We start from the raw sequence: 72,089 nt of genomic DNA on the forward strand, positions 1-72,089 counted from the left end.
CAGGTGGAAAAGGAGTACGAGGTGTAGAAAAACCTAGCCCAAAGTTGTCTAAATAATTGGTTAACGAAAGGTACCAAGTAGTACTTCTAGGAGGACTGTAAAAGATGGATTCACGCTCCCTTAGATCAAGGGTAATTTGATCTTCAGGATCAGAGACGCCTATTTCTTCCTCTGGAACAAGTTCTTCTATAGCAATCAAACCAACAGGAAGATTTTCGGTGATAATTCTTTCTATTCTCGGTGAATCAGGAACACTAGGAGTCGGAGTAACAGGTTCGGATATTTCTGGTTCTTCGCCTGTATCGCTAGCAGACGAAAAACTACCAACAAGCTCAGAAACTGTAACAGCTTCGGGATTATAACCTGTCTCTAAACTTTGGTAATCTGGATGGACTACCAAGGAAGATTCTCCTTCTTCAGGTGAACCTACTCTACTGCCACTAGGAGGAGTTACAAGGACCTTTAAACCTTCTAAATTACTGGGGTCGTCTCAAGGAGGTTCACCCCTAAGTCTACGGGATCTTCTCAACAATTCGGCCACAGAAACAACTTCAGGAGACTGGCCCGAAGTCTACGGGACTGTCTCGGTAATTCCGCCACAGCTAAAAACTTTTAACTACTACACACGAAAACAAAATAAAATTTCAAATCAAACCACCTAAAGTCTCTAAAGAACCAAACAAATTTGAATCACACGCCTAAAGAATCTAGGGCGTCAAACCAAACACAAACAGTATTCTTCCGGACCAAAAGCGCTAGTTGGTGATTAGGTCCAACCTCGCAGGATTCAGTACAGAAATGGTGGGTGGAACAGTTACACCGACAACCTGCTTAATGAATAGACTGGACCAAGTTCCTCCACTTTAACCGTCTCGAGTGAAGTGAACCCCCCAGAAAATCCAAGTGAGTATAGCCGACGTCTGCTCCAGGTACAGTGGGACCTTCCCTCCACCGTCACCTTGGGTAGAATCCTAGAGATTATGGTCACTAAGGTTACCAACGGCCACAAGTACACCTGGGGGAACAGTCTAAACTCCGACAGCACGCAAGGGCAGAGTAGCAAGCTCAATCCCCTTACCGGCTCCTTGACAGTAATCCAAGGTTTACCGATAAGTGACCCCTGGCTCCTCGACAATGGTTAATCCGAGGTTTACCGTTTGTAATACGTACTGTCTGGCGTCGTTCCCAACGAGGGGGAATGATCCCCTCACTGGTTCGGACACGAGCTCGTGCTTCTCCTTTAAGAGGAGCTTTCCCAGAGTGTAAATGTAACAATTGGATTTGATTCTATCACAAGATCGACTACTTGTTTGGTTTTACTGTCTTGGAGAGTTAAGTACTCACCTACTCCAAGACACTAGCCTGATCTAAATTGATGCTTCAGAGCCCTAGAAAATAAAAGTTACTAGTTCAATTTTACTTTAAGCGTTACTTTTAAGGTTGTTCTTTAAAGTCACAAGGTGATGGAAGTGAAACCAATGGTGTGCAGACTCGACTCCAACCACTACAAAGATGCACCTAAGATGATCTATGCTACTTTGCTTTTTCAATGAAATTCTTTAACTAAGAGAGTTGAGAGAATGCAATTTTTTAAAGAAAACAACTTCCTTAGAAAAGACAATCAAAGAAACAATTCTCTTTTTCTTTTCAAGCACACAAACATAACCACTCTTTACTTGCACGAAAAACTCTTTTTCTTTCAAAACTTTCAAAGCTACTTGAAACAAAACTTTTCAAAGGAGATATTTTTGTATTTTCTCTTTTTAATAAAGCATGTAAACCTATCTTTAACAAAAAACAATCTCAAAAGCTACAAAACTATGAAAACTTGACTCACAAGCAAATCAAAAGAGAGATTACTCTAAGCAAACCTAACAAGGCAAAAGCTCACAAAGACGATTCTAGGATGTTTTACTTGATCAAAATCAAATCAAGGACCAGCTAATGCAGAATCAAAAGACTAGTCAAAACAAAACTCAAATCTTTTTGTTCTTTTCGTAAAATGGAATTCAAGACTTTAACAACAAGTACTTCGAAATTGGCCCAAAAGACAACTTGATGGTAAGTTTCTCCTACAAGTAGACTTTATAACAGGTCTGACTTCTTAGAATGTTGACAAAACCAGAGATATCTAAGGCTTGACAACTCCTACCGCTAAAGTCACTACAAGACCTACTTAAAAATCAAACCCTAGGGCTTACACTTCGACGAAATCCACTAAAACACTCAATGCTCATGAAACCAGTTAAGGTGAAGATTCTGGACAAGGGACTAATGAATCTGGGCAGAAGAAACTAAGAAAAAACAAAATCTAAGAGCAAAAAAGGCAAAAAGTGGATTTTTCTCAAATTTTGGCAGGGGACGCAGGCAACCCGTTAGCACAGGTGCGGGCCCGCTCTGTGCACACAGCAAAAGTGGGTCCAGGGACGCACTGTGCAGCACTCAGAGGGTGCGTCCTACTGAAAAACTCAAGAAAACTCAAAATAAAACTAATCCTAAGCTAACCCACCCAGAGACAAGATCACAGAGCCAAAACCAGAAAAATAAACCAATTTTCTCAAAGCAAAGTTCATACAAAAGAAAAGACTCTTCTCATCAATGGAATCTATCCCCAGTGGAGTCGCCAATTTGTCACACGGAATCAGTCAAGGGTGCGGACACAACTGACCTTCCTAGAAGTCTAAGACATTCTAATGACAAACAAAAAAAACTGGAGCTATCCTTCTCTAAACATACATTATGATATGAGAAATCAAGTGTTTCGTTCTTATCTTTGTCCAAACGCTGTTGTAGAAGTCCAAGCTTTGTTGATCTGGATGAGCTCCTCCTTTTCTCCAAAACCTGCAATCACCAACAGTCAAACAATTAAATAGCACCTGATTATAACATAAAACAAAGCATATTCAACACATAGACCAAGGAGTACATGAAATAACCCATTAACAACAAGTTATTGAGAAGAATGGACCAATTTGCATTAAAGGTAATCAAAAGGAACCATTACAACCTGAGCCTTGGTGTTGTGCAAGCTCCTTCCAGGGTCCACGAGAGTCTTCCTCTACTTTGACAAAGCTCACCCACCTCCAAATAGAACAAGTAAACATGACAATCTCTCCTCACAAGCTTCTAAATGGGAGTCCTAATTCCTGCAGCATTTACCCTTAGAAATCTATAGCTTTCAACCTTTTTCCTTCTGGCTCAATGCCTCTTTTTATAGTGCTCAAGAGGAAGTTAATTAGGTCCACCATCAATGGGATAGTCCCCTCTTTGGATGGGATCACTCCCTTATTGATGGGATAAGTTCCTCTTTGATAGGAGTGCATGAACCATCTGGAGGCGATCAATACACATCAAACAACCTTCTAGAATGCTCTAGAAATGACCACAAGTAAGTTTTTGAAGATAAAACTTGCGCATTTTAACCTTTTCAGAGGGACGCACCTGCCCCTTTAGATACAGAGTGTCCTTGGACGCAGATCTTATGAACAAAAGGTGCGTACCCGCAGGCAAGGCTTGAGAGAACCTGCGTACCCAGAGATAAACATGTTTATAAAGACTTTCTCTCTTTCTTGGAGTTTGACATGAATAGTAGAGGCATAACACTTGCCCAAGAGGGTAGTATGACTGTTGATTGAGCCATACCGACTGTAAATAGCCATGGTGACATTTTTTAGTGTAACAGGAAGCAATCAACAATCAAATTTACATTGAACATGAGCTGAAACACGTGTTTTTAGTCAAGCCATCATTTGCCAAATACACTGATGTTGATAAAGTGTACAGAAAATTAACCAAGATAAAAATTCCAGATGGTGAAGCGTGCAGTGAGCTATGTGATTATCAGGAGGATGATTAGAGTGACCATACAAGCATGAGTTAGCACCATCCACGTCAGCAAAACCGCTTCAGTAAAACTAATACTACAGGCAACAACATCCCTGAAAAATAGGGACACCTATCCCAGTTTTCTCAGCGTGGCCACTCCATGGCTACATTAGTCAATTTTTATTTCATTGTAATAAATAGTAAATTGACAAGTGTACAAGGAAAATCATTGTAGTTTTTTTTAAATATTCCATGCATTGGGAGTATTAAGGGTTGGACCTTAGTTATTTTGAACTATCTTTTCTTTGGAGCATTGTAATTTCAAGCTGGAGCATCAATAAAAGGACCGTTTGCAAGATACTTGACCTGTTTTGACTTGGTGATGTCTTTCTTTCTATGTTAAATGTATCTATGATTATCAATCCATGCATCTTTGACTCCTATTGTAAAGAAGAAATTATAGTTTAAGATATGATGTTGGAGCACCTTACTGCTATTTGTGTTTACAATCTAAATGTTTTCCTCTGAAGTATGATTAAAAAATACTTAACTGCTCTTAATCCTGATTGATATCACTTTTTCTATCATTTCATTTCTCATTCTGCTTTTAGATTGAGTAAAGACAGTTAGCTTGCCTTGCAAATTATCTAGAAAAATGATGTTACCACCCAGATTTGACTCCATAGCCCAATGGAAAATATTCTATAACAACCTGCCCCAACCAAAAAAACAAACAACCAAGCAACCAAATTACAAATCTCTTTATTTTTATATCTAGCCTAACACATTAAAACACTGAAATTAAAGTTAAATCATAAATACTCAAAGAGAGCCCTGTCTGAGTCTAGGAAGGCTAGGTCCTAGACTCATAAGCGGTTTGATGTATCTTTTGTGACTTTTGTCTTGCCGGTCTTCAAAATCACAGAACGATAACATAGTGGCGACCATACTGGGGAGCATTTAAAAATCTATCTTTCATCTGAATTTAGATTACCCAATTAAATAGCTTTGTATGATATGTTTATCTCTAATATTGGTTCCTTTTCTATTTTTGTATATTCAATCTATTTGTATGTTAGATCTGAACACTGGCTCCTAAAAGAATCTCTACTAGATCCCATCCAGATCCTAATCCTCCTACCATAGTAGATAATCCTGAAAATATCTTAAGGAAAACTCCTAGAACTGAGAGTCATACAAGCAGTAGATTTCTTCACAGAGCCAACTCACTCCTTGAAAACTTTGTTACCTTCCAAGATATCCAGTTTGATTTACACTTTGAACAAGGATTATTCAAGACCAAATCAAAGAATTGGAAAGATCATATCATCTTTGATCCATCAATATTACCTAAAATCCCAGTAAGACAACTCTCCTCACAGACTGAATCAGGTCTTCATCTCTTACAACATTTTGATACACTGCAAGATCTAGTGATAGATCTCACCTCAAAAATTAATGATGCTTACCTTCAACAATTAGTAGAACTAATCACTTTAAACCTTGTGGCTTCCTCTTTCACATCTCAACCTGCATATATTCAGTCACCAAGACCTACTACCTCCATAATCCCCACCCCTTCTTTCATCCTTCAACATAATTTTTCTCAAATTCCCTTACTCTCATTCCCACCTAGCACTAGTTCAACTTCATCCACTGTTCAACTTCCTTCAAGTGGTCCTCCACTGCCACCATTAGTCATGGCTGCCAGGTATGCTCCTTTGGTGTTACCAGCCCCCTTGGCTAATATGCCACAAGACTACTAGTCCAAAATCGTACTATTTGATGGGACATGTCATTTAACAACCCAACAAAATGTGGAATAAATGAATGATTGTTTTGACCTACAAGAGGTAGATGACGAAAGTATTAAGCTCAGAATTTTTGTTCAAAGTTTAGGAGGAGAATTCAGAAAATGGATTAAGTCTTTGCCTGCAAATAGTGTAAATGATCTCCCTTCATTACACCAAATCTTCCTTAATAGATGGGAATTCAAGAAGAACCCTTTACAAATTCTATCAGAATATGAAAATATTAAAATGGAGGTAGGTGAAAGTGTACAGGATTATTATGCTAGATTCAACAATACCTATAATGCAATACATGTAAATCTCAAACCACCCTAGGATTTAGCCTTGACAAAGTTCCCATATGGTTTTGATGTAGATATGTCGTACCGGCTTAGGGAAAGAAATTTTCCAACACTAGAAGTAATGCAAAGAGATTTTGTGAGTGTAGAGGCCAATTTACAAGCTAAAAGAGCTAGGATGAGAACTGAGATACAAGTGACTTTTAAGGAAGAAGCTTCAACTTCTACAGCAGAAGCCAAAACTGATTCCTTAATAAGTATAAATGATAGGAATGTTCCTAGGGAAAATCCACCTGTCCAACAGAACCAAAATCTAAACCCTAGGAGAAACACTCCACAAATCAAACAAAGATATCAAAGAGGCCCAGATCAACAAATTAGGCCACCATTTCAAGAAAATTATGTTGATGATACAAGTGTAGTTGAAGAAGTTGAGGAAAATCAGATAAATTTAATGGGTACAAATGAAGATAATTCTATTTTTCTTACTCAAGAGGAGCAGGAACTATTTTTATTAACTCAACAGAACTAGAATCTGAAGAATCTGATGACTTTAAACATGGTTTTGAAAATGCTATCTTAGGAGTCCACATACAATATAATCTCAGGAGCAATAAAAACAATGATAACTTAAGAAAAAAGGATTCAAATAATTCTACCAAGAAAACTTTAGAGCCTGATCCTAAGAAAACAACAAAAAGCTCTAAAATAAATGACAACAATCAAGAAAGGAAGAATACAGAAAGTGTTGCTAAGAAGACCATTGATGTCTCAAAAAAAGTTGTCCAAACTGAAGCACCAACTACAAGTAAAAAAAACGGAGTTTATAATAAAGACCATAGCTAAAAAGACTGATTTCTCAAATTTGCTTAAAAACCAAGCACCCTTCAGCATCAAGAATTAAATTGCCAGAGTCAAGATCTCTATTCCTCTTACTGAATTGGTAAACAAAAATGTGTGTAGGTCCTAAGTTCTAAAGGCACTCAATGTAGGGGAAAACACTGATACAATGAATTTGAATGATGACCAGCCTGAACTTTTGTTTGGGCCAGAAGTTGATGGAAAACCTCAAGAAGGGGGTGTTCCTCCATTTCATGTCAACCTCAATATTCATGACAAGATCCTTCATAATGCTATGTTAGATTCAGGTGCATCACATAATCTCATGCCAAAAATTGTTATGCAGAAACTTGGACTTGAAGTCACTAGACCATACAAAGTTCTATATTCATTTAATTCCAACAAGGTTAGATGTTTAGGTCTTGTTAAAGACCTTTGTGTCATGCTAGCCCAGATACCAACAAGAAGTCTAGTGATGGATACTGTAGTAGTAGATGTCCCTCCTAAGTATGGTATGTTATTATCAAGATCTTGGGGAGCTAATTTACAAGGGACACTTCAAACGGATATGACATATGCCACAATACCAGTATTTGGTTAAGCAAGAAGACTATATAGAGAAACCTTAATGATGTATATGGTGAGTAGTCAAGAAAATCCTGAAAACTACCCCCTCTACTCAGTCCATACTAATCTTGATTCTTTCATATTGTATAATGACAATGATGGAGACATAGATACACAGGTCAAATAAGAAGAAAATGAACTTGATGAAGAACAGGACACACAAACACCCATTAAGTAGCAGAACCTTGAAACAGAATCTCTTTCGAACATGACTTTTGATGGCTCATGTGGTAAAACAGGATCAGGACTAGGAGTCTGGTTATATAATCCAATGACTAATCAGGCTCAAGGTTATTATTATAAATTGAATTTTCTGTGTACAAACAATATAGCAGAATATGAGGCATTATTATTAGGCTTGAAGATGCTTCAAAAGGTAGGTTTTAAAAGAATTTATGTCCAAGGAGACTCTAAACTCATCATCAAACAAATCAAAGGACAATATTCTGCAAAACATCCAAGATTGAGAGAATACCAAAATGTTGTGATGGATTTTCTTAAAACCTTTGAAAGTATGACCTTGTTGTTATCCCTAGACTTCTGGATTCCCTGGCCAATGGACTTTCTTTTTCAGCCAGTACCTATAAACTATCTCATCCAAATAAATAATACACAGTTGAATTAAAACACCGTCTTGCAGTGCCTGATAACATGAGATATTGGCAAGTTTTTGGAAGTGATAAACAGATTGAGAGTTTTCTGCAATCAAAGGATGAATTTGAGGATAGCAGCATAGATTTGGAGGATGAACTATACCTTCAAAATAATGTACATGTGGATATAGAGCAACCTCCTGTTTCTGATGAAAAACTTTCTGCAAATAAGACTGTGCATAAAACTGAAATACATAAAGATCCAGAAAAAGAAGAATTCAAAATAGTACAACTTAAAGATAATGTTTTACCCAGATGACTTGCCCCTTTGGAAGAGTTGTTTAACTTTAATGATGTTTCTAGAAAGCTGAAAATGGAACCAACCGGAACAAACATTGAGGAATGCAACATAGGCAGTGAGAAAAACCCAAAAATTATAAATTTATCAAAATCACTACCTCTCATGGCTAAAAGAAAGTATATAGCTCTATTCAAAGAGTTCATAGATGTATTTGACTAGAGCTATGAGGATTTAAAAGCCTATGATACTAGCATTATACAACACAAAATTCTGATCAAAGAAGACCAAAAGCCCTTTAAGAAGAAACTGCATAGGATAAACATTGTCTTAATGCCTTTGGTGGAAAAGTAAATCAAGAAAATGTGTGATGCTAAGATTATAGTCCCAATTATATATTTTAAATGGATATCCAATATTGTGCCTATAAGAAAGAAAAGTGGTGAGATAAGATTTTGCATTGACTTTAGCAATTTAAACAAGGTCTCGCTTAAGGACAATAATCCCTTACCAAAGATGGATCACATATTGCAAAGGGTAGTGGGTTCTAGTAGTATTTCCTCGTTGGATGGTTTTTTAGGCTACAATCAAGTTTTGGTGCACCATGATGATCAGGATAAAACTACATTTACTACTCCTTGGGGAGCTTTCATGTACGTCAAAATGGATTTTGGATTAATGAATGCAGGTACTTCTTTCCAGAGAGCAATGGACATTGCTTTTTTAGTAGAGATTGGACATTTCATTGTGATTTATCTTGATGACATCACTGTATTTTCAAAAATTGATGAAGAACACTTAGCACATCTGAGAAAAGTATTTGAAAAATGTAGAAAATTTGGTATTTCACTCAATCCTAATAAATCATTGTTTGGTCTTGAAGAAGAAAATGTTTTAGGCCATATCATCTCCAAAGATGGAATCGGGATTGACCCCAGTAGGATTGAAGGCATCCTAAAAATCACACATCCCTTAAACATGAAAGAACTTCAGCCTTTTATTGGAAAGATCAATTTTTTAAGAAGATTCATACCAAATCTTGCTAAAATACTCAGGAATATAACAAATATGCTCAAGAAATACACAGAAATCAAATGGAATATTGAAGCCAAACAATCTTTTGATCTAGTCAAACATGCATTGACAAAAGCACCAATTTTAATCAACCCAAATTTCACTAAAGACTTCATTATTTTTTCTTTTGCATTTGAACATACTATTGTTGTTGTGTTATTACAGAAAAACAATGAAGGACATGAACAACCAATAGCATTCTTTAGTAAAGCTCTGAGAGATGCTTCCCTGAAGTACAATATCATGGAAAAAAAAGCATTTGCTCTAGTTAAAACGATAAAATATTTCAGGGTTTATGTTTTACATTCTCATATCATTTCTTATGTGCCCAATGTAGTGGTCAAAGATATTCTCACTCAAAATGGACCATATGGGAAAAGAGGCAAATGGATAACTGTGATATTGGAATATGATATAGAAATCAAGTCCACCAAGTTGATCAAAGGACAGGGATTAGCCAAATTGATGGTTGAATCAAATTTCAATGCTTTAGACATCAATGCTTTGGATGATCTTGAGGAACTAGTGACTCCACCAATAGATGAGGCATATCAAAATTCTCCCTAGTATGCAAACCTTTTATATGTTCTTTTCAATTTAAATGCCCCTCCTAGATTATCCAGAACAAAAGCTAGATTTCTTAAATTGAAAGTAGTCAAATTTTGTATTGTTGATGGTATATTATATTGGAAAGATGTTGGACGTGTCTTACTTAGATGTTTGTTAAAGAATGATGGTGACAAAGTTATGTAGGAATTCCATGAAGGTGACTATGGAGGCCATCTTTATTGGAAAACAAATGATAATAAAATCCTTAGAGCTAGTTATTATTGGCCTACACTATTACTAGACATCCATAAGATGGTAACTACTTGCCACAAGTGCCAAATCATTGAAGGGAAGAGAAAATTATTACCTTTGCCCCTAAAATCCATCTCTATTGAAATTCCTTTCCAATGGTGAGGATTGGATTTCATTGGTGAAATTCATCCTTCATCATCTGCTCAACACAAATTTATCCTAACTGCCACAGACTATTTTACCAAATGGATAGAAGCCACCCCTTCAAGAGCTGCTACTGATTATGTTATAATAAAATTCTTTGGAACTAATATCCTTTCCATATTTGGTTGTCCTAGGAAACTGATCACTGATAATTCTACAGCTTTCAAATCAAAAAAGATGGTGGATTTCTATCATAAGTACCATATTTCTTTGGGTCATTCAACAACTTATTATCCTCAAGGTAACGGGTTGGCTGAATCCTTCAACAAAAGTTTGGTAAACATCATTAAGAAGATACTAGAGGACAATAATAAGTCATAGCATAACAAATTGATCTATGCATTATGGGCTGATAGATTGACTACAAAGAAATAAATTGGCATGTCCCATTTTCAATTGGTTTAAGGGATAGATGCAGCATTTTCTTCTTCCATGGGAGTACCAGTTATGAAGATTATCTAGGAGATACAAAGTGAGCCTAATGATATACAAAGAAGGATATATCAGAGTATTCAATTACATCAATCCAAAGAAGAAGTATACACCAGAACTCAAGTTGTCCAGGAAGATATAAAGAAATTTTCTAACAAAAGAACCAAGGCTGATGATTTCAACATGGGAGAAAAAAGTGTTAAAGTGGAACTTAAGAAGAGAAGACAAAGGGAAACATGGTTGAAAATCTCTAGAAGGGTCCATATATTATCTCATCTTTTAGAGGGAATAATGCATTTTTTCTCAAAGATTTGGATGGTACATAATTACCAGGAGGTCCTCTAAATGGTAGGATGTTGAAACATTATTTTTCATGAGAACAGAAGTTCCCTCACTCCATTGTAAATATCACAATTTCCAAATTTTAGTTGGTTAGTTCATTTAACAAAAAAAAAAAAAATTAGATTGAAGACAAAGTAGATGTGAAGGACTCAGGGCTACTAGTCATGTGTTCTTGACACTTCAAGCTAAGAAGTGCCATCCCCAGCTGGAGCCACTATTAGGGTCCTATAATTTATAGGATCTCAAAGCGATTAAGCATTTCAGAGCTTGCAGGTTTCAAATTGTTCATAGATTTCAATTTTCAATTGATTTCACAAAAAAAAAAGAGAAAATAAATGAAATGAAAAGAGGGTCTATATAAAAGAAGAAAAAGAAAAAGAGAACCCCAAATGTTGTTCAAATCATACATTCTAAACATGATTGAACAAATTTCAATTTATGTTGATAGCTTAGAAAATAAAGATTTTCCAAACAGTTTAATCTTGGCAAATCAGTAGCTAGGTAGAAAATAAATTTGGTCCAACTGTTTAATCTGGACCAAGGGAAGAAATAAGTGATAGAGTAGATTAGATTTTAAAAGAAAAAGAGATAAAAAAAAGAGGAAAGGGTTTGCAAGTCTAAGTGCACCCTGCAAATGGAAAAGAACAAAAAATGCTAGGCTATAGAATAAGGGTAGGTAGATCCAAAGAAAAGTGAAAGGATATCAAAGGACCTTTTAAAGGTTGGAAGACAATTTCCAATATTTTCCTAAGGTTAGAAGAAAAATTCAGATCTTTTCTAAGGTCAGAATAAGAAATTTAAAAGGAAGGGGTCTTATGTCACATTAATAATAATTCCCCCCTAAACCTTATTATTTACCCCCTTATCTCTATAGTCTGCCCCTCATTTATCTCCTGACCCCACCACCACACTCACCCGTCACATCATATCTAATCTACCCACCATCTATCACCCCATCCCCGCTCACTCCGCCTGATCCAACGACCCTCATCCCTTTCCGGCCCCCCCTCACCCTCTGAAAGTTAATCCCGGAGGGGGGTCTGAAGTCGGCAGTTTCTGCCCCCTTACTTGTCACATCCTCATGAATTTGCACCCCCCCCCCCCGCTCTCATACCACCTATCACTCCCCAGGCCCCCCAAAACGTTGTTTTCGCTACTACTCAAACCGCTCACTATTTTGACCGTTGGATACCCCTGCCACCTCACGACGCCAACCCGTCCCATCCGCCCAATCACTTCTGTTCCCACCATTGAGCAATCAATGGGTTGGACCATTAGGCAACGGACCCATGCCAAATCAAACCAATCCAACGACACGATTCCAAGTCATAAAACCACCAGTTCACACCGATTTCAAATTTTAATTGTTATTTTTCACTTGCAGGCATCTTTCCACTTCATTCAGCCATCACAGAGAACATACAGTGAAGCCAAATAACAATAATACAGTACAAGATAACTCATTTTCCTGCAGTAATTACCATTTCCTATTCTTGAATGTTGTCTCTGGTTAATCCCTTTTCTTTCTCCCTCACTGAAATCCCACTTCTTTTTACCCTTTCCGTTACAAGTTCAACACGACACAGTTTTCAATGGAAAGCTTCAGAGAAGACTGCCATGGCACTAAAGAAGAAGGAACCAGAAATATTTAACCCAATGATGCACCCATCATTGGATTTAGATCACCTACCATTGGCTGATAGAGATTTCAAGATCCATCAAACTTTGTTATAGATCTGAACTGCTCTGATACCACTTGTTATAGATTTGACCTAGAAATATATGAGAATATAAATATAGCTATAAATAACAAGATAGAAATGCTTCTATTTATTGATATCAAACCCTTGAGGTAGGGCAACGCCATACATTTACTCCTTAAGGAAGGAGAACACTCCACAAGCCATATGCTTGTTCATACAATATTCCTTGACCTCTCTTAATGGGGAGTCTCTAGCCTCTATATATGCCTCATACATACAATACCATGGGTCATTACCATGTTTCCCTCAATACCACCTAACTAATACCATGGGCTTATCACATTATTGCTAACTACTTATTGTCCCTTACATGATGCGGGTTAACCACTTTATTTATTACTATGGCCCATCCCATTATTATATTATTCCCTTGGTTACCTCCCTTTATAACACATACTATCCCCCTTAGGTATACTACATTCCACCCCCCTTAAACATGTTTCATCCCTGAAACATAAGAAGAACACAAATAATAAGATCTACTCAAAAGAGTAGTCCACGTTACCATGCACATGCATCTAGCCATCCAAGAGAAAGGTGAACCCTCGATCTAGCTGGTGCCTTGCTCGCTTGAGATGGAAGTTAACCCTGGCAACTCTTCTGTGTTGGTTTGTTGTGGGTGGATCTTTACCCCTCTCTATCTGTCATGTGGGGGTTGTTGTCCTTGTTGATGATTTGTTACCATCTTTTAGGTTGTTTTCTTCCTGGGTGATGTGGGTGGTGATATGCTGGAGTTGTGACCAATGGTGTATCTTGCTTTAATTCACCACCTAATTGAGCCTGATTGGTATCTGGTACATGTTGTAGCGCCTTTTTTTGTTTCTTAACTTCCAATATTACTTAAACTATGGATTCATCATCTGATGTGTCAGTCCTTAGAACATCTTCTGCTTCAGTCTCCTTGGACTATACCTGTTTATTGATGGAAATATCCTGTAATGTAATTTTCTTCTTTTTATACCAAAACTTCAGGAATTTCTTCTACACATTAATATTGATAGTACCAATGGATTGTATCCAAGGGTATCCCAAAACAACATTCACATTATCCATATTGGAGGGATAAAAATCAGAATGAAATACATACTTATCCATAGAAATCTTCAAATCTTTATAAACTTGCACCTGCTCATTATTAACCCGTGTGTGCTCCATTTATTTGGTTGGGACTACAGTCTTTTAGCCAAATGAACATTAATAAAAGTATGCTTACTATTAGGATTGGTAGACACAATTATCTTCTCTTTCTGAATACCTCCATGAACATGTAATAAGGAGATATCATAAAAAAAAAACCCTTTCTGTGTTTCATTCTCCTGTTGTGTAGCATTAGATCATTTGTACAAAAAGCGTATTTTCAAATTCTTCATTCGAAAGTTCAGATTTCTTTTTGTCAAGTGATTTCCACCATATGGCAGCCTCATCTTTCAGCCAAAGCCATACAAAACATGTCCGAAACATGTCCAATATTTCAGAGAGGTTTTCTTAAGGTCTGTTATGAATTCTTCAATAGTAGGACCATTATCTTTCCCTGTAAAATATTTCTTGCTAGAAGCCATGAAGAGGGTTTTGAAAAAAATTCACTTACTTGGCAAAAATTTGAAATGGCCACAATGTAGTCAATATTACTCAGAATCTTTATTATAACCTATTTTCAGAAATGGAACATCCATTCTATATCTTCCCATATGATAGAAATCCTGATCTCGACACTGGTATTTTAGATTCGCGCCGCAATTTTCCCACCATCACAAAATATTCTAAAAAAATGGTTGATTTTAAATCAATGATATCTTCCTCATCAGGACTCCAATTTGACCTTCTTCTTCTTCTTTTTTTGGGTATTTTTTCAAGATGATCTCAGATTTGCAATTCTTTTCTCAAAATTCTGCACAAAAATTAACTGGAGATCCGTCATCCACAAATTTTATCAAAACTTTTCTACAAAACAACTGAATTTTAAATGAGCGATGTCTCCCTCATCTGGGCTCCGATTCAACCGATTTATTTTTTTTAATTGGGTATTTTTTTTGCAACAAAACCTAGATATGCAATTAGATTTTGCAATTTTTTCACCAAAATGTACAAATTTGATCTGCAAACTGGTCGCCACAAATTTTTTTTACAAAAAAAAAAATATCTTTGTGTTTTTCCCAAGAAAGTGCTATGATATCACTTGTTATAGATCTGACCTACAATCATATGATATAGCAAATATACCCAAGAAATAATAAGAGAGAAATAGATGAAATTCTTCTCTTTATTAATCAAAACCCTTAAGGTAGGGCAACACCATACAACTACTCCTTAAAAAAGGAGAACACTCCACAAGCCATATGCTTGTCCATACAATATTCTTTGACCTCTCTCAATGGGGAGTCTCTAGCCTCTATATAGGCCTCATACATACAATACCATGGGTCATTACCATGGTTCCCTCAATACCATCTAACTAATACCTTATCACATTATTGCTAACTACTCGTGGTCCCTTACATGAAGTGGGTTAGCCACTTTATTTATTACTATGGTCCATCCCATTTCTATATTATTCCCTTGGTTACCTTCCTTTGTATCCCATACTACCCCCCCAAGTATACTACAAACTCTCTCAGACTTTGATTTGTTTGATATATATTGCTAGTGGGAGGAAAAATTCATGGAAGAGATGGATGACATAGGCCTCTGGGACACTAATCTGCCTTTTTATATCTTCCCTAAAACACACAATTTCCCAGAACTGATCAGGAAGTGTCATTCATGTTACAACCCACAACAAAGGGCAATGATGGCCCCAACAGGACATATTTTATTCACAATTGATGCCAAGTCCATCATGCAGATGATGCAGGCCCCGGTTATTGAAGGGACTGCTCCCTTTTCCCATGAAGTTCTGATTGAAATGTACCAAAAACTTGATTTTTCTAAGAGAGCCAAAACATTAGAACTTTTCATGACTGAGAACACACCTCTACCAAGCAAGAATCCACCTTATTCTTCCTCTGTTTTCCCTGATAGAACAAGACATATTGCCACAGTTCTTTCCTATTTACTTGGCTATTATTCAGACCAATGGCTTGATGAAGCTATTATAGCTTTCCTGTCTATCCTCTCAACAGAATCCAAGCCCTCTGTCCTTTTCAACTTCAGCCAATTTCTAGCAGATGCCATCCATGAGCAGCTTGTCAATTTTTTCACTGATGAAGTGTTTCATTATTCCTCAGTGTTGGTATATATGTTTGTGTATTTTTAGGCAAACAGGTTCTAGTTTTCATTAAGAAAAATGAATGACGAAGGTGAACCTCAATCAGTGATATTCTGGACAACATTGGTAATGAAAGATCAAAAATACTTCAGTTACAAGACATTTGTGGAAATGTTTGTCCACCCAGCAATGAGCCTCCTCAGTGGGACTGTAGAGCCCAGGATCAATGAAGAAATAAAGAGGATTATGCAATTAATAGATCAAGCCAGAACAGGTGATTGGTACTTGTACCAAAATTACACTAAAATAAGAGTGTATGGATGCATGTTGGCCCCTTACAAACTGCTAAAGTTCCTCCCCATGAGGATCTTTACACTTGAGTACATTAGACAGATGATTAATGCAGATGATGTGCATTTTGTATCAACAAAGAAGAAGTCCCAATTCAGGATCAAATCCCAAATTGGTCCCTTCATTTGCAACAGCAGAGCTGTAGGAGAGGAGGCAGACAGAATATTAAGAGAAATGAATGTCACCCATAGTTTCACATGGTCTTATGACCCATGGGGCATTATTTCTAGGAAGAGGGTGGAAAACAAGTCCACTGCCTACATCCACACTCAAAGGCTTGACATCGAGAAATACATGAATAAGATGGGATGGATGCTAGATACATTACAAGAGGCCGAGGAGTAACCTCTTCCAGTGCACAAACTCCAAGGCAACAGGAAAAACAAATTATTGACGAAAGGAATAAAAAAGGAAAAGTGAAAGAGCAAGGAATAATAGGGAAGAGATCCAGAGAAGATCAGTCACCAGGGACTGATACTTCCATGAAAGAATTCAAGTTGAAGTACAGGAAGAAGCCTAGGAAACATATGGACATAGATAAAGGATCACCATAGCAGACAATGATCAACATAATTGATATTCCAGATTCATCCCCAGTCGGAGGGCAATCTTTTCCTGCTACTCCAATTTTTGAAAGGCAGTAATCACTTCAAGTGTCCTCCTCTACAAATTTGACTGGGGGAAGAAAAGAAACAATCTTTGACACATTTAGAGAGATCAAAATCAGAAATGAAATACTGAAGAAGAGCACCTATGCTTAGTTTTGGAAGTAGAGTGCAACTACACAAGGCAAACTCCTCTCTGCCTTTGATTCAGAGAAGGGAAAAATGCATATGGCATTTTTGGAGGCACAAATAACAAAGCCCAAGACTCCAGCAGACTACAAGAAAACTTCCTTTGAGTTTGATGTCAAGAATTTCCATCCTATTAATTTACTGGAGATGCACAAACAAACAGGTGAAACGATTTCATCCACTTTAACCAACACTTCTATGAATTTGTTCAAAATGCAAGTGGCCTTTTCAAATGCTTAGTCTCAATTGAAGATGGAAAGAATTTCATCATTGTCAAAGGACAACAGAATTAAGTCCTTAGAAGACTTGGTAGTAAAAATTGGGTATGACCCCTCAGACACAAAAGCAACTGAAGAAGTGATAAAGAAAAAATAGTTATATATTGCAGCTTTGAAGAAGCAGCTCAAGATGCCTGCTACACATGACCCACTGACTAAGGAAATAGAGGAAACAAAGAGCCTAAAGGCTGATATGATGAAATTGATAGTGGAACAATCCATCCAGATCAACCGGATGGAGACAGATATGGAAATATGGTGCAAGAGAAAGAAAAAGTAGCATGGATGGCCAGCACAACAATAAAGACCCCTCCTCTAACAACCCTTCCCATAACTACTCCAGCAAGTGCAGCCATAGGAGCAGGAAGTAGTGCAGAACAGTTGGCTAGATCTATGGAAGGTATGAACCTGTAGAGTGAAGAAATCAAGAGATTGGAAACCCAAGTGAGTGTGCTACAAGATCAGATCAAGAGAGATGAAAACAATCACTCAATAGAAATGCAAAGAGAAAAGGCATTAATAGAAAGGCTACAGAAGTCAGAAAAAGAATCATCCATTGGGAACACTCTAGGGAGAGTCAAAGAGATCATTTGGCACAATATAATCAATGGGATGAATGAAATTTGTCCTAGCATCCAAATTATCTTTGAGCAGAAGGAATTAGTGGAGAAATCCAGAGAAGCCATTTCAACCACCAATACAGAGTTGGGAGATATGCTAGCAACAACAAACAGAATTATCAAATTTTTGAATGCAAGAAACAAATATGAGCTAGAAGACTTGGGAGTGGTAGACATGACAGAGACTATACTACAGGTCAAAAAGGTGCTGACAAAGAAGAGCTTAAATGTGCAACTAGAAGAAAAATGCCAAATTCTAGAGCTGACAGTCAACAGGTTTTTCAACAGAATGCATCCTCTACATTAGAAAGGTCTTCCATCTATGTTTGTATAAATGAAAAACTCATGGAAAGAGGAGATTATGTCAAGAAATTACAGGGCGTAGCCACAGATGCTTCAAATCTGTCTAACATCAAAGGTAGCATAACAGGAAAATCATTGTTGGAAGTAATCAACAATCAAATTTACATTGAACATGAGCTAAAACACATGTTTTTAGTCAAGCCATCGTTTGCCAAATACATTGATGTTGATGAAGTGTACAGAAAATTAACCAAGATAAAAATTCCAGATGGTGAACCGTGGAGTGAGCTATGTGATTAGCAGGAGGAATCAGACAAGGATGATTAGAGTGACCATACAAGCATGAGTCAGCACCAGCCACGTCAGCAGAACGACTTTAGTCAAACTAATACTTCAGGAAATAGCATCCCTGAAAAAGAGGGACACCTGCCTTAGTTTTCTCAATGTGGCCACTCCATGGCTACATTAGTCAGTTTTTCTTTCATTGTAATAAATAATATATTGCCAAGTGTACAAGGCAAATCATTGTAGTTTTTGTTTAAATACTCCATGCATTGGGAGTATTAAGGGTTGGACCTTAGTTTTTTTGAACTATCTTTTCTTTGGAGCATTGTAATTTCAAGCTGGAGCATCAATAAAAGGATCACTTACAAGATACTTGACCTGTTTTGACCTGGTGATTTCTTTCTTTATATGTTAAATGTATCTCTATTTATCAATTAATGCATCTTTGACTCTTATTGTAAAGCATAAATTATAGTTTCTGTTGGAGCACCTTATTACTATCAGTTTTTAAAATCTAAATTTTTTCCTCTGAAGTATGATTAAAAAATACTTAATGGCTTTTTAATCCTAACCAATATCACTTTTTCTATCATTTCATTTCTCACTTTGCTTTTAGATCCAGTAAAGACAGTTAGCTTGCCTTGCAAATGATCTAGAAAATTGATGTTACCACACAGCTTTGACTCCATAGCCTAATGGAAAATATTCTATAACAACCTGCTCCAACCAAACAAACAAACAACCATGCAACCAAGCAACCAAATTACAAATATTTTTATTCTTATATCTAGCCTAACACATTAAAACACTGAAATTAAACTTAAAGCATAAATACACAGATAGAGCCCTCTATGAGTCTAGGAAGGCTAGGTCATGGACTCATAAGTGGTTTGATGTATCTTTTGTGACTTTTGTCTTGTCGATCATGAAAAACACAGAATGATAATAGATGCAGCCCAAATTGGGTGAATCGCGTATATCTGTGTCTCTCTTGTTTTATGTGTTTTCCGTGTTTGTTTTTATGCAATATTTCATGTGTTCCATTTCTCTATAATATATAATTTTCTAACACTAATGACATAGCCCACACAAGGTGAACTCCGTTATCAACCTGTTTTTCTACCTTTATTCTCATGGTTGCTTTTAATTTCTGCTTCTTTTATGTGTATGTTTAACTTGGTTATATGCTCTTTTAAATGCAACTTTGTATATATCTTTAAAGTAAAAGATCTGGATCATCACTGATTTTTATGGAGTTACTACCAACAATGTAGCTGAATTCACTACCGTGGAGAAAGGGTTGGTGTTGGCTCAAAAGATGGGTGTCCAAAGACTAGATATTACAGGGGACTCTCAAATGGTGATCTAGAGCATCTAGAGAATGCTAAATGGCTCCCCCATATTCAAAATAATTAGAAGTTGGATATTAGAGAGTCAAGTTGTGAGGATCCAAGAGCTCCTTCTTTCCTTCTCTTATGTGATCTCTTCGCACACTAGGTAGCCTCAAAACCAAGTTAAGGATTGGTTGGCGAACTCGAGGGTACAATGCTTCCAACACAGAGTTTTCCAACCACTGGCCACCAACTTTGGAATTGTAGGATTTAGAACATTTGGAAGTCCTCATAGAGAATGAAAAAAAAAATCCTCGATGGGAGTGTCAGGAGGGAAAATAACGACTCAAGTGGGAAATATTATTACCCTCACCACATGTCAAGTATGAAGACCATGTGGGCAGCATACGCTTCACCTAGCAAGAGTTGGGTGAAGGTTTTGGAGGGGACAAAGCAACTAATTAACGTTAGGGCGGGAAAGAGCTCCATTCACAGACTATGTGAGATGAAGGTAGTGAATGTGGAGGAGGTGAATTATTTAGAAGCGCATATTGGCTTAGCCTTCAATCCATGCCACACTCCCTAGTTGGAATGTGTGAGAAGAGGATATGCATTGGGAAGTCTTTGTGGGTTGTTGGCTCTAGATTTGTGGCCGACTGTGGCTACCTAGGACCCTGGGACTCTGTGGGTGGGAACAACTCTAGGCCAAGCATGACATAGTGGTTTTGTTTCAATCATTAAGGTACAGGATGATGATATTGTGGTCTATGGATTATTCAATTGATGGGTGGTGCAAGTAATCTCTAGTGTTACATCCGATGTCATTCTTGTTTGGAATTATGTTGTGGTGGGCTTCGTCGAGATAGCCAGCACAGTGGAAAGGCTGGGCCTTATGGCCTCTCAAATGTGATCCTATAATGTTTTCGTCGATTTTTGGGTGTACTCTAGTTTTGTGGTGAGACAGGTTCAAGGGTGGGTCATAGAGGCCAGACGGTGGCTCTGTATTTTGACTGCTGGTTATTTTATGTTAAAAGGTGTGGGTGGTCTAAGTGGTTGCGTTGAGTTATTTCCAAGTTGGGGTGAGTGGGTTGTTCCACGTCATTGGTTCGATGTTGGGCTCTGGGGAGAGGCTTCTAAGCATAGAATTGTGGGGTGTGGGAATTGGGCAATTTGAGAAACTTGGTGGGAGGGGAGGGTGATGCAGCGGTAGCGGGGTTGGAAGCCATCTCTCCGAGTAGGGTGGGCCTCTCGCCTCCATCTGACTCCCTTAAATCCCAGTTAAGACATCTCACTTCGATGGTAGAACAACTAGCTTAGGATTGACATGATAACTAGAATGAGCTTATTTCCTTTATGAATGATTTGTACCACAACCAGTGGCATATAATGGACATGCTAATATCTCTCTCGCATGGGAAGAAGCAAATTCAAGATAGGTAGGATAGATTAGAAGGACGCATTGTGCAAATGGAAGCACACATGCATGAAGCATTTTTCCAATCTTAGCAGCCAGAGAATGAACTGGATGCTCCAGATTCTGGTAATGTTGATATTCCAGGATGATGGTCAAGTGACTTTTCATTTTGGTTCAATTTTCTTCACTGTGGGTGGCTCACATGAATTCAAATAGTTTTGTGGTACTCTTGCTTTGTTGTTTTTCCAATTCCTTGTTGTCAACAAATCTGATCGAAATAAAGCAATCTACACAATATAATCTTTTAATAAATAAATAAAAAATTTCGATTTAATAAAAAATTGTGAAAATCCTACTTCAAAATAAATACCCCTCTCAACATAATAAATACATATTTTATATCTATAATTTAAATTTAAATTATTTAAACCCTAAATGGCAAATGTTCAATTTATTTTATGAATCACGTGAGTTTAAAATTTAAAATTTTAATGATTTTTTAAATATTAATGATTAGATCTAGAAGGTTATCTTTGCTTTAAATGCACTTGCATTTCTTTGCTTTAATTGCACCTGCATTTTGTTGTATTTGGTCGTTAGAACAAACTTCTTTTAGGATTATGAGTGAAATTTTGGAAAAAGATGCATGGATATACTTATTTCTTAATAAATAATTTTATATTTTTTAATTTGAATTTTCTTCGATATCACATTTTTTTTTTTCTCGATTAAGACTAATTCTATTAAGCAGTAAAATATTGTACAAGTGGATACATTCCAGAGAAGCAAGAAACCGGCCACCGGAAATGATAGGACTATCAACCTCGGTTCCGGGGAATGAGATGAGCAAGCAAGGAGCTACAACTAGTCACTGTAAGCTTAAAGAAGCATAGAATGCTACCCGGAAAGAGTAGAGGCTTCAACACGAAGCTTTTTCCCTTTCCTTTTTTTAACTTCAACCCAGCCATTTTGGGGTGGATGGGCGATTACAACTTGAAGATTGGGGTCCTCCACAGGGGAGCCCTCCTTTTCTGAGTCCGAGGAGGAAGACAGATGGACACGTTTCTGTGCAATGGCTGAATCAGAGGAAGGCGCCTGGCCATCGGTGGAAGGGGCCACAAAAGGAGGGGCTTGATTCAAATCTTCATCGCTATCTTCATCTTCAGAGCTGGAGGAATCAGATTCTGCTACTGGAGGAGGAGAGCAGGGAGTCCATCGTTTGGACTTGGGCTTGGAGTCGTTGGCCTTGTTCTTTTTTGCCGGACGAGATGGGCAAGTATTCTGCAAATGCCCAGATTGGTGGCAATGGCGGCACCGAAAAGCGGTGTTCTCGTAATCCAGAGTCTGGGTCCAGACAAAGTCATTTATCTTGAGATTGATTTGTTCTGGAAGGCCTTTGCTCAGGTCCACCTCCGCACATAATCTTGCATATGAGTAGAGACCCTTGGATTCCCGCCAAAAATCTCCTCTGATGAAGCTGCCCAAGGTGTCTCCTATAGCTCTGAAGACACGAGTACTCCATAGGTGGGCAGGAAAATTTGGAAGCCGAATCCATACCGGTGTCTTGGTAATGACTGCCGTGGCTGGATCAAAATCTGGGAACCAGGGAGTCAGGAATAGCCCTGCTGTTCCCAAGAACCAAGGGCCTTCTTCTAAGGCCTTTTCATAGTGCTTAATGTTATCAAATAGAACAATGAAATAACCTTTCGAACAAAAAAAGATCTTACAGTGATGTGTCCAGTTTGCATGGATCCATGCATAGAGATCCTGAGATCGCGGCCACAATCCATTAAATCTGCAAATGATGGCTCTTTCTGCAAAATCTTGAAGCTGGGAGGCCAGATCATCATGCATGAGTTCAACAGAGGGAACTTCTTCCATTTTGTCAACCAAGAAGGCCTTAGATTTAAGGGCTTCCGGGTGTTTGGGGTTCTCGGAGTGAACTGCGTCCTTATATGAGAAAGGCCGAGTAGAGGAAGATTGTCCCGCTGCTCCTCCTCTCAAACGAAGGGTTACCACCACCGTGCTGTTCCTGGAAATGCTGTAAGCAGAGAGGGAAAGAGGGTTTTCAAGCTGTTTACCTTGAAAGAGAAGTCGCAGAAGGCTGGATGGGATCCCCGATCTGCGCTCTAGATTTAGTTTAAGATCCTGTACCAGATCTGAAGGGCGAACCCATTGCATGATGGTTCTGCCTGAAGGCGGAGAGATCTGGATCTGAAAGGAGTCAGATAAGGGCTTTGACCCCATGCAGATCTCTAGATCTGGCCAGAGCACGGGCTTTTCTGCCTTCTGGATGACCAGATCTGGCATATCTTTGTCAGATCTGAGGTTGAGACTACAATTCGGAGAGCCAGTGGTTGCCTCAGATCCATACCAGGACCATGCATTTTCCTGCTCTTTCTTGCTGGTTTCCAAGGTCGGCCCGGAAGGAAGCAAAGCCAGAGCCGTAGCTTTGAGATCTTTCAGCCCTTGCTGCTGAGGGTGCAGCGTTCGAATCCACCGGGGGATGCGCGTCCAAGCAAGCGCATCAGAGGCCCTGTCCTCTGTGGCGAGAGCGAAATAGGTCTTCCTTCTTACGCTGCGCAGGACCCTGGCGATTTCAGCGTACGCACGGGCTTCGATCCCTCCGTTCGCTCTTCGATCAGCATGTTCCGTTGCGTCTTTTACAGCGGGGTATTTCCGCCTTGCTTCGGAAGACAGGGTCCGCAAATCGGCTTCGAGCACAGCCATGAACGTCATCCGTCTCTCTTCCTTCTTCGATATCACATTGATTTTAATATTATATTTTATTAAAAAGAATTAATCTATTTAAAATGTTTATATTTTAATAATATTATTTTTTATTTACTAAAAATATTTATATATATGAAAATATATTAATATTAGTGAATTATATATTTATTAATGTTAAATTAAATTGAGATTAAATATATTATTTAGTTTTATGTATAGGATTAAGGTTATATGTTATATATGATTTATTGATGACTATAAGTTTTTGATATTATTTCAATTAGAATTATTTTTTAATTCTAGAGCAAAATCTAAAATCGCTTTTAATTAATCATTATATGGTCTGTTGCAATTGATATTTTGGGAAGCCAGCTCACCTTTCGGAAGATATTGAGCGAGGATTGAAGTTGGTGCTAGGTTTTTGCATTAGGGTTCCATGGCGGGATGCTACAGTCAGGTAGTCACAGAGGGAGGCAAGGAAGCAGGACGGAAGCATTTCAAAAAACCGCCGGAAAAGATTTCAGAAGCAAGAGGCAAGGAGACAGTTGGAAGAAACAAATTCCAGGATCATGAAGGGAATCAACAAGAAACAAGTAAAGAAAAGGAGAAGGGATGCGGCAACAGAAAAACGACTTCCACGAGAACTTCAAGAGTTTGTAAATCCAATTCGAGCATCATTCCCCGGGTCATATTGAGTGATCCAATGATTCAAGCGCATAGGGACCATATGAAAGCACATGCAATCATTTGCAAGTTCATGGGGTTATGGCCAACGGAAAGGGCATTACATATCTGGATTAGGAGCCACTGGAAGCCAAAGGGAGAAATACATTTACATCTGGTTCTAAGGGCTTCTTCACGGTGGTGTTCGCAAGCCTAGAGGACATAGACAAAGTGTTCATAGGGGGGCCCTATTTCTATGCTGCGGCATGACTCTACATGCGGCCATGGATGATGAAATTTGTCCCGTAACGTGAAACATTTACATCCGTACCAGTTTGTATTAGACTATACTCATTACCTCTGAATTATTGGCAACTAGAATCTTTGAAAACCATAGGCAACAAGCTGGGGCATTTACTGAAGATATCAAAGGTAACCCTTAAAGGTAAATATACCTCCTTTGCCCGAATATGTGTGGAAATGGATCTATCTGGAGCCCTTTCGGAAGCAATAATTTTAGAGGTATATGATGAAGAATGGGTGCAAATGGTGGACTATGAGCACATACCATTTAGGTGCCGCAAATTTCATGAACACGACCATCTATTCAGAGACTTCCTAACAAATAATATGGAAGGCAATGGGAAAACCTCTTTGGATAGAAATCACGAGGGTTTCACTAAGGTTGGGGGCAAAGGGAAAGGGGGTAAACGACCACACAAGAAGATCAGTGAAGACAGATACACAAGACACAACAATTTCAAAATCCTATAGGAAGCAGAGGAGAACATGGAGGCAGTCCAGGACAAGGAGAACGTATTTAAGGAGCAAGATACGGAAGCTGAAATGGAGGATATCACAGTAAACAACCAGCAGAAGGAGGATCTACCAAGCTGCATGGAGATCAATAAGGACCATGAGATGACTCCAAGTGAGGCAGGAACAGAGGACCATGAACTACAGGAGATTCTAGACAGGGAAAATCTAGATCTAGAAATATTTCTAGAACAAGGAAAGAACAAAGGAGTGGACTCCTTGCCAAAAGAAGATTATGATCGAGTTCAACAACTCTTTCTATGGAGGGCACAATTGAAGGGAACTGGTGTCAAAAGAAACCACGAAAGCCAGGAGCCAAGTGGGATCAAAATGATGGAGAACTCACAGGCACAATCTCCAAAGAACTCAGGAAGGAAAAGATAGAATGAACTGCTAAACAAATGTGGAAAACTACTGATTAACTTAGGTAAGATGAAAGATCTTACCAGCTATTCCTTTACTAACCTTTATTAATGAAGCTCACAACCTCAAATATTAGAGGTATAGGTAGTAGAAGGAAACAAAAGAATATAAGTAACAGAATAAAAGAAGAAAAACCAGACATGGTCTTTATTCAGGAGACTAAATGTTCAATGGATAAAATAAGAGAAATTCATAATAAATGGTTAATCAAGTATGAGTATTTAGAGGTTAAGGCAAATAACTCAGCAGGTGGGATTCTTACATTGTGGGATCCATAGAAATTTGGAATCTTGGATGCTAAAGCATCCAGGAACTATCTATCTTTGGTGTGTAATCTTGTCGGTGATAAGGAGACATACATGATAACAAATGTTTATGGACCTCAAAAGCAAGCAGATAAACTCAAGCTTCTTACCTCCCTGGAAGGTCTAAGAGCAAGATATCCCAATATGCCTTGGATAGTTGCAGGTGATTTCAATATGATAAAATCTCTTTCAGAAAAAAAAAAAGGAGGCACTAGACAGCTAGGCAGAGACTCTAAAGCCTTCCAAGATTTCATTATGAACATGGGACTAGTGGACACTGAGACAATAAATGGAACCTTCACTTGGAACAATAAAAGGGGAGGGGCTTCTCAAGTGGCATCCAAAATTGATAGATTTATTGTTTCTGAGGATCTTCTCATCACAAGACCAGCCATCACAGCTTCCATTCTACACTTTGGAGGTTCGGATCACTGGCCACTTCAACTAGAAGCTACCCTTATGGAAACTCTGAGAAAATAGCCCTTCAGATTCGAAAATGCCTAGCTATCACACCCCAAATTCACTAGTAACATTGATAAATGGTGGAAAGAGGAGTTGAATATTCAGGGTATTAAAATGTTCATGCTCCAGCAGAGACTGAAACATATTAAATCCAAACTTAAAGCTTGGAACAAAAAGGAATATGGCGATATCCTCAAAGCTAGAATAGAAATTGAGCAAAAACTCCAGGAAATCAATCAGATCAATATCACAGAGGGCTTCAATGAAGAGAGGAAAAAACTAACTAACTCTTTGCAGGAAGAATGGGAGGATCAATGCTTACAAGAGGAAATTTTCTAGAGACAGAAATCTAGGATTCGATGGATCAAAGAGGGAGAAAGAAATACAAAGTTCTTCCAGAAATCCACTATGGCCCACAGGGCACACAATATAATCACAAAGATTAAATATTCTTAGGGTCTTGAGCTTATCTCTCACAAAGACATGGAATCAAGTCTAGTACAACACTTCTCCAATATTGAAAAGGAGCTAATGGAGGATACATCTAGGTTCATTTATCATTTCACCCAGTATATTTCTAAGTTGGTTACTAGAGAGGACAACCACAATCTTAACAGGCCAGTCTCGGAAGAGGAGGTCAGTGAGGTGATTAAGGAAATGCAAAGTGGAAGAGCACCCGACCCAGATGGATTCAATGTAGACTTCTTCAAAGTATGCTAAGAAACAATCAAACAGGACATCCTTGAGGTTGTGGAAGACTCGAGAAAATCCAAAAAGGTTCTGAAAGCATTGAACGCTTCCTTCATTGCTTTAATCCCCAAAAAGGAAAATACCATGAATCTGGATGGATTTCGACCCATAGCCTTATGTAATGTGGTGTCTAAAATCATCTCCAAAGTGATAGCCAATAGACTCAAGCCCCTGCTACCTTCCCTCATCTCGGAAGAGAAAACAAGCTATGCAGAAGGAAGACAAATTCTCAACAACATCATCCAAGCACATGAGGTGGTACACTCTCTCAGATGCAACAATCAAGCAAGTATGATCATTTAGTTGGACCTTGCGAAAGCCTATGAAAAACTCAGCTGGTCTTATATCAAAGCTATTCTAAAAGCCTATGGCTTTGACCAAAACTAGATAAGATGGGTTATGGCACTAGTTACCATGATCATTTTTTCCATTCTGCTTAATGGAGCTCCTTTTACTACCTTCACACCTTTTAGAGGGCTCAGACAAGGAGATCCGCTCTCACCTTTCCTCTTTGTCTTCATGATGGAAGGGCTAGGTAGGGCAATCAAAATGGCGAAAATTGAAGGTCGAATTTAGGGTATCAAGCACACCCCGGATGGAGAGGCTAACACTCATCAACAATTTATGGATGATACTATGTTGCAGGGCATACCCACAGTTAGGGAAGCAAGAGCAATAAAAAATATCCTATACGACTTTGCTATAGCAGTAGGTACAGAGGTAAGCCTCAACATGTCCAAAGTTTTTTTTTTTAATACTAATATTGCTATATAGAGAAAAATTACCAGGATTCTTGGTTTTCAAAGGGAACATTTACCTTCCAAATATCTTGGCATTCCTCTTACTGACAAACCTCTAAGCAAGAAAATATGGGAACAAATTTTAAATAAACTTCAGGACAAGATCAGAAAGTGGACATGCAGATCTTTAAACTTAGCAGGGTGACTTGTGCTCACACAGGCGGTCTTGCAGGCCATTCCCATTTTCATGTTTGCAACTCTCCTTTCTCCTCAAGGTATTAAGCAACAGATAAGGAGCATACAAAGGGACTTCTGTGGGGCAGAGGGGAAGAGAAAAAGAAGTGGTATTTAGTTGCCTGGGACAAGCTCTGCATGCCTAAAAGGCATGGCAGCTTGGGGTTGCATGATTCAGAGACTCTCAGTAAGGTTTCAAGAGCTAAGCTTTGTTGGAGATGGATCAAGGAGCCGAATGCCCCCTGGGCCAAGCTTTGGAAACAAAAGTATGCCAAGCATTGGCAGGAGAAGGTTCATATTAGGATGTCAGGACAAATTAGGGGCTCACATATTTGGAAACTTGCTTGGGAGAATAAAAACATTGTTCAGCAACACTGTTTCTGGGAAATCCGTGCAGGGGACTGTGCTCAATTTTGGGAGGACAACTGGCAATAGGAACCCATCCTGTACAGGAATGACTTGGCAGCCCTCAAGAGAGACATAGATAGCAAAGGTCTGTTATTGGTAAAAAAATTCTGGGATCAGTGAAGGAATAATGAAAAATGGAGGAAATGGAAGGATCTAAGTTACAGGGATGAGAGGCCTTTGAAGGCCAAGGCAAATGCTCTTATCCAAAACTTAGAGCATAGACGGATTCTAGTCTCCTCTTCACCTGACCAATTAAGATGGGGGAAGAATAATGAAGGCAACTTTAACCTCAAAGAGGCAAAACAGGTAGTCACATGATTTAACTTTGTGAATACTGATCAAGTCTGGAAGGAGCTTTGGCAAACTCCTCACTGGATGAAAATAAAGTTATTCATCTGGCTAGTGCATCAAAGAAAGATCCTAACTTGGGAAAACCTCCTAAAGAAAGGCTTCATTGGCCCTTCCAAATGTCACCTTTGTGGCTCACATGAGGAAATGATTGAACACCTTCTCAACCTCTACCCTTTTTCTGCTAAGGTGTGGAACTGGGTGGCCTCAATCTTCAGACAAACTGATAGGGATAGTCTCAGCATCTCCAACACTTTGAAAAACTGGAGGAAGAACTTCTCAGGGAATGAGATCATTAACAAAGCCTGGATGTTGGTACTAGGCTTTGTCATTTGGAATGTTTGGAAAGAGCACAACAAGCAGATCTTCAAAGATAAAGCTAGCGAGCCCCAACACATAATCGATCAAATTCTAAAACAGCTTAAAGACACAGTAAAAAGCCTATTGAGGTCACTTCCTAAGGATCCTCCTCTACCTCAAGAGGAGAATATTATACTTAATTTGGGACTCCAGTCCATCAGTCCTCAAGGAATAATAAAGGGAGTGAGAACAATAAATATAGGGGCCAGTAGTTGGAAGCCCCCTCCACAGGGTTTCTTCAAGGTAAACATTGATGGAGCTTCTAAGGGAAATCCAGGGGTAGTTGGCTTTGGGGGTGCCATAAGAGATCATCAGGGGCAAACAAAATACATCTTCCATGGCCACTTGGGGAAGGGTACCAATAACATGGCTAAACTCTTGGCATTAGAGCAATGCTTGGAGATCCTGGTGGAGGCAAATTTACAAAATGCTATCATTGAAGTAGATTCAGAATTGATCATTAGAGCAGCTAAGAAAATACACAATGGAACTTTTCCAGATAAAGTGTCGAAGCATTGGAAGCTACTGCAGGTTTTTTACCGTATCCACTCTCACCTGCAAACCCTTAAAACGATAATATTTGTTCATGTGAAAAGGAAAGCAAATATGTTAGTGGATTGGCTGGCCAATGAAGGAGTGACCAATAGGGACAGGGATTCTCGGCATGCTTGGGAGTCGTTACCTACCAGAAAACTGCAAGAGGATTGTTTCTATCTGGCAACCAAAGATATGGAACTATGGATGAATAGAATTGATCGAAGGGATTCAGGAGACAGGCGGGAGGATGGGGTCACCTAAATCGTCTACATTTTTTGGTTTTGGCTGCTCTCCAAAACTTTGATCACTTTCAGTTGATTGTTGAAGGTTACGAATCGGGCAGCACCACAGATCTGGTTGCCTATTTGCATTTGGCATAGGAGTATTTGACGAAGAATCTAGGCAGAAGGCTCAGAAATGTCTGCGGGAATAGTTTGACGGTCATCACTTGGAGACAGAGCACTCTAGATTTTCCACGAAACATCGGATGCAAAACCACAAATGGTATATTGAGCGGGACAAGAATGGTAACTGGTTTTTCGTAATGTGCCTCTGATTCCACTTATCGTGTGACACGTTGCGGCGAGAGGTGAGAGAAAACCACCTTCATTGGATGGTTAACCCTCGCGCCTCTCGTCCGCCTGATATCCACGATGGTCGTTGGATCAGTGTTAAGTAATCAACGATGGGGTTTGGTTCGTGCTTGTTGCTTGAGGGTTCCGGACCCGTATTTGTGTAGTGATCTTAACTTATAGCTGTCGTTGAGTCCGTTTGTTGGTTGTAGAGTGGTCTATTGTGGGTCCCATTGTGGACCCTCGGCGGGATACTTGTAGGCTTTTTGCCGGCCTCGGTCCATGGTTTCCAGGGTTTCTTTAGGCTTCTTTTGGGTTTCTGTCGGCCCTACTCGCAGGGACACTCTCTCAAAGCAGGTGCGGTTTCTTGTAAATTATGTAATTTTGGCTAGCTTAATAAAAGGTTCTTCTCTTACATATAAAAAAAAAAATCACCTTTAATTATTAAGTTTTTCGTGCCAACTTAGTAGCTTGGGTGGCTGGCAGCAAGGCCTATTCTCCCTCCACCAAGATTCAATTTCAAGAGATATGTTTGGTCCCTTCTAATAAGGCTCGGAAAAAAGAATAGGTAGGTCCCAACTTCTTTCTCCCTTAAACATAATAATCAACTAATCCAAGTTCCTTCTTCCCTAGATATAAGAACCAATAAGTGCTCTCTTCTCTAGACATACGAAACAAATTAATGACCCAAGTCATAGATGAATTTAGCAATAATCCCTAGACATAAGAAACAAGTTAATGACCCCAAACCCACAGATTATAAGTTAATGACCCAAAACCCAACAAAAATTAACACTAATAAAATCTACCATTTTATAAACTACTAAAATATTAGTTATTTTAACAAGTAAATGTGTTTTTTAATAGTAATATATCAACCTACATACATTGCAATCAAACCACATCAATAAATAATAGTCCATTCACATGTGTAAATAACTAAATTAAAAAAAAAAAAATCTCCCTATCATTTAAACACTAAATTATAATAAATTTTATTCCCAATTAAAATGTTAATGAAATAATAAGTCAATTAATTTTATTTTAAAAAACCTTTATTACTATTTAATTTAAAAATTTAATACACTTTTAAATGGTATAAACATTAATTTTTATAATCTAAAAATTAATTAAAATTAAGAGACACTGATAATACAAATAATGAATTTTGTATTTACGTTAATTCTATAATAAACTCTTAGAATATCGAATTCGTTTCAAATTTTCCTCACATATAAAAAAAGATATACCAGCCACTTTTACAAAACTCCTAACAAATATGTCAACGAAAATGAAATTTATAAACCAAACGAAAATTCTTTTTCTACGGGATTAACTTACACATGTGGGAGCCCCGGTGGAGAGCCTTCGTGGCAGGCCCAAATATAACTCTTCTAAGTTCTACCCTATGGTTGACGACCAGGTGAAAATATGGATAAAGGTGACGTACGGTTAGGATAATATCTCGCTACACGTCAGCCTTTAATGAATTTGACTCGATGTGGGATATAATAATTTGGACCATGGTTCAGGTTAACAACCATGGGTTATAATAAGTTGGGCCATGGTTCAGGTAAACAACCATGGGTTATCTAACGTCGGTCGCAGTGGAGTTTGTGCTATGTATACGTATTGGTTAACAATTTGTTTGCACAGATTGGAGCAAGTAACCATAGACTAAACTATATTCGAGGAATATATCATTGTCGTTATCGTCTTCTGTGCTATATTATATTTATGACGGTGTTAGATCTGTGGCAAGAGGGGCTTAAATGAGCATAGGGAGTTGCAGCTATAAATTTGGGTATGTGACTTGAACTTACCCAGTCTATTGCAATTGGCAATTGGGTACCTCCAGATTCAGCAAGATTAGTGGGTGTGTGCCCCCTTGCACAGAGCAGCAGGCAGCTCATTTTTCTGACAATCTATGAGGGATTCCTGCTGTTAGAATATAGCAGAATTTCTGTGGCGTTGATCAGAATTTCAGAGAGGGGTTCCTGCTTTTTTTTAGCAGCAGGGAAAGGGTTTGTGTCATTGTTTGAAGAAGGGATTTGAATACTTGGGGAGGATGTTTTAGATGTTTCAGGGATTTCTTTTGCTTTAAGAAGGAAGAATTGTGGTTCTCGACTAGTTTTGGGGGTAGTGTTAATGGATCGTCTGTATCCTTATTGTTGTACTCTGTATCGGGGCAGAGACTGGCCCGATGCTCCTAGTATATTCATAGCTTTCAATCCGAAGGGGTCCTCAGATTCAGAGGGGGTCAAAAGCCCAACTTCTCCGCTGGATATCAAAACTTTTTCTGGAGTTGGGATCACTGATTGGTATCAAAACAGCTTAGATCCCAATTTGATTTCTCCCCAGCAGCAAAGAGAGACAATAGCGATTGGTTCTCCACATGGATTCACAAAATCCAACTCTCAGAAGTCTGGAATGGAGAATTCAGAGAGCTATACTTGTGTTACATCCTATGGTCCAAAATCGAGCACAAAATACGTATATACTCATTGCGGTATGAAGTGTGAAACTGTGCAATACCCTGTTCAGAAACAACCAGCTTGGAGCTATTCAAATGTTGCAGTGTTGCCGGTTGCCCATTTTCTCAGCGCTTGCTATCTCTGCAAACGGCAGTTGAACCATGGGAAGGACATCTACATGTACAGGTCTGATAAAATTATCATACCATGGCTTTTAGGTTAGAGATTGTTTTACTATTCGAGAATCACATTGAATTTTATTATAATTTTCAATTCTCAAGAGCTAGTCTCGTTCTTTGTTTACTGATTATTGCAGAGGTGACAAAGCATTTTGCAGTGTGGAATGCCGTTATCAACAGATTTTGGTGGATGAATGAATGGAAACAGGCCCTGTTTCTCCGGCATCTTCGCGGAGTGTAACTTCTTATGGTGGGATTTTTTTCTTAACCAGTATAGTTGCTGCTTCATGATATCAGAGGCATGAGAACTGTCCATCATGTACAGGTTTGCTATAATGTATGTATTGTTTGCATCAGAGGAGCTGTAGGAAAATACAGGGCCACAGATGATATAAAAATCTATCTCTGTTTCGCTCATATAAAAATCTATCTCTGTTTCGCTCAGATGGGGTGCGCTTTTCTGTTCGGCATATCGATTTAAGATGAGCTTTGTTGCGTGAATAATGCCACAAGTATTTAAGTTCAATCCCCTGTATGGGTATGGAGCTCAAAAGCTTCCCAACATATGTGAGTCTCTTAATAAGATAATTACATGCCCTTAAGGGTAAGGGTAAGGGTAGAGTAATCTGTTTGAGCAAAAGTATGGAAATTAAATGAGTGGAGTTGTATATGTTTATTATTAGATAATGGGTTGTGATAATATTTTAATAATGGACAGATAATAGTTCAATAATGTGTAGATTAAAAATCTGGAAATGAAATGAGTGGAGTTGTATATGTCTAATATTAAATAATAAGGTTGCGATAATAGTCCAATAATGGATTTGTCATAATAAATCTATTATTAGATAATAAATTTATCAGACAATAAATTTATCACAAAATGTAATTGTAAATATATACATCCCAACTCATTTACTACCCATTAGCAAATTACTTATTGTCAACCGAGCAAAAGAGCTAATGCAAATTCCAGGGAGCTTGGCATATGCTCTAATGCAAATTCCAGGGGAGCTAGGCATATGCTCTGATGCAAATTCCAGGGGAGCTAGGCATATGCTCTTTTTCTTCGTTATGATGACTGAAAATGCCTACTCAAGACATCATTGCCCTTTTATCTGGTATACTGACTGATCGTGGTACTGCATAATCTGACGTGTTTTCTACAGGATGTGATTACACCTTAGCATTAACAGCTGAGAATTTGAGCTCCTTATATGTGTTCTCTCAGTTCTGTGGGGATGAACAGTACATTGATTAGGCTGCTGCTCCACATTATATGAGAGAGATGATGTTTTATTTTGAAGTTTGACTAGGAAACTTGAAATATTGAAGCTTTCATATTTTCTTAGCTTTGTTCCAGAAGATCCTATTGGTTTTAAACTTTTAAATGCTACTTTATACTTGTTCAAGTATGATTCTGATCATTTCTCAAGGCAGATAAACAAATATATGTGATTGCACTGCAAGATTTGCATCTGAGCTAAAACTCCTAAAGTTGGGCTTAAACTATGATTGATAATTCTGACATGATCGCTTTTTTTTTACCAGTCATTAAACAAAGTGGGGCTATTAAAAACTGATGAGCACCTTGCTTTTCAAAGAGAAAACCACATTGATTCACTGCTATATTTCCAATAAAGTTACTTTTTAACGTACAGTCACCTTCTACTGCAGTATTCCATGGATGTGGCCCTACACTTCCAAAATATATGTCTTAACAATTAGGACAAGAAGGCTTTGTGATCGTAGATTTTGCAAGTGTTTCTTTAAACCGAAAGATCTTGGTAGATCAGTAACTGGGCGGAAGTACGTATTTCATAAAAGGCCCAACTGTTCTCAACATTTTTAGGCTGGAGAATCGCACCATTTTCTGTCTCGAGTAGTTATTTGTATATTGTACCAATAATGTTGAATTTTAAAGAAATATTTATTTGCTATCAGTTTTGGAGTTTTTTTAGTATTTTTTTAAGAATTGGTCGGAAATTCATAAATTTTAATATGAAATTTTTATTTACAATAAAAAATATAGTTTAAATAATAAAATATCACTCTTTAATTAAATAGTGTTTCACAATATTTTAATAAAAAAATTCAGAATATAAAATAATTATATAAAATCATTTCCAATTTTAAATAACAATATATATTTGTACATTTCAATTTTTTAATTTTTCAAATCATTTCCTTATTAGGATATACATTTTCGACCTTTTTTCCCCTAGGAAAAATCGTATTTTCTATTATAAATGGAAAATTACATGTTGTAGATGTCGTTGGCATAGGTTCTATGTGTGGCCATAGCCATCAAAATATATAGGTCTGTGCATGAGTACCCACTAAGGGTATATCTTCAAAGTTTAGTAAATATTTATACAAAATTTCAAAATTGTTTTGCAAAATTTCTTAGATATGTTATGATCATAGAAACTATGTAATTAGGCTCTGTCAGCGCTTTGTTGTATCAAGTCCATATATGGCCTGTGATAAAATTGGAAGATCTCTTCCTCCCTCTGTTCCTGGATCAACCATTCACCCCTAGGTTGATGCGCTGCCTCCTTTGAAAGTTGATTCAAATTGTGATTTTACATGCAATGCATCATCCAAAATGTTCCTGAGAGAATGTACATGACAAGCAGATGTGCAATTGAACCAATTGATGACAATCTTAGAATCCCCAAAGCTCTGAATGTGTCTACAGTTATGAGACGACGCAAAGTATAATAAATGGTGAAGTGTGATGAGCTCGGTAAAGTTGTTACTGCCAACACTAAGCCCCATGCAGATACGGAAGGAGTGACTCTCGGATAGGTGGAGCAGGATACCCCCCACAACCTTGGTCTTGGGCAAAATCGTCGAAGTAAGCCCATGGATGATTGTGGTCAATAACTTCGGGAGTGATAGAGCGAGTAGGAGTGGGTTGTTCATCCTTAGGGATTTCAATGAAATTGTTGTAGATCCTAGTGATAACCAATGGCCACCAAATATGTAGATTGTTAAAAATGACTTTGTTCGATTTAACCAAATATGCCAGCATAGTGGAAGGTTACGATATTTCATGTTGGGAGAAGCTGTCCACCAATTGTTCCAGGTCTCCTTGATGTTGAGACCATCCGAACGCTTCAGGTAAACGATACACATTTTTGACTATCCTAAAAAATTGTGATTTTATTAAAAAAAATCAAGATTTTTTTTCTTGAGTGTGGTATTTATTTTACTTCACACATCAAAAATATATATATAAAAAGATGGATGATATTTTTGAAAAAATAATTATTTAAAATGAATTCAATAATTATATAAAATCATTTTGCAATTTTAAATGCAAATATATATTTACAAATTTCAATATCTTAATTCTTCAAATCATTTCCATATTAGAATACACATTTTCGACTATCCTCAAATATTGTGATTTTATTATCTATAACACTAGGGCCTAATGGGCATAATTGTTTGCTAGTGTATTAATATAGGAATGATGATTTTTTATCCATGTTGAATTGTTTTATGTGTGTTAGATTATTTGTTCTTAGAATAACTGTAATTTTGATTATTATTTTTATTTTATTTTTATTTTTATTTTTAAGGCTTAAGGCTAAAATTTCATGTTGTTTAGTTTCAATTATTTTTTATATATTTTTTGTTTCTAGATTCTTTCTGGTTTGAGGCTAAAATTTGAGAAAAAAGATAGAAATTGTCACAGACCCCTCAAATAATTTTCTTCTTTATTTTTTGTTAAGATTTTGGAAATAAATAGGTAATTTCTAAACTAATATTCCCCTCCAATTTAATAATTAAAAAAAAATGTTAGGGCACTCTATAATTTTAAAAATATTACAACACTTTAGCACAAAGCTTGGACTTCATCTTGTTGTACTTTAGTATTGAGTTGGTACCTCATATTGTTGTACTTTTCATGGTTTAAGTTTCAATTTGCATGGAAATTTAGCTTGGAATCTTCATACTAATAACGTCCAAGTTAAATTTGAGCTACTTATGGTGAATTTCTCTTAATATGCTCTAGCTAGTTTAAAAGAAAAAAATGAAAACCATAAAATTCACTTCCTATTTTTATACTAGTCTATAAGAAGTTGTAAAGAGATCAACTACAAAAGAATTGAAATACCATTCTATCTTAGACCTATCTGTGTGTAGTCTCCATTAAAAAAAACCACATTTTCTGGATGAAATCACACATGCCAAGAAAAACCATGGCTTAGTATGGAATGGAGACTTAGTGTGTATGGATTGGTATTGTGTAAGAAGTATGAGACAAAAATTTCATTATTGTAATGATTGAGTTCATCATACTAATCTTGATTATGAAATTATTCACGCTAATTAGAACTCAATGTAAGTTATCCCCAACAAGTCATTTATAACTATGAATGTAGGTGCATAACTAATGCACATGCATTAAAGAGTTAAAATATGTTTAATGAAGACCTTCTTAATGGTTAAGAATGATATTCTTTTGGTTTCTTTTATCTAATTTGTGATCTTGTTAAGTGTTGATTATGGGTTGGTTTTCTTCATGAGATAACTTGAAATTATTCTAGGACTAGGTTGAGGTATGCCATGTCTAATAAAGAAGGGGTTCAAAAGACTTGTAGGTGTGAATGGTTATGGAAACCATTTTAGAGAAACTTGAAGGATGTACTTGCTATGCTATGTATGAGGATAGAATGTGTATTAACTAATATCTATAAGCTAAGTAATTATTTGTGTACACCATTAGGTGGTTTAGATTGTTTGTAATAGCTTATCTTGATATATGCAGTCAAATGTGGACTAGGTATTTATACTTCAGTATTGTAATTCTTTTTATATGTGCTTGATTAAGGTATTGATTTTTAAATGATTGAAAATGTAGAAAGAGATTATTGTAATAAGTTGATGAAATATATTTTTTGTTTGCTTAAGACAAATGAAGTCTAGCATATTTAAAGAAGGTTTCATATTGTTGTGCCTAGGAAATTCATAATAGTCTCCTTAAGGAATTTAAGGTTTGGATATTGATTGAATTGTATTTAACTAAATTAATTAGAGAAATTATGAGGATTGAACTCATGAACTTCTCAACTTTATTTTTAGTTAGTTGATATATATAAAATTCATGTGATTTATGAACATGATGAATTAATTTCTTGAAATTTGTTTAGCATGTAATTGTTAAGAGAATAACATGTTTAGGGATAAACCTTTTTTAGTGATTGGATTTTTTTTTATTTAAGCTTAAAGCATAAGGTATGAGATTAATGAAAAGTTGAATTGAGTTCTTATTTTACAAGAATATGTGCTTGTGATATTTTTGAGGGAAAATTTGAAGAAGAGTGAGATCACATTTTGATGAATTGGAACTGTTGCATGATTTAGAAACCTAATATGATTGTATTGTATGTGGAATGTGATGCAGGAGCATCTGGTCGACAGAGTGAAGGCCGAGAGAGGGCGAACAAAATTTCTGAAGAAGATTGGGAGTGAGACACAGTTCACTGAACGGACAGCAAGTCTGTCAAGTTCCTATGTTTTTGCTTTATTTCTTCCATGGTCAACTACACTATTAACTTTCTGTTATTTTAAATTTCTGTTCATTATATTCAAAACATTGTAATAGATTCTAGTTAGAGATGATAATAGTAGGTTAGGGTCAGTAGGTGTTTGACAACGAATCCCTATGGGTAAAAAGGCAGGCAAAGTAAACTAATTGATAGCCAAGAAAATCATGCCTATGGTAACTGTAAAACAAACTGTAATTGAATAACTACCAGCAGTTAACAAACTGCCTAAAACCATTGTATAAAGAGACAAACAAGGTAACCCAGAGGGGTTCAGCGACGGAGCATTTACATGAGAATAATAGAATACACATTTTATTTCCTTCATCTTATTCAGTGCACAAGCAAACAAATTGTTCATTTACAAATGTCCTCAGTAACAAAAACCTGTATATACAGTGCTGTGTAACTATTTCATTTTTTATATATCAACAGTGTTTACAGTATCCAAGAAGCTATGAACTGGCAGAGAAGAAAGTGAACAAAAGGCGGAAAGAACCAGCACCCTCAAAGGGTCGAACCAGACAACCACACTAACCGGGTAAGCAACCAGAATTCCCAGTGAACGAGTCTAACTATCATTTAAATATTACATTGTATTCTTCTGCTTAAAAATTACATAGACTGTGCATCGAGGTGTAGCCAAACAGGGTTACAACCGACTCACAAACCCTCCTACATTGCGGCCAAGGGTTTGACAAACCCAGAAAGTCCAGACCCAACGAAAAGACAGACATGTCATACAACAAACGACTGCAATCGTGACCAGGACCAAGAACCACTACAAGAAAGTAAAACGAGAGTAAGACTACCCGGAGGAAATCGACGGAAGCCACTGTGCAGTTACGGGAGCCGGCCACACCTGTACAAAACAGAGAAGGTGGGAGGTCAGGGTTACCTTCCCACAAAACCCTCGCACGGGAAATTGGCACCATAAGACTGCAAATGTAAACCCTGAGTGTGTAGAAAGAAGAACGAGCATACCTGATAGCGTGCCGGAGCAGTAGGCCAACAGAACCCCGAAACAGAGACCCCTGTCCACAGAGGGGCTACAAATCGTTAGCCACAGTGCAAACAGAGGAGAAGAAACTATAGCAGGGAACTGTGACATACCTTGTCCAGAGAGCGAGCGCCGGAGAAGAACGAAGCTGGAGCTTCCATTGACCTGTGCGACTAACGAACTGGGCGGACGAAGCATTATTTCACCATAGCCATCAACCACAGATTTGTCAAGAAGGCCAGACCAGACAGTAACCACAAAAGCAAACCAGAGACAGTTCTTACGGGCACGAAAACGAAATGAACGCACGGTGAAACCATAGCAGCTTACCAACAAAACCAGAAGCCGAATAGACCCACACAGTAATGACAAGGCATAGCTGAACGACTTCATAGCACCACAGAACCGGCGGAAATCCAAAGGGGTTTCATCACAGACCGAAACGACTCAGAGGCGGAGCCAAAAACAATACAGAGACCTTTGCAACCAAACGTCGAAGGCAAGAATGACCACAGAGGCGCGAACCGGGTAACCAAAAAGCGAGGTAGGGTTTGGCAAGTTCGAGGAGGACAGGTGTCCAACGGAGGATCAACACCAAGTACAACAAGTTGATTGTTAATTAAACCAAAATATCTTTTCAATTACCATAATATACGAACCAGTTCAACAGCATAAGTCCACCTAAGCGGAGGCAAGTGGTGACCACGTGGGTTGGCCCCATCAAGTGGTATCAGAGCAGTTTTTTTGAAAAAAAGAGAAGATGGAAGCACCAAGACGAGGACGTGGAAGAGGTGCATGTAGGGGAGTAGATGAAGGATTGAGGGAACAGATTAGAGTTCTTACAGCTCGTTTGGAAGCAGTGGAGGCGGGTAGGCGAAGAGACCCGGAACTTGGAGATAACAGTGAGGAGGAAGTAGTAACTGCTACAGACGGGTCAGACGAAGAAGATCCGGAATTGAGACTGCTGCGTTCAGTTTTATTGGCCAACAGCAAACCCAAAACAGAGATTTCTAATTACGATGGCAGTTTGTCTGCAGATGTCCTGTTGGACTGGATAAGCGAACTTGACAAATATTTTGAGAATGAAGAAGTCAATGAAGATAAAAGAGTTAGGTTCGCTGCCACTAAGTTGAAGGGACACACACTCTTGTGGTGGGACAGTGTCCAAGCGGACAGAAAACGAATGAATAAGTTGCCGATACGACAATGGTCAAGGATGGTGGCGAAATTGAAAGGCAGATTTCTGCCAAAAGACTACCAGGTGGAATTATATCGGCGAGTGCAGAATTTAAGACAGAAGGGAATGACTATCAAGGAGTACACGAAAGAGTTTTACCGAGTGAATTTACGGGCTGGGTATACTGATGATAACCCAGAAAAAACAGCAAGGTACGTAAATGGATTGAGGATGGAGATATTGGATGAAATCAGTATTCTTTCTCCCTAGAATATTGAAGAAGCCTTTCAGAGTGCTGTAAAGGCTGAGGAAAAAATCAACAAAAAACAGAACAACCGGAGGGGGAGAGGAAACGGTAGAGGACGGGGACAGTCCTACGGCAGAGGAAGGAATGCTGCGAACAGCGAAGAAGGCAGCAGTTCTAAAACTTCAGGGACAACAGAAAAAGGAGATAGCACCAGAGGAGGTCGGTCATATCAGCGAGGACGAGGGAATGGCCGCAGAAGAGGGACTGTTGTCCAGTGCTACAGGTGCCATAAATGGGGGCACAGATCCTTTGAATGTCCAAAAGTTAAACAGGCAGGTCAGAGGGGAACACTTATGGCACAGCCTGAAGAAGCTGAAGCACAACCCCGGGAGGTGGAAAACATGGCGGAAATGGGAGAAGCTTTGATTTTGAATAAAGTGTTGTTAAAACCAGCCAAAGAGATGGCTGAACCAACACAACGGAAAGCACTGTTCCGGACAGTCTGTAAATCGCATGGAAAGTGCTGCAAAGTAATAATAGACAGCGGGAGTACAGATAACTTGGTTGCCACTGAGATGGTGGAAAAACTGGGGTTGAAGCGACTGAAGCACCCCAAACCTTACAAGGTGTCGTGGCTACAGAAAGGCCACCAGCTGTTGGTTGATGAACAATGTGAGGTAGAGTTTCACATTGGCAAGTACCACGATACAGTGGTCTGTGATATTATGCCAATGGACGTGTGCCATATACTGCTTGGAAGACCATGGCAATATGATAGGAAGGTGACACACGATGGAAAGACCAACTGTTATAAATTTACCAAGGATGGGGTAAAACACACACTTGTGCCCATCAAAGAGGAGGATATAGCAGAATCAAGTGGAACAAAGGCGTTGTTGATTGGAGGAGAACAGTTTATAAAACAAAGTGAGGAAAATGAAGTTAATTTTGCAGTTGTGAGGAGGATGAAGCCAGTCTTGTTGAACTTGGAAAAATTAGAGTTTCCCAAGGAAATACAGGAGCTGTTGGAGGAATTTCAAGACATTGTGGCTGATGAGTTACTTGATAAATTGCCTCCCAAAAGGAGTATCAGCCATCACATTGATTTTATACCAGGAGCAAGCTTGCCGAACAAAGCAGTGTACAGGATGAGTCCAAAGGACAATGAGGAAGTACGCAAACAAGTCCAAGAGTTGTTGGATAAGGGACTGATCAGAGAAAGTCTGAGCCCCTGTGCAGTGCCAACAGTTCTTGCACTCAAGAAAGGTGGAGAATGGCGAATGTGCACAGATTCGCGAGCTATAAACAAAATTACGATTCGGTACAGGTTTCCCTTGCCTAGAATGGACGACATGATGGACTGTCTTAGTGGGGCAACTTACTTTACAAAAATAGATCTGAAGAGTGGTTACCATCAGATCAGAATTAGAGAGGGAGACGAATGGAAGACAGCCTTCAAGACTAACGAAGGACTGTACGAATGGCTGGTCATGCCATTTGGGTTGAGTAACGCTCCGAGTACTTTTATGAGACTGATGAATGAAATGTTAAAGGAATTTATTGGAAAATTTGTGATAGTCTATCTGGACGATATTTTAATTTTCATTAGGACGAAAAGAGAGCACCTTCAGCATATTCGAAGGGTATTCGAGAAGCTGCAGCAGAACAAACTGCTCATAAATTTGAAGAAATGCACTTTCTTGCAAAAGGAGTTAATCTATCTGGGATTTGTAGTTGCAGAGAACGAGTTAAAGATGGACCCAGAAAATATTGCTGCGATCATAAGTTGGCCGTCACCTAAGAATTTGTTTGAGGTACGTAGCTTTCACGGTTTAACAAGTTTTTATCGAAAATTCATTAAGAATTTTAGTGAGATCCGCGCACCAATGCTAGAGACCATCAAAAAGGCCAGCCAACCTTTTTGTTGGACCAAGGCGGCAGAAAACAGTTTCCAACTTCTGAAGCGGAAAATAACGGAGAGACCAATCTTGAGACTGCCCGATTTTAGCAAACCTTTTCAGGTTCGTTGTGATGCAAGCGGGACAACTATTGGCGTTGTGCTCAGTCAATAGGACAGACCGGTGGCGTTTTTTAGTGAAAAACTAAATGAGAGTCGGCAGAAGTATTCATCATATGACAAAGAATTCTACGCAGTGGTTCAAGCTTTGAAACATTGGAGGCACTACTTACTGGGCAATGAGTTCGTCTTGTTCTCTGATAATTCAGCGTTACAATATGTAACGCAACAGCACAAATTGAACCATAAACATGCCAAGTGGGTGGAATACTTGCAAAGTTTTACTTTTGTGTTGAAGCACATAAGTGGGCAAGCCAACAAAGTGGCGGATGCTTTAAGTAGAAGAGCCTTGCTCTTACAAGAAAGTGGCATACAGGTGATGGGATTTGAGTACTTGAAGGCTTTGTACCAGATGGACGCGGATTTCAAGGAAGCTTTTGAAGCATGCCAAAATCCCGTATTAAGGAACACGAGCCCATGGCTAGATTTCAATTTACAGGAAGGATTATTGTTTTGAGGAGGACAACTATGTGTTCCAGACTGTTCAATGATGGAAAATTTAATAAGAGAGAAACACAGTGGCGGATTAGCGGGACATTTTGGCATCGATAAAACGTTGGAGCAGCTCGGGCATTTTTATTATTGGCCAAAGATGAGCCGGGACGTGCAGAGGTATGTGACCAGGTGTAAAATCTGCCAACTGGCGAAAGGGCACAGCCAGAACACTGGACTGTACACACCCTTACCTGTTCCGAGCAGGCCGTGGGATTCGGTCAGCATTGACTTTGTCCTAGGATTGCCTAGAACGCAGCGGGGATATGATTCAGTGATGGTGGTGGTGGATAGGTTCTCGAAAATGGCTCATTTCATTCCTTGCCGGAAAACCAGCGACGCCACAAACGTGGCACACCTCTTCTTTACAGAAGTAGTTCGATTACATGGCTTACCTAGAACTATTGTATCAGACAGGGACGTGAAATTCACAGGACATTTTTGGCGCACCCTGTGGAAAAAGTTGGGCACGCAGTTAAATTTCAGTTCTGCGTATCACTCGCAGACTGATGGACAGACAGAGGTGGTGAACAGGAGTTTGGGAAATTTGTTACGCAGTTTAACAGGAGAAAGCTCGCGATTATGGGATCGAGCTCTTTCCCAGGCAGAATTCGCTTATAACGATTCGCCCAATCGGAGCACTGGATTTAGCCCATTTCAGATTTTGTATGGTATGCACCCTCGAGGGGTACATGAACTACGAGATTTGGGACAGCTAGAATGGAGAAGTGCAGATGGGGAAGATTTTGTTGAAGCAATGAGCGAACTGCACGAAAAGGTCAAATTAAGATTGCAGGACAGCACGTAGAAATACAAACAGCATGCAGACGTAAAGCGGCGAGAGGTACATTTTGAGATTGGAGACGAAGTCCTTGCGCATCTGCGCCGGGAACGGTTTCCTAAGGGAACATATAACAAATTGAAATTCAAGAAAATCGGTCCATGCAAAATTCTGCGAAAATTTTCAGCTAATGCATATGAAATTCAGTTGCCACCTGATATAAGTATATCACCTATATTCAACGTAGCAGACCTGTTCCCATATCATGCCCAGGCGGAAGATGATAGGATGGTACAGCCACAATGGGACACCCAGTTCGAGAGCAGTCTTTGGAAGAAACAGTTGCCTTCAGTCCAGACCCATGAAATCGAAGGAATCCTCAGCACACAGGTAGCCAAGAAGACGCGCAAGAAAGAGTATCTGCGTTACCTCGTCAAGTGGAAGGACCGTCCAATAGAGAACAGCTCCTGACTCGATGAGGCACAGATTCAGAAGGCTGGTTACTCGGTGGAGGAGCTCATGGGACGGAGCCATGAGTTCTATTTTACCCCGGCAGCCTGATGCAGGAGCATCTGGTCGACAGAGTGAAGGCCGAGAGAGGGCGAACAAAATTTCTGAAGAAGATTGGGAGTGAGACACAGTTCACTGAACGGACAGCAAGTCTGTCAAGTTCCTATTTTTTTGCTTTATTTCTTCCATGGTCAACTACACTATTAACTTTCTGTTATTTTAAATTTCTATTCATTATATTCAAAATATTGTAATAGATTCTAGTTAGAGATGATAATAGTAGGTTAGGGTCAGTAGGTGTTTGACAACGAATCCCTATGGGTAAAAAGGCAGGCAAAGTAAACTAATTGATAGCCAAGAAAATCATGCCTATGGTAACTGTAAAACAAACTGTAATTGAATAACTACCAGCAATTAACAAACTGTCTAAAAACATTGTATAAAGAGACAAACAAGGTAACCCAGAGGGGTTCAATGACAGAGCATTTACATGAGAATAATAGAATACACATTTTATTTCCTTCATCTTATTCAGTGCACAAGCAAACAAACTGTTCATTTACAAATGTCCTCAGTAACAAAAACCTGTATATACAGTGCTGTGTAACTATTTCATTTTTTATATATCAACAGTGTTTACAGTATCCAAGAAGCTATGAACTGGCAGAGAAGAAAGTGAACAAAAGGCGGAAAGAACCAGCACCCTCAAAGGGTCGAACTAGACAACCACACTAACCGGGTAAGCAACCAAAATTCCCAGTGACCGAGTCTAACTATCATTTAAATATTACATTGTATTCTTCTGCTTAAAAATTACATAGACTGTGCATCGAGGTGTAGCCAAACAGGGTTACAACCGACTCACAAACCCTCCTACATTGCGGCCAAGGGTTTGACAAACCCAGAAAGTCCAGACCCAACGAAAAGACAGACATGTCATACAACAAACGACTGCAATCGTGACCAGGACCAAGAACCACTACAAGAAAGTAAAACGAGAGTAAGACTACCCGGAGGAAATCGACGGAAGCCACTGTGCAGTTACGGGAGCCGGCCACACCTGTACAAAACAGAGAAGGTGGGAGGTCAGGGTTACCTTCCCACAAAACCCTCGCACGGGAAATTGGCACCATAAGACTGCAAATGTAAACCCTGAGTGTGTAGAAAGAAGAACGAGCATACCTGATAGCGTGCCGGAGCAGTAGGCCAACAGAACCCCGAAACAGAGACCCCTGTCCACAGAGGGGCTGCAAATCGTTAGCCACGGTGCAAACAGAGGAGAAGAAACTATAGCAGGGAACCGTGACATACCTTGTCCAGAGAGCGAGCGCCGGAGAAGAACGAAGCTGGAGCTTCCATTGACCTGTGCGACTAACGAACTGGGTGGACGAAGCACTATTTCACCATAGCCATCAACCACAGATTTGTCAAGAAGGCCAGACCAGACAGTAACCACAAAAGCGAACCAGAGACAGTTCTTACGGGCACGAAAACGAAATGAACGAATGGTGAAACCATAGCAGCTTACCAACAAAACCAGAAGCCGAATAGACCCACACAGTAACGACAAGGCATAGCTGAACGACTTCATAGCACCACAGAACCGGCAGAAATCCAAAGGGGTTTCATCACAGACCGAAAGGACTCAGAGGCGGAGCCAAAAACAATACAGAGACCTTTGCAACCAAACGGCGAAGGCAAGAATGACCATAGAGGCGCCAACCGGGTAACCAAAAAGCGAGGTAGGGTTTGGCAAGTTCGAGGAGGACAGGTGTCCAACGGAGGATCAACACCAAGTACAGCAAGTTGATTGTTAATTAAACCAAAATCACTTTTCAATTACCATAATATACGAACCAGTTCAATAGCATAAGTCCACCTAAGCGGAGGCAAGTGGTGACCACGTGGGCTGGCCCCATCAGAATGGAAGAAATTGTTGGATTTAGGAATTTGTGCTTGGATGTATAGTTGTTTGAGTACTGAGTAGCCCTGAAAAAGGTTTTAATATTTTTGAGAGGGTACTAATTCTTATTTAAAAAAAAAACAAAGAGAGAAATACAAAAAAAGAGAAATGATTCAATGAAGCTTAGCTTTAGTTTAGAAATGTCATTGTGATAGTGTAAATATTATGTAAAATCAACATGATTATTCAACACGATTATTCATAGTTTGAGAAATGTATGGTTTTCATAGCTTTGTTTAAGGTTTCTTTTTTATATGTATTAAATTTGTTAAGAAATAAGGTCTAGAACCAAATGAATTACCTAGCTACTGAATAGAAATCATGAGTAGTTGAGAAATGGGTATTGATACAATGTTATAGGTAACTTACTTTATGAGTTGTCTTCAATTGAAAGATTGCAAATTGATATGTTGGAATGAAATTTGTCTAAACCAAGATTGAATTGGTTCTCAAGTAATGAATGCGAATAACATCAATGGTTGTGGAATTCAAAGAAAATTCATTGGTACAAAGTAGGAGTTGCCACTTTACCTTGAGAAGTTAAAATAATTGTTCTTTGAGATTCAAATTGTTTTTATTCTTAGGATTAAACTTTTGGTAAAAATAGTAATTGGTTCCTAAGATTTGTGATTGCATCTATGTCTTGTGAAATGAAAAGGGTAAATTTAGAGTGAGAAAACATATGTCATTACTTATAAATATGACATCATGTTTGGTAACTAGATTGACATGCAATTGTATATGTATGATTTTCTACCTCTTGTCATGCAAGTTTGATTATATGATAGGATGGACCATCAATGTTGTTATACAACTAATGTGGGAGCTATTTATAGCTTGGCAAGCTCAATATACTATAGAACCCAAAAGATGACACATGAAGGATTAATGAGAACTATGAGAAGAAAAACATGTGGAATGTCAAGATATTATAGATAACTTAAGTAGATGTCATATCAATTACATAAAATCTTATCTTGTTATGGTATTATAAATTGTACGGTTGGTTTTGATATAGAAATATTTGGCATTTTATATATTGAAACATATCTAATATAGTATGGATATATTTCCTACTTGATTAAGAATGGTATGTTTTGGTTTTCATGGAGATGCTTTCACTTTACCAAAGCATTGAGTTATGAATTGGCATGAAGAAAAAGATATCAAATACTTATACATAAGGTTAAAACCTTTATGACAAGAGAATTAAAAATAACCAAGTATCTTATAATTGTAGGAAAACTTAGGGCCAAGTTTAGCCCAAGAGGGGGAGTATGTAGTGTCCCTTCTTGGTTAGTTAGTTTCGGAGGGTGATTTTGATGGAGTGTATAAAGATTATATATGTCAGACTTATGTATATTCTTGTACACTATAGACCTGGTTTGGGTCACATGGTTTTTGCATGCTTATGATAATATCTATGGTTGTGTATTTTGGTTAAGTGCATATTATAGATGTTTCTCTTTTGGCATCCTATTTTGAATTTGGTGCATGACATGAATGATGGTCTATGATTGTGACACATGAAAAAAAACTACTATGTGGAGTAGTTAATTGAGCATAATCTTGTTGATGATCTATGAATTACATGATTATGTATGCTTAACCATGTATTTAGCAGGAATTGGCAGGGAACTTAGTTACTTGTCAAGAAGGATGCTCAGATAATAAATGACCATGGAGGTCATGTATATAATTATGCTCAGATAATAAATGACCATGGAGGTCATGTATACAGTTGGTTAAAATGTGATTGAATTAATTCATTATGAATTTTAGTTGTTGTGTTTAATAAACAAGGTTATGATGCATGCAGGTCTGGGGAAACAAGACCTTGCCAACAGATCATCAAATGCATATGAGCTCACAACCAATACCTTGAGGAAAAGCATGGAGCTTCAAAGAAGCATAGATGAGAATCTATGGAAAATATTAGGGCGTGGAGTCCTAACTTTCTGAAAGATCAAGGTGTGGAGTCTTGGATCTTTGCAATAGATCAAGGCGTGGAGTCTTGATTCTACTAGGACGTGGAGTCCTAGGTATAGGGCAAGGGCGCAGAGTCCTAACAAGTCGAGAGAGGTGCACAATAGGGGTTTGGAATCCCTATTCTCTAACTAAAAATAAACATCACTTAAGGGAGTACATCCACTTGATGAATTAATCTAAGTTAAACTTTCACTTGAATTAATTCCAATTTACCCACTTTAGAGGGTCATTTGAATAAAAATTATTTTAAAATATTAATTACTTATTTTTGAAAAATCAATAATAGAATGTTTTCTAGAAAGGACACATGGGGGGATGAATATTAGATAATTAAAGTAATTAAATAATTAATAAAAAAAATGAGAGGTTTCCACCTCAGGGAGGGTGGTGAATAATATGAACTAATAATAAATTAAAAATAAGTTAATTGTTGCATGAAGGTGTCGAGGTGTCGCTGTACTCAATGCTTATAAATATTGAAAGAATTTTCCCCATGGAGGGGGGTATGCGAAAGAGTATGGAGATGTTGCTGAAATGACTACTAAATTCCTAAATTAAAAATCCCAATAAATTTTCCTGGTTGATGGAAACTGAGTGGTGTGAGAGGAAGATAAGATAACTTCCTTAGTTTGCCCAATGTTTCTCACTATTGCTGAATTTGGTACTGTTTATGAGCCCATAAGGCTCCGGGGTTCAGGAGAAAATGTTTCGGTTGGGTGGTAAAACTCGCTGGTCTGTTGGAGTTGGAAAGCGGAATTGCTGAACAAGGAAGACTAAGTATAAGGTAACTGAGTATTAGGTAAAATTTCCATTTTGTTATATTTTTCTTTAATTAACCTTTCTTGGATGAAGATGTAGCTAGTTTACCTTTTAAATAGTTCTTGTCATTCTAAAAGATCTGATCATTATTTTTGTTTTAACTAATGGGTGAATAGTGGATCCAATTAGTAATTCTTTCATTTAGAGTTTTAACTAATGGGTGAATATTAGTAATTATTTCATTTAGTTGGGTTGTGAGCCTACAACATTGTAGTGTTAATTGTAGTTCCTATTTCTTTTATCCATTACAAGTGTAGTGTTCTTATTTTCAGTTTGCAGCTCTCTGCTTTATTGTACATTTTTGCTTATGAAAGCATATATTGAAGATGAGTTATTATTTTGTTAATTTTTGTTGAGAAAGAAAGAAGAAGGATTACAATTTAAGCTTGTAATTTACCTCTCCGAGTAAAAAAAAAGGTAGAAGAAAGACAAAACAAACCATGTCATGTAAATTATAATTGGAAGAGATGATGTTCATATTCGTATTCTCTAGAATCCTCCTTCGCTTAGTTGGTTTCTTTAAAGGTTATATGTTTATCTTTTATCTAATAATAGTGTTCCGCACAAGTCTTGTTTCAGAGTTTAGCAGTCATTGTTTTGAAGACACCATGCATAGTGTTTCCACTTGTTTTCTTTGAAATATAACACTTATTCTTTTTGCAAGAAATAAAGTTCTCTTGAAATATAGCATTTATTCTTTTTGTAGAAATGAAAAAATTCTTTGGAATTTAACACTTATTCATTTTGATAAAAAGAAAAACATAAATCTCTGCTTAATTCTTTTTTTTACCACTATCAATGTGCTAATTTAGAGCACCCTATCATTATATGCAATGGTGGATACCTACTAGTTTGTGAGATAAATTAGTGCGGTAAACTTTGTAACTTTTACTAAAAAACGTAAATTAGTGCAGTAATCTTTGTAACTTTTACTAGAAAACGTTATGAGATAAATTAGTGTGGTAATCCTCTATAACTTTTACTATAAAAATTTTATGATTCCTCCCTTTGCAATATATAGTTTGAAGTTTTCATTATTGCCAAAAGTATTGGTTTCTGAAAGAGGTTAACCTTGGTAATATTTTATAATGTTGGTAATCTTTTATAACCTTGGTAATCTTTATATGCATTCTTGGCAAATGAGACTTTATGATTTATCCATTTGCATTATGTAGTTTAAAGTTTTTATTTTTGTCAAAAATATTAGACTGCGATAATTTTTGAAAGAAGATAAGCTTTGTAATATTCGATGGAGGTTAAATTCCCACAATCCACCTAGTAATTATCAATAATTATACTAAAATTTTTGAAAACTTGTTCCAAAATAAACATGATGATAGAAGTGATATCATGTCCATAAGTGTTAAATACTATTAAGAATGACAAGATACCCTATAATCGCTAACTTGTTCATGGAAGATTTGGAATCTAAGGCTTTGGCTTAAGCCCAATTATAACCGAAGTTGTGGAAAAGGTTTGTTGATGATACCTTCATCTTGTGGCCTCAAGGTCGTGATAAGTTAGATCTATTTTTTCAACATCTTAACAAGCAATCTAGATCAATCAAGTTCACCATGGAACATGAGGTTAGTAGTAGCTTGCCCTTCCTTGACGTTTTGATCTCTAAGAAAGAGGATGGTTCTTTCTCCCATGAGGCCTTTTGTAAGAGGACACACATAGAACAATATCTTCATCTTGATTCCCATCACTTCCCAGCTCAGAAGATGGGAGTTCTCAATACATTACCTACTTGTGCTTCAAGGGTTTCTGATGAAAGTCACATGGAGAATGAGAAAACCCATCTCCTTAAGCTTTTTGAAATGAATGGCTATAATAAATACCAAGGTATTAAAGGATTTTTAAAGGCAAGCAAAGGTCCAAAAGTAAGGAAAGATCCAGGTGAATTAGTTTCTAGTGTTCAACTTCCCCTTATCCAAGGGAGTACTGATAAGATTGCTCGGATCCTTGGGAAACACAATGTTTCATCTACCTTTAGACCCATGAAAACCATTCATAGCTCCCTAATATTCTTCAAAGACCTTATAGATCCTAGAAGTATGAAAGGTATCTTTTTGGTCCCATGTTCATGTGGGACCCCCTACATTGGAGAAATAGGTCGTTCCGTAAATCCAAATATTCAAGAGCACATCGTTGACATTAAACATGACAGGACTCGCTCCTCAACTTTATTCAAACTTATTGAGAAGACAAATAACCATATTTATATCCTGCATTCCCATATCATTGTCAGGGTTGATCATTTCCATCACCATAAATTAAGGGAAGTACTCAAAATTGAAAAAAGGCGTAATATGCTAAATAGGGATGATAGTTGCATGATTAGTAGTTGTTGGATGTCATCCCTTTATTCCTAGGTTGTGTGCTTTATTTTTTCTCCCTCCTCTCTTTAGTGTTTCCTTTTCTTCTCTTGTTTTTCTTTTTTTAACCCCTTATAGTGTTTGATTTAAAAAAAAAACATCTTTATTTTTATTCTTTTATTTTGATTTTCCTTCAACTTTTTATTAGGTATATTCATTATATCTTCTTTTATTATTACTATTACTACTACTACTACTACTACTACTATTATTTTAACATTCATTTTTTACATTATAATATTTAATATCTTTAGCTTTTTCTATTTTTAGTTTCTTCTTATTTACTTTTTTATTAATATTTAATTTAGTCTATAACAATTAGTTTTTTATTTAGTAATTGCATCTCTACTATATAATGTTTCTAATGGATCATACTAAGTGGTTTGAAATGTGTCGATCTCAATAAACCTATGTGATTTATCTAGAAGAGACTTTAAAGAAATCATGAGTCACAAAAGCATGCATTCAGAGAATTGAAAGATTGAAATAAATATAATTACCTCAGTAAATCTAGCTTTATAGTTTAGAGAGTTGTGTAACAATAGAAATTTATGTATTGATGTCTTCATACTAAAATGATGTTGACTATGAGGCTTGATGTATTGTTAGAGTCATTTTTTACCTTGAGTAATAAGAATTTCAATCCCTTGCCTCGTGGAAATTTCCTTGACACACTGTCAAGCTTTTGCCATGTAAAATCATGTGCCAAATTTTGCATGAATTCAATTTCTTGTTTTCTCCATATTTTTCTTTCTTGAATAATTATTTACAGACTCAAATATGAATGAGTGGTATTAGAGGAGTTTGTGAGGTTCGTGACGTAAAGAATTACAAAATCTATAAGGTTGTTTGTTGCATAGAAAGAAATACAGAGTTGCCACAAAGAATTCGTTGAAGTTGTTGAAATTCAAAGAGGACTAGCCGAGGTTGAGATGGGCCCATTAAGTCGCAGTCAGCGAGTCCAACCATCATAAATAATTTATTTTTTTAAGCCACAATTTTTTCCATGAAGCTCTGCATGAAGGAAAGTTCGTTGCTATTTTTTTTCACCAAGCCACTAAGGTGAAATCGTGCGTACAAAGGGTCCGTAGAGGTGCTTCCTATGGAGAAAGGTCAAAGAAGTTTGTTGTCCCGACAAATTAAACTCTTGAGGTAGCCAGATTCAGACTGAAGGCATGAAACTGTATAAAAAAAAATTGCGGGCCCTAAGGGAGTCAAGATTGAAACAATTTAAAAATTGTGGGGTCGCAGGGAGCCGCCTACTAATTGCGTGTTTGATTGCCATAGACTAAGTGAAGCCACACAGAGTAATTGGAAGCTGTGAAATCACTAGGGTCACCACCGAATGAAGATTGCAGAGAAGAAACCAAGCCATAGAGGAGCCTTAGAGCCCAAATTACAAGGAGACTAGGAAGATTGTTAGGTGCATTTTTTTCTAAATTCCCTAGCAGAAGTTCAAATCTATGAATAATTTCAAACAATTGGTTTTTTTATTATTGGTTTTATAAAATAAATGATTCTCTAGAATAGAAATATCTAAAGCTTTGGGGGTTATATTTAAAGATCTGGGAGTTAATGTTTGAGAAAAATTGAAACCCTAGTTGAAAACCTTGAAGCAAGAAAACTTAAAAATTAAATTTCAGAATAGGGAAGCTAAAAATTAAGGGAAAACCCTAGTTGAAAGCCAAAATTTTAATAAGGAGGAATAGCCTACATGAAGGATTCTTTTTGGAACCTCTGAAAGAGCTTGTGTAGGAAGAAAAATGGTCAATATGATTAATGGAAAGTTTGAAAGAGACTTGTTGGAAGGACAGATTTGCAATGGGAGGACATGGATACACGAGCTCTCAATACCATCAAGTTGTCCCTGGCAGATGATGTCTCTTTAACATTGTTAAAGAAATCTCAGTAGCAGGTTTATGGGGTAATTAGAAACTTTTTACATGACCAAGTATTTAACCAATAGAATTATTTGAGGAAGCAGTTATATAGCCTCCGGATGGAGGGCACTACAATTTCAGAACACCTAAATGTATTTAATACACTTATTTTCCAGTTCACTGATATGGAGGTAAAATTTGAAGAAGAAGATACATCCATTACCTTGTTCTTGTCCTTTCTCGAGTCTCCGGATCACTTTGTAACTTCTATTAGTTTGAGCACAACTAAATCTATAGAATGTCATTATGTTGTAGGAGTTATGTTATTTGAAGAAGTATGAAGGAAGTCTAGCATTGAAATTTCCATGCTAGAAGCTATGGTAACTAGAGGTCAGTCCAAGGAGAGAGGAGAAAAATGAAGACATTGTTCCAGATCAAAGTCAAGAGGCGAGAATTGTAAAGCCAAATGTTGGTACTACAACAAAACAAGGCATCTAAAGAAGGAATATTGGAAAAGAAAAGAGTATGGTGAAAACCCAAAGAAGGAAGCAAATCAAGTCGAGTCAGGTATGATTGATGAAGTTTTGTTTGCTAAATTAGGTATGATAGATGAAGCTTAGTCTAATTGCAATGTTTCTTAGAATTTTGAAGATTGGTTGTTAGATTTTGGCTCTTCTCATCACATGAGTCTGCACAAAAACTGGTTTACTTCATATCAAGTTGTGAATGGAAGTTCTATGTTTATGGGTAATAATGTAACTTGTCAAACTATTGGAGTGAGAAATGTTAGAATTGAATGTATGATGGTATAATTAGAGCATTGATTGAAGTTATACATGTACACGAGTTGAAAAATAATTTGATTTCTTCAGGAGTATTGGACTTGGAGGGTTATAAATTTATAGGTCAAGGTCGAGTGCTAAGAGTTTCAAAGGGTACTCTGGTTTTTATGAAGGCAAAAAGAATGGAAATATTTACAAACTTAAAGGACGTACTCAAGTCAATGAGGAAGTGACTATATCTAAAGAGGCAAGAGAATATACTCAATTATGGCATCAGTGGTTGGGTCACATGAGCAAGAAGGGTCGTTGGGTACTAATGAATTGCAAACTACTGCCTAATTTGAAATCGTTGAGTTTGGATTTTTACAAAAATTTTGTATATGGAAAACAATGTACACAAAAAATTAAAGATGTTAGTCATAATAGTAAAGGAGTTTTGGATTATATTCATTCTGATCTTTGGGGACCATCTCCTATAGTATCTTACAGAGGTGCATCTTATTTCGTAACATTTATTGATGACTACTCTAGGAAAGTTTGGATCTATATGTTAAAAAGAAAGACTGATGTATTAATGATTTTAAACAATTGAAAGATGTGGTGGACAATGAAACAAACAATACAATTAAATATTTAAGAACTAACAATGGCAGTGAATTTACTTCCTTAGAATTGGAACAATGTCACAAGGATGAAGGGATTGTTAGACACAAATTTGTTGTTTAAAATCCTCAGTAAAATGGAGTCGTTGAACGTATGAACATGAATCTTATGGAGATATCCTTAGGCATGATCAACAATGATAACTCGCAAAAGGAGCTATGGGCATAAGTGTTGAGAAATCTAGGGAATTAGGATTGCAAGATTTATCTTCTAATGATAACTGCTTGTGAATTATTTTTACTTATTTAGATTAGGTTCTTCTCTTTTGTTTAGATTATTATAGTGTTCGTATTCATGAAACAATGACTAAAGCATAAACAATATAGAGACAAGAGACATGGAATGTAGGCGATCGGCCAAGGCCCAAACCTCTCAAACTTGAGAGGAAAACCCAAAATGAATTATTCTTCTTATAGAGACTCCAATTGACGAATACCAAGACCCTTGACACAACAACGTCTCCAAGACCAAGTCACAAGCCTTCTTTATTTAAACTCTTCTTACTTGAGTCAACAATGGTCAAACTTATTCCTTCTCCCACTAGCTCGGCTATCCTTCAGATTTCGATCCCTTGGTTCAGATTTGGAACTTTCGACCCTTCTTAAGAAACCCTAGTTGCAGTAGTTGACTAAGTTTGATATCTTGAATTCCTTTGCTCTAGGTGGAGGCTTCTCCTTTGGTAATTCGATTTGAGAACCAACCTAACTTTCTCCTTGATCTGACCTTTAAATGTGACTGTAATACCTTGGATCCTTCTGTAGTAGACAACACTGATTCCTCGCACATGTGGAGTATATTAACCGAAAATAAATTAGAAAATAAACCTAGTTATGGTCTTCTTTCCTTCCCTTGGTGATAAGCTTCCTCTTTTATGAAAATCACACTTCTTTTCATTTAATTTATGATTGATTGAATTTTTTCCTAGGTGAGGCCGATTTTCGCTATATATAGTGGTTTTCCATCAAGAATAAGTAGACGTGTGCCATGGGTTAGGCTGACTTTCAATTCTAGAAATATCTCCATATTCTTTTGAGGGCCGACATGAATGCGTTCTTGTGAAGAGGTATTGGAGTGTTAATGACTCAAACACAATTACTTTTTACAATATGTAACATGTCTTCAATACATGATATTGACTCCCTAGACTTTATGACTTGATGACCAACCCTAAAGGCTCACAATGGAGATCTTAGCTATAGAATAAAATTCCTTCAGCATGAAACCCATGACTAAAGAATTAGAAAATAATTTTATTTTCTTCTTTACATCAATTACACAAAATCGTGATTACACAAGTCATTATGAAGACCAAGCCTAGTTAAATTTTTCAACACTCCCACTTAACTAGGGAGGCGTTCATAATTCATACAAAGTACTTGGACATTCTCAATCTAAAGAATTCTCATAAGAAGAATTAGATTGGTAACCCATTTGTATAGCGTCATATCATCCAGCATTGTCACATACCAAGGCCTTGACTAAAAAATCTATCTCTCCACAATATTAGAACTCAATGTTGGTGATACCAATGATGTATAGACACCCTCATCATTGTATCTCTCGGAACATACCCTACCCAGGTTCTCAGAGTGTGTTCCACCAGGACTATTCTTATCTTGGATTCCCCTTCCTCAAATAATATCAGTTCTCTACGACTACTCTTATTGTGGATGCCCTAACTCATCCTCAAAGAGTATCATATGCCAAATGTTTACCCAATCCTTTATTTTGTCTTCCCATGTGAATACGAGAATGATGTGTCTATCTCTACTCATGACCTTCACTAAGACTTACGGTTGTAAGTCTTGGTCTAGTGCATGACATATGAAGTAGAGAACCATATATGTCACTCCCTCTTAACCAGGGAGGACCAACCCATTCCATAAAAGGAATGTACCTAAGCTCCCTCTTAATTAGGGAATTGTCCAAGCTCCCTATTGACCAAGGAATTTCTTCCAGCAACTCTTTAGGTGGAGATCATGGGACAACCAACTGCTTATAGAATGATTTGGATCTTGGGGAGAGGCCCCCAAGATCTAAAAGATTGAAATGGATCTTGGGGGGAGGCACCCAAGATCTAAAAAAATTGAATTGCTAGAAGAAAAAGAGGAAAATGCTCAATAAACAAAACCACAAAGAAACATTTTATTAAAATGGAGAATAACTATAAAAGCTACATTGTGGTGGACAATCTGTCATTTTACAAAATGTGACTTGTTACTTATAGTATTTTTCAGTTACAATACCACGGGTCAATTCCATGGGTGAATGAATACCATGGGTGGATGTCAAAATACCACAGGTCAATTCCATGGGTGAATGAATACCATGGTTGGATGTCATAATACCATGGGAAAATACCATGGGTGAATGAATACCATGGGTGGATGCCACTTACAATACCATGGGTAAATTTCATAGGTGGATGAATAACATGGGTGGATGAATACCATGGGTTGATGCCATTTTCCATTCGGATCATTCCTCCCTCCTTAAGAAGCAATAGTCCCCATTGCATGAAGTTCCCTCATGTGAAGCCTTTGTTGAATATAAAGAGCCACTGAAGAGAAGCGTTTTATGTGGTTAACCCATAACCATGATGAAAAAAGATCCGAGGATAGAGATACCCTGTAATGCTTGTGATCAACTATGATACTGATAGTGTGCAATCTAGCAAATAGACTTCTATGAAGTGTGGGTTCGTGGATGACCCATAATCATGATGAACGGAGATCTGAGGATAGAGATACCCTGTAATGCTTGTGACCAACTGTGATACTGACAGTGTGCGACCTAGAAAATGGACTTCGATGAAGTGTGGGTTTTTGGATGACCCATAATCATGACAAACGAACAACCGAGGATAGAGATACCCTATAATGCTTGTGACCAACTGTGATACTAACAGTCTGTGGCCTAGCAAATGGACTTCAATGACAAGGATTGCAATTGACCCATAACCGTGATGTTGGTTGTTGATGAAGTAGCAGGTCCCTACATAGCCTGGAGTGGGAGGGCATGTATCCAAATAACCCAAGTCGAATGCTGCTATGATGAAACTGATGAATGTGAAGCAGGTGCCTACTAAAGTGGGGTGGGAGGGCACGTCTCCGATGGGAACCCGCTCTGAATGCTACTCCAGAATTAAAATGGACATAACTCGGTCATTGATAATATTTATTATAACCTATTTTTGGAAGCAGAATGACCATTTTGCTTATTCCCATGTGTTGGAAATCCTTATCTTGACACTCTAGAATCTCACATTCGAGCTGCAATTTTTCCGTTGTCACAAAAGTTCTGAAAAATAGTTGATTTTAAATCAGCGATATCTCCCACATTCGAACTCTGATTCGACCCATTTGTTTTTTGAAATTGATTGATTTTTCAAGAATATCTCATATCTATAATAATGTTTATGCTATTCTTCACAAAAATCTCAAAAAATGATAGGATATTCACCATCCACTAGTTGTCGTCAGTAAAAAATTCTACAACATAGCTGATTTTAAATTAGCGATATCTCCCTCATCCGGACTCTGATTCGGTCGATTGTTTTTTTGAATTTTGGTATTTTTTTGCAAGGAATCTATATATGTTATTTTTTTAATAAATTTTTCACCAAATTTTTCAGATATGATCTGCAAACTCGCCGCCCAAAAAAAATTCCTGCAAAAAATGAAAAAAGAAAAATTCTTCCCGCTTGGCCCAACAAAATGCTTTGTGGAGGACGTAGCACATGCCTGAAGTTTGTTGCATATTGCTGCAAAATTTGAAATGAAATATGCATCAAACCCTCATTCCCATGGAATCATAACCTGCTTTGATACCACTGATCTGGATCTTGGGGGGAGGCCCCCAAGATCTAAAAGATTGAAATGGATCTTGGGGGGAGGCACCCAAGATCTGAAAAATTGAATTGCCAGAAGAAAAAGAGGAGAATGCCCAATAAAAAAAACCACAAAGAAACTTTTTATTAAAATGGAGAATAACTGTAAAAGCTACATTGTGGTGGATAATATATCATTTTACAAAATGTGACTTGTTACTTATAGTATTTTTCGTTTACAATACCACTTGTCAATTCCATGGGTGAATGAATACCATGGGTGGATGTCAAAATACCACGGGTCAATTCCATGGGTGAATGAATACCATGGTTGGATGTCACAATACCATGGGAAAATACCATGGGTGAATGAATACCATGGGTGGATAAATACCATGGGTGGATGCCACTTACAATACCATGGGTAAATTTCATGGGTGGATGAATAACATGGGTGGATGAATACCATGGGTTGATGCCATTTTCCATTCAGATCATAGAACTTCTTATTTTGATGTCATGAATTTATTCTTTGTCATAGAGTCTACATATTTCGGGAATTCTTCGTAGGGAATAGACCAACCATCACTTTCATTCATGTCATTATTCCTTTCATTGAAAATGATCCTTTAGTCTATATATGGTACTTCTTCATGCCATGTTTCTTTCTTCGTGCCATATTTCCTTAAGGATCTTTCATCTTGCTACATGGGAATAAGTTGCGGAAGACATCCACAATTCTTTCCTTGGCATCCCTACATAAGCCCATCGAGATATTATTTAAAATAAGAAATGAAAATTAAATAAAAGTTACCTTTGTGATGGTATTTCATCATGACATCTTCCTATGAGCATCAACATCCTGCATACATATTGATATATCTCCAAAGGATATATGTTGTCAAGGGTCTCTTTATTTTTCAGGCTTCATCAGGTTCTTCATATCTTTCATGGAGATATCATAGTCAAATATTTCAGTCCTTGGATGTTGATTTCCTTTTCCATAGTTGCATATTTCATGATCTCTTCCTTTCTTTCTTCACACATTTATTTTCTAGGAACTTCCAATCAGAGTTCCTCCAATTTTAGTCAACCACATCATATTTCATATGAGGACATATTATGTTGATTTCATTTAGTCGATATGTTACCCATGCCTTCCTGCATCCTTTCAAAATAGGAGGTCCTATCTTTTGATTATGCTCTCGAGGTAGAGAATTTATCCATGTTACCTGCAACGATATGACATGACACTATTTTATCAAATATAAGCATACATACCTCATTATACTTTTAGGTCATCTAGACTTCCGTCAACAACTTTCTTGATTGAAATAAATTCAATTCCTTGATTTGCTCCACTTCTTTTGATATCATATCATCATTCCATGAATCCCATACAAGTTTGTTTTCCCGGCGAGACACTTGCTTCTTCTAGTAGGTGAACCTTCCAATGAAGATTCCAACGAAGGATCTTGATCATCTCCATCCTATAAATTCTTGTTATGAATGATGTATGATGAGATCTATGTTAGATGAATTTATTTTTACCACAGGTACTATCAGGTTACCGAGGGCTACATCTTTCTATATATGACAACCATAGACTTCCTTTTCAGCTATATTTCATGCTTCTTCAGTGATGTAAGATTCTTCCCTTATTCATTTTTTGCTTTCCTTCTTGAGCTTAAGACAGTCTCCCTTGAGGTGCCCATATCCTTGACATCCATAGCATTTGATCTGTGACATATTGATCTTCTTCTTTTTCTGATCCGAATGGAAATAAGCCCATGGTATTTACCCATGGTAATGATCCGAATGGAAATCCGCCCATGGTAATGATCCAAATGGAAATCTACCCATGGTATTTTCCCACCCATGGTAATGTAACTAAGAGGACACATTGTCCAACACAATATAGTTGCAACTATCATTTTCTGATCCAATAAAACTTGGCTCATGATTTACTTTTCTGGTTTGGTTTATTTTTGTTCTTTTCTTGGTGTGCCAATTACTCAGATTTTGGTGCCCTCCCCAAGATCCAATCATTGGTATCAAAGCGGGTTATGGATCCATGGGAATCGGGATTTTAATGGTTTCTAGTAGAAATTTTCAGATCTTCTCATAATATTTCATGGAAAATACTACCCTCTCGATCTAGCGTGAGTTACACATGACTTCAAACAAATAGCATAAGATCCCTCACACCTCTTGTTTCGGCCACGTAAAGATGGAGCAGTCCAACACACATTGATCTAGTGCATCCTAGTCCACTTATGTCAATGAGTGAGAATCCTTGCCTGAAAAATGTGATAGATTTGCAAAATAAGGGTGTTGTCAGCCTTATCTCCAGCAATAGGTGGATAGCTTGTCGACCTTGAAAAAGACGTGGAGCAACTAAGTATATGGCCTCTTCGCCTCATCCACTTCTTTACCGATATGCAAATTGTGTGCACAGCTCAGACAGATGAGTATGGTCTTAATTTTTGTTGCCACTGGATTCATACCTTGACGAGAATCTAGTGGTTTCTTGGATTGCCTTTTCCCTGATCAATCTAATCTATTCCGATGAGGAGAAAAGGACCAGATGTGATGAAGAAAAAGTTATTCTCTACATGGGGTTGAAGGTTAATCGAAACATGGAAGCAAAAGACCCCTAATTCAATCGATCATGGCCCCATGAGTTGTTACTGCATACGTCAATCGGAGTAGTAGCAACAATAGCAATACATGGGTGAGGTTGAGCAACAAGCCCCACAAGGCCAGAAACGATGCAGGGTGGGAAGCAATCTGGAGCCTCAAGGCCGACAGCCTGTTGGATTTGTCAAATTTCGTTATAATCACTAGAGACAACAAGGATGCAATGAGACCTCATATTCTGGAAGCATCGTACGGCCACGACGTTGTCGAGTGCTTAACTCAGTCCTGTGAAATGCGCTAGGTAGGGGTCTACATTTTGAGAGGGAGAGGAATGGTGACCAATGTGACCATCTGCCAGTCGAACAAGTCTGGATTCACTGTCACATTCTATGGCAGATAAGAGATTCTAATGCTTTCAGGGCTTATACCACGTCGCCTAACTCGTCTTCTTCAATCTCCTCTAGTCTCTCTATTTCTCTCGCTGGTGCTCAAGGCCATTTCATCAGAGGCAGTGTGGCGGTCACTCTTAGAGCAGCCAGTTCAGTCATTGTCATAGTTGTGTCATTCACCAATCCTTCTCACCACAATCTTCCACACGAATATCAAGAAGATAATGGCAAAGGAAACAATGCTATTGTTCCTTTTCCTACAACTATTGGGGTGCCTAATGGGTACAACATTACTCCAACGAATTTGGATTCAAGCATGTACACTATATCACCCAACCCTATCAGTTCCTAGCTGAGCCCCCAAGTCGAGCACCACCCCTTCACTTCGGAAGAGGACGCCACTATCGTGAGATCCCACGCCCAACATGACAACAAATGGGCCATGATTGCCTACATGCTTAGTAGTAGAATTGACAATGCTATCAAGGAACACTGTAACTCTACTCTTAGAAGGTGTTCCAAGGTGAGGGCACCCTCATCATCGACAACAAGATCTCCAGCGGCACTGACGGGTTTCGAAAGTGGAACCTCAACGAAGATGTTAATGCCAACCAAAAAATTTAAGAAGCTCAACCTTGAGACCATGACAATGACCATGACCAGGAAGCCTAGCACCTCCTCGCCCTTGGATCAAAGTGACTCTAGTCTCGTATTTGGCTCCTCTCATGTCTACAAATTGATGCCTCGTGCAGGTCCTCTAGCCCTCACTAGCGAACCCAATTTAAACCTAAATCACCACGAGGCCTCCTGTTCAAGCACCGACCCACCGACTTCTCTTTGTCTATCATTGCCTCTGGTCCTATTGTCATCACAATGATTTCATTCATGAATGTTTGTTATGATCACCTTCCTCTAGATGAATATGAGGAGGGAGCCCATTGCATATGGCCGCACAACCCATTTTAATCTCTTTATTATTGTCTTGTGCGAGGATATAAAGAATATGGGTTCGCATCAGGCTTAGCTTATGGAACTCGACTTCTTCATTTTTCAGGTCTACCTCATCTCAACCTTCATTTGGATTTGGTAATGTGGGTTTTGGCATTATAACTGTTGTGTCCTCCTCATTCTTCTCATGACATTCACATTTCTTTTATGGATGTCTCACATTAAAGGTGAAGTGTTTCATGTTATCAAGGGGTTTCATTATCTTGTTGACAAAGGCGCAGCTCATGCAATGCTGAATTATATTATATTTTAATTATGCCACTACAAATTTGGGAAGCTTGGTACGGAGTATGGCAAGAATACTAGGTGTCTGAAGCTTAAGTATTTGGAGAAAGTGTTTACAACATCTCATTGGAACATGAGAATTTACAAAAATAAGCCACCAGATCTCTACAGGATAGATCGACAAGTGATCTTGAGATTCATTACAAGGTATATCTATCCTTGAAGCCTCATTCATTATGGTTATTGGTCAACCACACAAAACCATTTTCCCATGAAGTCCATTTTCTCGGCCACAAACTATCCACCTCACATTTGGCCCACCAAGATTACAGGGCATCTCTATCCTCAGTTCTTCATTCATCATGGTTATGGGTCAACCACACAAAACCATTTTCCAACGAAGTCCATTTGCTCGGCCACACACTATCCACCTCACAGTTGGCCCACCAGCATTATAGGGTATCTCTATCCTCAGCTCTTCATTCATCATGGTTATGGGTCAACCATGCAAAACCCTTGCCAACAAAATCCATTTGCTTGGCCACACACTGTCAATATCACAGTTGGCTCACAAGAATTATAGGGTATCTCTATCCTTGGATCTTCGTGCATCATGGTTATGGTTCATCCACAAACCCTTGGTTATGGGTCAACCACGCAAAACCTTGTCTTCGACAGCACTTGGTCATCCACAACTCATCTTCGAAAAAAGATTCTCCGGAGGGAACTTCACGCAATGGGGACCATTGCTTCCTAAGGAGGGAGGAATGATCCGAATGGAAATATGCCCATGGTATTTACCCATGGTAATGATCCGAATGGAAATCTGCCCATGGTATTTTCCCACCCATGGTATTTACCCATGGTAATGTAACTAAAAAATGTTATAAATAACGAGCCTCTTTTTGTAAGAGTAGACGTTCTCTAGCACAATGTACTTGCAACTATCATTTTATGATCTAATAAAAGTTGGTTCATGATTTACTTTCTTCGCTTGGTTTGTTTTTTTCCTTTTATTCGTTTGGAAAGTACTCAGATCTTGGGGCCCTCCCCAAGATCCAGATCATTTTCTGAGGACAAACCTTACAAAATATTTCTTTCTTCTTGACATGACAACAAATGTTTGACCCTGCTCATCTGATCATGTATTACTTTTTTCCTTCAACTTGTTTTCTTCAATCTTGCATAGTGACCATAAATTATTGAATGGATAGATTTCTCCTCTTCATAGGCCTTTGATATAAGGTTTCCTTGTTCATCAGTTATATCATTTAGAACAATAGTAATCATTTCCTTATCGGATACTATAATACCCTCCTCCCACATTTACCCATGCTAACTGGTCCACCGGGGTAAACATGTGATGAAGAGTTACTATGAAATGATTCAAATCCCTAAGTACAGTTAAGGAAGTGGAACCGATGGAACTCAAGTGCTACAAGACCCTGAGGATCTAATCCACCACTCTAGGTGCCCAACCCCTGAGTTAACCTAACCTTTCAATGAATTAAACCCCTAGTCACTCCCATGGCAAGGCATACATATGACTATAGGCTTCTAGTTGCTCCCATAATTCCTGCAAGGAAAAGACTGCAGTCTTTTTCAACCAATTCTATGCTAGAGACTGTGATATTTAAGCCACTTTTTCAAGGCTATACTCCATACCAATGCCCGGAACTTGATGAGACTTTCCAAGGCAATAATTTACACTAAGAAAAAGACTCTAACATAAAACTTGATCAAGGAATTGACGTAACCAAGCCCAATCATGACATTCATTTCATTGAACACGTTGTGAAAATGTAATCTACAAGCTATCAATGCATATCTGAACATAAGGGTCTGATTGTTACTTGAAATCACCAACAAGGTCTAATACCTTCTCATAATAGCTTCCATGACATCTATTAGGTCATATATTCATTGTACATTCAATTATCAACCAAAGCATGATGAGATCCATACATTATCATTGTCATACAACATATTCATATCCAACTTCTAACCAGTAGAATATCAAGGACACAACAACCATAAATACCACATATGAACCAGTAAATTTACACAGGAAATACCAAGGAGAAGGAAATCTTATTAATGAATTCATAACCCAACCAGGTTTGGGACTTCCATGTACCACGCTACCATAGATTGGTTGAATCAAATATTTCTTTCATCCAATCACCCCTGTGACATATTCCAAGCATGATTATGGAAATCATAAACAAAATCAACTAGGGCTTCCCGAGGCTAAAACACATCACCCTCATCAATAGAACCAGGATTTACCATGATCCCACCTGGATCTTTAGGCCTTAAACAAGCATGGATTCCACTGGAATTCTCCATCTACACCATGAGGAACTTTCATGCCTCCTAGTCTCTAGGATTTACCATACATCCTGCCATACAACGGTTGAGGATACCTATGGCTAATCGAGACTCCACCCTCTAGTATTTACAGTATATCTTGGAATTCACTGGCCAAGGATTCCTAGGCCTCATCAAGGGAACCCACCTCCATAATTTACCATATATATATCCATTCACTGGTCGAGGATTCCTAGGCCCACCGAGGTAACACAAAATATGGCTTTAGCACAACCCATAGTCCAGTTCAGGGGTTATAAGCCAAGGATTTACCACAATCCACGGTCTGATTTAAGGTTCACTAGGCCATGTGTTCCTTCTTTCAGAGACCACCTCACTTAGTTTTGAATCCATCCGACAATCCAGATCAACCAAAACATGAGAACTCCATCACACCATGGCTATCCAGAAATGGTAAGGCAAGGCTAAAGAACATTGTCACACCTAGAAAAACACATGCCCATGACAACAAGAGAATCAAGAACACACATGCATAACCCTGCGTGCCAAAAATGGCAAGGAAATCATACATGCAACTCGATACCTACAAAGAATCTCATTGTAGCTTGATCCTGCTCTTCCTTTCTTGATCTTTTCTTCTATTTGCCTTCTTTTCTATCCTTGATCCAATTCTAAAGTGCTCCAAGAAAACTCTAAGTGTCCAAGAGTGTAAGACAGAACTCAAAAACTGAACTGACAAAAGTTTTCAATTAATCCTCAGAATCCTTTTTATTAATGAGGTCTCTATTTTCTTTAATTTCCATTCTTTTTCTTCATTTTCCTCCTCACATGCAACTTGTGACATTTCACCTTCCTTTTCTCCTATTTTCCTCTATTTTCATAAATAAATTGTGAAAAATTCCATTTTTCCTTTCCAAAGCTTTTGCAATTTTCCTTTATCCATAATAATCGAAATGAAAACCCACTAGGATGCGTTTCCCACCATTCAGCTTGGAATATGTGTCCCATGACCTTGGTCTTATATTTTTTTATATGGTTTTTTTTTAACTAGAGTTGCTACATAACCCTCCCCCTTAGAGGAATGTCGTCCTCGGTGTTCATTGACATCTACAACTAGCAAGACCACTGAAAAGAAAAACATACTACCCATTGCGCTTTATAACACAACTCATTTCAATATTTACAATGACCACTACTAAAACATGAAAAGCATATCGTTTACTAGAGCTTGATTATTATTATTATTATCCAATTTTAAGGTTATCAACCAAGCCAGACACCAAATTGGTGTATGAGACCCCCTTTTTTGTGGGACAAGGGACCCACCTCTATGCAGTGAATTGACTACGAAGTCTATGAAGGCATACAACTCTACCCCCTCTGGTTTTCAACATGTGACCTCTTAGGAGGAAACACATGGTCTTAACCATTATGCCCACTCAATTTGTATAACAACATGATAACATAGAGCATTATGGTATTGAAAATAACCACATATACTTATGCACATTTTATTCAACCAACAATAACCATATTGTTCATGGAGCTTTATAAATCTAGCTCGATACAATATTTACAATAATATACACATTACACATTTGCTCAACTAGCAAATAAAAGGATACGATACGCACATCAACAAAAAGGGAATACAAAGGCTCACACCTCCACCCTCAAAGGTAGTACCAGAATTCACCTCCTTCCTAGGAAGTCTAGAATCCACTGCCAAAGTCAATGTTGCATCCAATATCGAGCAGTACAATCTATACGCTACTTGTCCTCTAAGTGAACAGTTACCAACTCATTGTTCTATGGCACACTCCCAATCTCAATCTGATTCCATCTGGAAAATGCTAATGACCAAAAAAATCCATTCCTTGACCTTCCCTTCTCTACTACACAGTGCCTCGAGCAATCTGGTCACCCCTTATGTAAAGTCACTCGTCTTCTAAGTTCCCTGGTATTCCTTGTCCCGGGCGATCCATCCTGTAATGTCCCCTAATAATAATAAAAATAATAAATAATATAATATAAAATTAAAATATAAGAAAATAAATTATAAACAATAAAGAAAAGATAATAATATTAAATAAATAATAAATAATGAAGAAAACATAATAATAAATAAATAAATAAAATAGTAAATAACAATACTAGAGTTCTAAATAAATATAAATAAAAATAAACTATAAAAATAGTAAAAATAAGTAAAGTTAACAAAAAGTAAAATAAAATAAGAAAGATTTAAATTAAGATAACTATAAAAATAGTAAAGATAAGTAAAGTTATCGAAAAGTAAAAAGGAATAAAATAAGAAAGAATTATATTAAGAGAGTTACTAAATTAAGTTAAACTTAAAATAAAGAAATAAAAGTTGCATGTTGACACATGGAGTGTGTGCATGCGGTCCCCTTTCCATTGTTTGGTCTATTTAATAGATGAAGAAGAAGATGAGATTCATCATTCCTTCATCCATTTTCTTGAGAGAAAAGTGTTGTGATACAAATGATTCCGTGGCAGTAGTACGTTGATTGAGGGCTCGGGGGTGGTCAATTGTAGAAATATTTTGTGCAACTGGGCCTACGGTTTGGTGGAGAGTCATCCCCAAAACTTTGTTGCAGTTAGCAAGATTCAAATAGCGTTCAACTCCTAAATTACAAGTAAGGAATATCATCGTTGCATGTAAGTTGTCTTTGCTCCCACTTGTTAAAAATTCTATGCTAATTAGTTGAATATAGGTGTGTTGATTGTAAAACGCATAATTAATCTAATTAGTTACATGTTTTAATTTTGGGGTTGTTACATATATGAAGTATCAAAAGGAGAAGCCCACAATAACTCACATATTAATCATACTGCAATATAATGTAAAAGGAACTATCAACTTGGATAAGTCCATTGACTCTAAGCAACCTGCATGGACACATAGAGTAAAACAAAGATATTTAATAATTTAGGTATTTTCAAAAAAAAAAAAATATATATATATATATATATATATATATATATATATATATATATATATATATATGGTTGTAAGATAGAGTTGAGAATTATCTATACTAAAATATAAATTACATGGCTATAGATTATATATGTACATTAAGTAAAATATTTTTTTTAAAGTTCATGAAAGAGAAATTTCGATAAGAGGTATTTAAAATATAATATAAATAATAAAATTATTAAAACATTTTGTTTATAAATATTTATTTATAGATCTTAGAAGTTATAATAAATATTATTATATGTTGCATGACATGATTTGTTTTGTTATTCTTAATTACCAATGGTTTAGGTAATTTATGAATCTTGATAATTGTTTTAGAATAGGTTTTATAGAATTATATATATGTAGATATATAGACTCAAGTATACAAATGGAAATTGATATAAGTTTACTCAATGTTGATTTACATTATTACAAACAAAAAAAATCTTAAATTTTATAAGCATCTAGATGCATGTTTGAAAATTATAATTATAATAAGTAAAGGTATTGTATCATATTTTTATACACAAAGAATAGGGGAAATTTAAGAAAGTTGTTAGACTTGTTTGATATACAAGTAAATAATAGATATATAAGATTGTTATGGATTTGTATAATGAGATGAAGAAAAAAAAGGTAGATTTTGAGTCGTATATAGTAAGATCATAAATTTCTTCTATATTTGAATTTTCTAGTTAAAGCATAGTTTGTCATTTTAATATAAAGAGAAATGCATGGATATATGTACTAGTGATTACATGAATAGTTAATGTTATGCAAACTCTCTAGTGAATTTGAGGTTATTGAGTTGTTCTTTTGGCTTGCTCCGAGAATTTCACCTCTTGAAGAGGGAAAGAAGGATAATAAAGGGCTAATTATGGAAATTAATGCAAGCCTATGAAACTTAAGAAAGTAAACATGACACTAAATATTTATACAAGATGTGGGGAACTTATAGGTGAGTAAATTAAGAAAATAGAAGTGGAATTCCACATGAGTAGATGGAAAAAGATCAATAGTATTTTGTCAAGGGCTTTAAGAATGAAAGAAAAGTTCTAATTTTTTTTTTGTAAGCTTAGGTAGATCCTCCTTTTCTATTTATATATAAACAAAGTGAAACCACATACAGTTAATAGGTGGCCCCAACTTGCCCAGTGGAGAACCAAGTCTGTTGGCCACCGATGCATATTGTAAGCCATCCAAAAATGATAAGTTATCAGTCTTTCCACCCAAGCAATATATACATAACTATTCAGAACCTATCTGTAGTCTTAGATACCATAAGCATGCATGTAAAAGAAAGCTAGCCACTAAAAAACAAAAAAACCTGAGCTATCATTGTGCTCAGCTATTCATTGAGGTCTAACAGTTCTGACTCAATTGTCACTGGATCTTCAGCTAAATCTCCAGGTGCTAGTGTCATTTCGATAATGCATGGAATGTGTTCTTGGATACGATCTAGTCTAATGTCCTGCTTACAGAGCTGGAATTGGATAGTTTGCAGTTCCTTTTTGTAGTCTGGCATGTTTCTAATGATCAGAGCCATCCCCATGGACACCTGTTCCATTGCCTTTCCTACCAATCTTTTCATGAGCCAATATAGATGCAAGGACTGTTTGAATTGGGATAGTCTCCCTTTGGTGTTCCCAGGATCTGGAATGTGTTCTTTCCATTCCTCCATTTCGTCCTCGAAGTCCTCTTCCATAATTCAGTCCTCCATTTATTTTATAGTTTTGTGGATCCCTGCATCTGTTCCTTCCTTATATGCTTTCACTGCCTCCTTGATAGTCTCGTCTATGGATCTTCTCCCCTTCCTATGTTACGAGGTTCCCGAGTCCTTTGAACGAGGACCAGATTTTCCTCATCCTTCATGGCCTTTTCCTCTGGCTGGACGCGCCATGTCACAGTTCAAAATGACAAGTGATAAACTAGAAAAATGTTTTAAGGATAACGATTGTTTAACTATTGGGAAAAATGAAATAAACTGTATGGAATAATGAGAAACCATTGAGCAGAAAGATCGTTCAAGTGGTATTGGAACTTGATGAGATAAGTAGATATTTTCAGGATGTACAATGGCAATCACAGGTGTGATGAATAAATCAGCAAGGGACAACAAACCCTCATGTGGGTGGATTAAGCATAACATAAGACTTAAATAAGGATGACCTCGTGTATGTGTGTCATTTGGATAAGAACAATATGTATAGTGATCATGAAATTGTAACTTGATATTGATGATTTAAATGATTGTACAAATGGTAATATCTTAACAATGAATTTCACTAAAATTTCCTTGGGGAAGAAAGAATATTTGATGAGACTCATTTGAAATTTAACGATGTACTTAGATGAGTATACCTACAGTGTAAATGGTTAACTTCCTAATAGAAAGAACAAGAAATGATTATTAAAAGTTATTGGTACCTTGATGGAAACATCACAATAATAGTACTCATGAGATAACATAGATCCTAGAGGGATGTCGAATAGTTTTGATTCGTAGTTAGCATTCATTGTTTATATAAGTAAATGAAATTAATTCATGATAAGGATTCATATAGTGTGTTATTGTTCTATATTTGATAAGTATTGAGATGATTCTCACATGAATGATGTTTCATGATATGATGGTATGTGGTAAATGTATATAGTTCTGATGAGAGGTTAATGATGTATATGTGGTGCTTATTTATTTATTTGTTATGATAATGATGTTGAATGCTCATGATGGATATGATATGCATAGGGATCATGATGTTATGACATGATGTACATTGACATGTGGTTCATTTATTATGTGATGTCATGACATATATTTAATGCAAATATGTTGATGTTATAACTTATGAGGGTATTTTATGATGTGAAGCATGTGGTAAT

The 72,089-nt window shown here is 37.5% G+C and overlaps 1 protein-coding gene across 2 annotated transcripts; it reads left to right on the top strand.

Annotated features, from left to right (window-relative positions):
• Positions 1–32,479: 32,479 nt before the first annotated feature.
• On the top strand, positions 32,480–39,361 carry LOC149210563 (FCS-Like Zinc finger 8-like). 2 transcript variants are annotated; one of them, XR_016252954.1, is made up of 3 exons: positions 32,480–33,480; positions 33,611–33,723; positions 38,893–39,361. XR_016252954.1 is itself a non-coding variant. In XM_089396738.1 (2 exons), the coding sequence occupies exons 1-2, from the start codon at positions 32,969–32,971 to the stop codon at positions 33,669–33,671; spliced, it is 573 nt and encodes a 190-aa protein (XP_089252864.1). In that variant the 5' UTR covers positions 32,481–32,968; the 3' UTR covers positions 33,672–33,846. The 2 variants fall into 2 exon arrangements, 1 of the variants encoding a protein (XP_089252864.1); XM_089396738.1 differs by lacking the exon at positions 38,893–39,361 and having other exon boundaries at positions 32,481–33,480; positions 33,611–33,846.
• The last annotated feature ends 32,728 nt before the right edge of the window (positions 39,362–72,089 follow it).

The sequence above is a fragment of the Pinus tabuliformis genome, chromosome 1_2 (assembly GCF_031772625.1).
Source record: "Pinus tabuliformis cultivar Carrire ecotype Pingquan chromosome 1_2, CPIR1, whole genome shotgun sequence".
Classification (NCBI taxonomy): Eukaryota; Viridiplantae; Streptophyta; class Pinopsida; order Pinales; family Pinaceae; genus Pinus; species Pinus tabuliformis.

Coding starts and splice junctions, on each gene's coding strand:
- LOC149210563 (XM_089396738.1), top strand. CDS start 32,969: ATGGATCGTCTGTATCCTTATTGTTGTACTCTGTATCGGGGCAGAGAC. Junction 33,481..33,610: donor AAGGACATCTACATGTACAG/GTCTGATAAAAT, acceptor TGATTATTGCAG/AGGTGACAAAGCATTTTGCA.